Source organism: Coptis chinensis, chromosome 8, assembly GCF_015680905.1.
Source record: "Coptis chinensis isolate HL-2020 chromosome 8, ASM1568090v1, whole genome shotgun sequence".
Taxonomy (NCBI): Eukaryota; Viridiplantae; Streptophyta; class Magnoliopsida; order Ranunculales; family Ranunculaceae; genus Coptis; species Coptis chinensis.
In genome coordinates, this window is record NC_141463.1 from 45,682,078 (window position 1) to 45,754,166 (window position 72,089).

Here is a 72,089-nt window from a genome sequence, read left to right on the forward strand (position 1 = left end):
ATATGTTTGTTTGTTGACGGTTAATTACGTTCGGTGTTTTTCTCCGACCAGACCTTATAATCTCATGCAAGTCTAAGTCTAAACACGAAAACAATCCAAACAATCTTGATATTTAGTATGAACCTCTAACTGGAGATGCGAGGTATGGAAGAAAGGAATACCTAATAGCATCCTTGCTTCACTTATGAATAGCGTCTTGTTTACGCGTGTTCAGTGTAAATAACAAGTTAGAACACTGAAAAACTTAAAAAATCGAAGTTTGAAACAAACCTGTTGAAATCCGCAAAATTTTGCTTAGTATGCAGTGCGCTGCGATAGAAGCGTGGTCGCTCCTTGTGTCTAAGTAAGTGGTCGCTGCTTTTGGTCGCGGTTCGAAGTCAATAAGTGAGAGCGGGTCACGCTCAGTATGAGGGCGGATCGCGCTCGTGTTCCAGACTATATAGCAGCGGTAGCTCCTTATAGGGACGCGATCGCTTCGATGTAATTTTGTCCCGGAATTTTTCAACGCTGAAACGAATAACCACAGTATGAATCAAACAAGGGTGGGTGGGTTTAATGGGACTTAAAAAATGACTAATTCTACTATGAAAAAAATGCTAATGTGCAACTAAGATGGCAGCGGCGCCATTTGATAAACATAAAATGAATAGCTTACCTACGAAATGAACGATGAAATCAAAACGTAAGTAAACTAAACTATTTTTGATGCTATGTTATCAAAGTTTCCTACTCTCAATTCTATCGAAATAGAGTGGAGTAACAGATTCGTTCCACTCCTAGTGCTCTAGCATGGAATTGTTTTCTAATCTAATTAATCAGTCTTAAGTCAATGAGAGCTTTACGAAGGTGATATACTACGATACTTACTGAATTTGATTACTTGAATTTAACTACGAATGCTATGGAAATATGATTGTTTTGAATCTAGATAAAGGATTAGAGGGGAATTGAATCCACCTCGAATCCAACTTAATAACCTAGTATAGATTCTTGTATCTCGATTCTTACGTTCTTACGGCAAGAAATTCGAGTTCTAATCCCTAGTGTTCATGGCATTTCTACCGAAAGTACTAACTAGCATGTGAGGTCGTCCACCCATTCTCATGGCTTAATCACGACCTTCTAGATTGGAATAGATTCTACAATGCTTCTACACTATACCACCAAGTTTTCATCAAGGCTTCATCAACCCCTCTAATGGAGGTTTTAGCCTTGAATCATTCCGCAATCATTCCCATATGAATCTAAACTACACATATTATCAAGATTCGAAATTTACTAATCTAAACTAAACAATGATTAAATTCTAATTAACAACTAAGAGATGGTAACCAATAATAATTAAAACTATATCTAATAGATTGAAATAACACAATTCGAAATTGCTAAAACAACTATTTTATTTATCTAATCAATCAAGAACAATAATTCAAAGACTTAATCTAAAACAAGAATTGAAAATGGAACTAAAGCTTAATTTAATTAATGAAAACAGATCTAGAATTATCTATATTATTTTAGGTCTAACTAGCTACCATTAACAAAGAGCTAAACTTTGGTTTTTATACTTTCAGATCCAAAAATCGTGCATGGGCTTGGAGCCATGTTTTGGGCCCAAAACCCAATTCTTTCAGTCCAAAAAGGCCTCTTCAGCTACAGTTGCCTTCCACAGATTTTTCGTCCACTTTTGCTCCTCTGATTGGGTTAAGGCTTAGACCATTGGAAAGCTCTTTCCGAGCCGGTCGTTTTGACATAAGGTAGGCCCAATTCCGAGGTCTGAGTCCAAAGATACGGCTTTCGGAAGTTTTGTCGACTTGTGTGTGCTTTTTTCGGCGTCGTGTTGACTTTTCAGCTTTTGACTGGGCTTTAGGAAGGCTTTATCTTCTTGAATCTTGGCCTTTAATCACGGAACTCCTTAGTAACCGACCTTTTCTCCTTTATCTCACTAAAGTGGCACATTTCTGCACATAATGGACTTTGAAGCCTGAAATGCATAAAAACACGTAATCAGTGTTAACTCTTAATTATTACTCACATAATTGGTCCAAAAGTATGACTGTTAAAGGGTTAAAATTACAGTTTTGGGCTCTTATCAAATGGCATGCATCAGCATTTGTTTATATATAGCAGTGAGTTTCCTAGACCAAAGTTAGAACAATTAAGTTCCATATCCTGTGAGAATCTAGCCAAAAAACGTCATCTGTATTATTGAGTGATGACACAAAGGATGTCTAGATAGAAAGACCACACGTCCACTTGCTTGATCACCACGCCATATCCTAAAAGAAAATTTAGGCCCCTCTTGGATTGATATAGCCAAATAAAAGTTAAAACTCAAAAAAAATAGTTTTTCCTCTAGTTACCCCTTTTTGAGCCTTCACCATTTTTGTAAAAACTTTTTTATTCTTCACTATAAATCCCTAACCCATTTCAAAACACAATAAAAAGTATACCCAGCTGACGAGTTGAGAATTGGATGGATATCAAAAAAATAGAAGAGAAGACCTTGTATAAAAACATATTAATTATTTACTTTGGAAGAAAAGAAATAGAAAAAAAGAAAGACCCACCAAAACCCAAAACTCCACAAAATCGAAGCAGTCAAAAATTGAATCTCCCAAAAGTTCAAAATAAAAAAGGGACGATATCAGAAATAAAAACAAAAAGAAACAAAAGCAAAGTTAGAACTCCCAAAATTCAAAATCATAAAGAATCACAAAGCCAAAGGGCTAAAAGAATGTATCACAATTCGGAAGCAAAAGAACAAAACGAGGTTTTTCTCTAGTTACAAGTATCTTGAGGACCCAGTTTCTCAAGTTATCAAATTTTGTTTTTCCATTCCTTTTTCTTTCTAAACCATCACCCTAGATCCGTAACTCCTAATAAAAGACCTCTAGCTCAATTAGGAATAGGATGGTGTGATAGTAAGTGGCAAGCGTGATCAATCGACCCCGGTTTCTTTGGACGTCATTTGAGTATGCAAGAAATATAAGTGACCGCTGCACTTGAGAGAACGAACCCTGAGTGAATCTATCAGAGAGTTATGATTCCAACACACCCCTGTGAGAACCCACCTTAAGGACGCTCTCCAAAAGTCTCATAAACAACTCTTATTTTGCATTTCATTGCTCATGTTTTGTGCATTTATATTTAGATGATTAAATTACTGTACATATGTTATTCTAAGTTCAAAGGAGCTTCTTTTTATTCCCCGCTGATGAGATGTATGGACTTCTGAGAATAAAAAAGGAAACAAGACCTTTTGTACTAAATAGAAGAAGTTTGTGAGTACCTTCACTATAAAACTCTTACGAGGCTTAATGCTTGTCCACAAGGGAATTCCTAGTGGTTTAAGGCCTTGTTGCATATGGTCAATGCAATCGCGCTCTGCGAAATGAGATTAGTATAACTGATAATAAATCACTCATTTGTGTTCTTAGTTTTTTCTCTCATCCTTGCTTGAGGACAAGCAAGATGCTATTTGGGGGTGGTGATCAGCTCCCAAATGTACGTTTTGTTACCCTTACATTACTGCATTACAACCTTTCTTACGATTAATGAAAAGACAACTCATAGCTTTTATTACCTTTTTCAGGTTACAGAGAAATTCAGACCACTTATCATAAAAGCTGCATCTTATCACCAAAAGGATCCTTAATCACGCTTATTATGAAGACTAGAAACTGCTATGAAAAAGTGCTAAAAAAGTCAAAGTCAAAGGTCAAAGCCCTCAACTCAAAAGACCAAAGATGGAGGTCCTTAGCATAAAATATAGCATTCTCTAAAACCTATCTTAATCAGAAAAAAATCAAAAAGCAAAAGGAGAAAAGCAAAAGTATAAAGTAAAGGGAGAGGTGTCTCAATTGTATTGGAGAAGGGCAAATCAGTCATTGGCATAAAGTAGGGAGAGAATGCACCTAGACTTGATCTAGTATCATATAGAATTTATTTTTCTAGTCTTTTTTCATTCAAGTCATTTTACTTTATTGTTCTTCATTTCAATCTTGTTATTTTGCTTTGTTATTCAATCAATCAATCTTCTTTCTTATTGTTATTTCTTTCAATCAATTATTTCCTTTCATTGCTTTCAATGTTCATCATAAACTAGAAACAACAACTTGTTCTAAACTAAAGATCCTACATTCCTTTCTTCAACTCGCAACCATTCAAGCTCTAAACAATTTATGGTGAGCCTCACTTCAATCACTTTTGAAGCTACTCAACGCACAACTATAACTTCACTCACCATTTCATTTCTTTTTCTTTTTTTTAATTTTTGTTGTTATATTTCATTATTTTTCAATACTTATGTATTTTATTTCAAATCTAGGTTCGACATTCAACCGCTGGAGAAGAGCTGAAGCTGCTGCTGGAAGACGAAGCAACTTGGCCAGAACTGACCGGGCGACCGCTAGCGTGTCCACCCTACTGGTGGCATGCAACTGCCCAACCACCTCATCACAGTGGTGTCTCGTTTTTTCACAGTTCAAAGATTTTTAATTCGTGGTTGTAACTGAAGGCCAAGATTTTGTAATAGAGTAGTATAAATCAGTGAACTTTGTTGTAATAGATAGAGATTAAAAAAAAACTAAAAGGAAAATAAAAAAATGAGTTTTGGTTGATTATGTGGATGAACATGAGTTGAACACTTAGTTGAAGTTGTGAAACTTACCAAGAGTTAGAGTTTTCATTACCTTGGAAAGTTCAAGTGTGAGAGGCGTCTCTAAACGAGAATTAAATAAGTAGAGTAACCCAAAGTGATATTATTCTCCATTTAATTATATTTTTTGCCTCCACCTCTCTATTTGTCTTGAGAATTTGAAGTTAAAGACTAAAACTTGTACAAATTTTCAAAAAATTCTTCATTTCTTCTCAAAATATTTCCCCTTCTAAAAACCTCTTTCTAAAAACTTTTAAAAAAATTTCCAAAATGTCTTTTGTTATGAACAAAAACCCTCCACCTAGCAAAACTAGATGGATCAGTTTCAATGATCGTGTGCAAGCACTTCCAAGAAAATTGCAGCTGAAGATGTGGACACATATACCAAAAACCATTCCTGGTTTGGGTAAGAGTCCATATGCATGTAAGAGACGAGCTATGCAAGAAAGTTGGTGCTCGAATTGTAAAATACTAACTTGTCCTGGCCTTCAACCTCATAGTGAAAATTCAGTTTTCAAGGTTTTCATGTGCCTAGCCACCTGCTCACCGAGCACAGCTGAAGAGAGTAATCCAACCATCTGGTTTGGATTGATTCAAGTTTTCAAAAACTTCTAAGTCTTGGGAATCTGACTTAAAATGACCCACCTTTTAAAATTTCAGTTCAAACTAATTCAAAACCCAAAAAAATTAATTAAAATTTTTCCTTCTTTTGTTTGTAGATATTTCCCTTCAGTTCTTTTTTCGTTTATTTCCTTTATCTATTTTTCATCCACCATTAGATGTGAGTGTACCTTATACCCTTACGTAGAATTTTCAATGCTGATCGTTTTGGTACCTCACGGGTCAAGATCGGACGAGTAACAAAGCGCGGATCGGCTTTTAAAGTTGTCATGACAGTAAAGATATGATCAGAATTTCCTGATTTCATTTAGGTTTGAGCCAAAATTTCAAAACAACTTAAAAGCTAAGGCACGTGCCTTCAAACCTTTTATGGCCACGCGACCGCCTGGCCGACCTCATCTTCCCCAAAATTTCCCAACCCTAGCTGCATTTAACCGCGCACGCGTCCGCCCTCTTCCATTGCACGACCGCCTACCTACCTACAAACACTACCCCTCCAAAAAAATTCAATAAGCTCCATTTTCAACCCTGATTCCAACTAAAAACCCCAATTTTATCAACTCCTACTCTAAATGGCTCGAGTCCTAAAAATTATGCCGGAGCAAAATTTCAAACCCCTCTTCAATTCCGATTTATTTGAAGTGCACTTCAAGGCTGAGATTAGAAGAAGATGATGGGAGTCTTTGGTTTTGTTAGAAGGTGCGAGTTATTCTCTCTCTCTCACTCTTTCATTTTACAACCATATGCAATGAGGGGAGGATGACCGCGTCATGGTTGTCAGGGATGGCCACACGTTTGAGCTCACTAAGGAGGTGGTGAGTGAGGCTTTTGGGATTCCTCTGAAGGTCAATACTCAGATGGAACAGTCCCCAGAAAACAAGACCATCGATGTGATGATGGTAGAAACGTTTCTCGAAGGTAGGAAAAACCCAACATCACACTACGCATTTCAAAGTTTGCTATGAAGGAATCAGCTGGCAGCCTTTAACTTGATAGGCTCAGTCAAGCCTTCTGATGTCGGTAAGGTGATTCTCCACATGCCTGTGGATTCTTCATGAGCAAAATGGCTTCTGCATCGCCACCTTCATTTGGGAGAAACTTTGCAAACCCAGGAGGTTCATCGCTCCTTTACCAGTTCTGGTCACTAGGATCATGCAACACTGGGGCTTCGATGCTACAGATGCTCTAGTGGAGGTCAAGGACATTACCATAGGTCCTATCTATGCCTACTACGTCCAGAAACTCTAGCATCCACTTGCCGCTAAAGCTGCCGAATAAGCACGCACTACCGAGCTAGTGGACTACTTTGCTAAAGGTGCCACTCGATAGTTCACTCAGCCCATGGACAGAATTCAATTCCTCCATGAGGGCCAGATGATTCTGCACCAGCACATCTACCACCTCAGGCAAGGTCAGAAAGTTATTAGAACGGCTCAACAAAACCTCAGAGAGGAGCAGCAACGTTTTCAGCACAGTGTCACAAGGACACTACAGAGCATCAGAGATGCATTCCCACGTAGTGATAGAGACCATAAGACCTGATGTCATCAAGGAGAAGGATCTTCTCGACGTTGTGATGAGTCACGCACGGATTCTAACTAGGCAGCTCCCTAGTGTCCGTATAGATAGTTTTGTTTTATTTTCAGTTTGTTTCTTTTCGTACTTATGTATAATTATAACTAGTAGTGTAATTTTAATATTGTATGCTTGTGTTATTTGTTTCTTATGTGGAATTTGGTATATAAGTAGAAGGTAATATAAATACATCATGCCAAAAAAATTCATTTTTCTTTTCTGCATTACAGATGTTTTCAAAAATACAAAAACCAAAAAAGCTCATAGTAGAATAATTATCCCTAGTACAATAAACCATGTATTTCTCGTTCTATATCAAATAACCCACGCCTCAAACTTATTTGGGGTGGTGTATTTTCATCATGAAGAACAGAACACAGGTGTATTGCCATTTTTGCCCATGTTTCTATGGTAATCTCTTTCCTTATCTCTTCATACTTTGAGGACAAAATATATTTCTATTTGGGGGTGGTTGATCAGCTCCCAAATGTGTGTTTTATTACCTGTATATTGCTGCATTACAGCCTTTCTTACACTTTACGAAAAGACAACTCATAACTTTTATTGCCTTTTTCAGGTTATAGAGTATTTCAAACCACTTATCATAAAAGCTGTGTCTTAACACCAAAAGGAGCCTTAATCACGCTTATTATGAATACCAGAAGCTGCTATGGAAAGTGCTGAAAAAGTCAAAATCAACGGTCAAAGTTAACAATCAAAGTCAAAGGTCAATGTCAAAAGTCAAATCCCTCAAATCAAAAGACCAGAGATGGAGACCCTTATCTCAAAATATGATATTCTCCCAAAACCTATCTTGGTCATGAAGAAACCAAAAAGCAAAAGCAAAAGCCAAAGTGAAGTGTGAGGAATAAAGAAAGGCAAATCAGTAAAAGGCAAAAAGTAGGGGTATATAATCCAAAAGTAGGGGAAAGAGAAAACATCCATTGTCTTAGGATCCAAACCAATTGGTTTGTTTAATTTCTTGTCTAGTTTTTCAATCCAAGTTTTACTTTATTGTTTGTTTTATTTCTTTCCAATCAATCTTATTTACTTGTTCTTATTTCAATCTTCAATCTTGTTTACTTGTTCTTATTTCAATCTTCAACCAATCTTTCTTTCAATGTTGTCAATTCATTTCAATACTAACAACTAAAGCTTTCATGTTTTCATTAGCTTAGAACCAATCTAATCTCTACCAAGAGTCTACCTTTCTTCTTCACAACTCCTATACTCAAACTCTACACAGTTTAGGATGAACCTCACTTCTAAACAAACTCTTTTGAAGTATCCACCACCAAATACAACAACTTCAAATGGCGCCGCTGTCATGGATTGAAGGAGTGAGAGTGCTTGGTTGAGAATCTAATAAAGGAGCATCATTCTCATCTTTCCATTTCTATTTTTTTTCAATTTTTCATCATTTTATTTTATTGTTTTTCAGTACTAATCCACTTTCTTGCAAATCAGGGTTTGGGACAACAAAGCTGAAGAGGAGCTGAAGACACAACTGAAAGATGACCAAAGTTCACTAGTGTCGGTAGGCGACTGCGAGCTTGGTAGGGGGCGACCACCCAGTCACCTCTAGAGATGTGGGTCCAGTTTTTTGGCAACTCAGTTGGTTTTGATGAATTGTGGCACACCGATCCCATATTTTGTAATAGAGTAGGAGAAATCAGTGAAACTTGTTTGTAATAGTTAGAGATAAAAAGAAAAACGAAAAAATTAGGAAAATTTGGTTTTTGATTGATTCTTTATGATGAACATGAGTTAAACTTGGTTTAAGTTATATACTTACTAAGGGATTAGAGTTTTAATTGCCTTGGGAAGTTCAAGTGTGTGAGGAAAGTTGTGGATCATAGCTCACACACTTTGAATCAACTTGGCAAGCAACACTCTATGTCCATTTGACTCTAGTTAATCTAGTTTATCAATCTAAAACTAGTTAATCTATTAGATTAGTATAATATTAGTTTAGTTTTAAGTTTGGGCCCTTAAAGGCAAAGTTGTATAAATTATCAAAAACCCAACTTGTGGGCTTTTTAAGTGGGCCTTTATTGTAACTTAAAATAGGGTAAAACTCAAAAGGTTAGGCTTGATTCTCAGATCACACGCCAACCGACGTCGCCTTCTATTCAAACAGCGTGTAAGCACGGCTTGAGAGGTAAATTTTAAACTTCCTCGAAGCCCAAGTAAGAGGATACCTTGTGTGTTCAAGCATGCTTACATGATTGTTTGAAATTTACATTCCACACTACAATTTACATTCGCGCATAAGGTTGAACCTGAGCCACATAACAACCATTGGGAAGTCATTACCCAATGTAGGTAAATTGGAAGTTGCTTGATTATTGAAAGCCCTAGACCAAAAAAATGAATTAAAATCAATCAATTAGAACCCAAAGTAGTCATGCTCTTCCAGAAAATGACAAAAATATAGCCACAAAGATTTAGAGTAATCAGTTACCAGATTCCGGTGGACAAACTACCTTCCTCAGTCCCCTCCCCCAGATTCATCGTGAGTGAGATTCTTGGTAGCACACCACTTGGTAAAGTGACTGCCTACTCTTCTGAGAAGTGTAGTAGAGCCATCCTAGTCTCACGCCCAATTGTTCCTCTAAATAGGGCATAGTAAAATATATACCAAAAGCAAAGTTTTCAAAACTCCATACTTGCAAAAACGAATTTCAAATTCTTGAACATACATTGCACCTTTTGGGCATGTTATGATAGTTTTGGGGTCTTGCTAAAAGTGTATGATACTGCGTTCAGGCACTTCTAGTATTACCAAGAATAAAACTTACTCACGTAGGAGAGCTCGTCGCCCTAGACAATCTCTTGTTTCTAGTCTCATAAGATGGCTGATGAGGTAGTGCAAGCTGAAGAGTCTCTTTCCAACTTCTACACATTGTTGCAAGATGGGCCTCCATCTTGTATACGACTCACAACGCTCACGAGCGATTTTTGCATTCCACCAAACATGTTCAATATTCTACCCATCTTCCACGAGTTAGAACACGAGTTATCGTACGAGCATCTATGCTGGATACATGAAGTATGTAATACTTTTCATCATCCGGGCGTCACCGACGATCAGGTTAAGCTACGAGTGTTTCCTTTAACTATAGCTTGTAAGAGTCACGCTTTGCTTCTTTCACTGAAGGCCGACTCTTTCGATACATGGGAAAAGGTTGTGTGATCCTTCATGAAGAAGTACTTTCCGCCGAAGAAAACAAAAGAGATAAGAAACAAGATACAGTTCTTTAGACAGAGTCCGAGTGACACATTTTTCGAAGTATGGGATAGATTATCTGACCTATTCCATTCATGTCCTCACTATAAACTAGAAAAATCCACTCTTGTCCAATGTTTCTTCATAGGCCTTCTCCCAAAACTAGGGGTGTCTCTTTTTGCCGAATTTCCGATTTTTCCGAATTCCGACCCGAAATTGGTCCAGCTTTGGGTCTATTTTTCACGGTCCGATAACCGATTTTCCGATTTCTGAAAATTTCAAAAAATAATCAGATCGGATTAGGATATAACTCTCAAATCCAATCCGATCCGATCTGAAAGTTCCGAAATGTTGCCGATTTGAAATTTCTGACATTATTTCCGATTTTTTGTGAAACCATGTACTTATAATATAACAAAACTTCATTGTCCATTTGATAAGATCATGACCATTCATTCATATGCTAGTTTTCTACACTAGCAAAACAAAACAAACAACTAAACAAATCTTAGTAGCTACTTCACTCCCTCTCTCTCCCACTTCTCTCAAACACTTCTTTCCCTCACCATGGTAAGTAGGGTTCTTAAATTAGCTTTTCATAAGAACATTTCCTATAATCTTTCTTTTTTAGTTTATGACATGTAAAGTTTTGGTTTTTTGAAGTTCCAAATTGGTTTAGTCAAATTTTCTTTTTCAAAAATAGTGGAAAGTAAAAAGATCTATGAAATTTACCAAGAATTCCAAAATTTCCGAGTTATTTCGAAATTTCCGAAGTTTCCGAATTTGGACAAATATTTTGATTTCGAAAAAAAATTGGATCGGATTTGGCTCGCATATTAGGTTCCGAAAATATTTGGAAAAATTTCCGAAAGTGGTCAATCCGATCCGAAGTCACCCCTACCCAAAACACAAAGTAACCCACGACATCATGAGTAATGGTAATGTTTTGGATAGAGGTGCAATTGAAGCCTTAACCTTTCTTGAAAACAAAGCTAAAAAGAGTACCCATTGAGGCGACATAAATAATTCCAAAATAGCCCAACCTAGTACATCTAAGGCTAGTGGTATTTTTGAGGTGAAATCAGATCCAGAAATCAAAACTTTAATCGAAACCCTCACGAGAAAGATAGATGCCCTCACAACCAAACAAAAAGAACAAAACCCTCATCCTGTCATGAACATAAATACCTCACCATGCAATTTTTGTCTAAGCTTAAATCATATAGATGCCACCTATCCTTTGATCACAAACCTATCATCACTTCAGCCAGAAGAAGTATGTGTTTTCAATGTACCAAATGCACCATGGAGACAACATCCAAACTTCACATGGACTAACATTCCACAAAACCAAACACCACCAGGTTTCAACAAACCAACAAATACGTTCAGACAAGGACAAGGACAAGGTACCTATAACAATCAAAACAGAGCATTGGTTCCGTCCCAGTTTAACCAGAACTATCAAAACCCACCTATCAACAACCAAAGAGACCTAGTTCCCATTACACCATCAACTAGTGTCCAAACAGATAAGCCCACCGAAATAATGCTATCTGTCATGTAACAGCAAACCTAGATCCTAGCATCCATGTAACAATCTCTGAACTTATTAGCCCAAGATAAAACCCAGAAAGGTGTGTTCCTAGGTCAAGCTATTCATAATCCTAAACCGACAAACACAGCCTTTGAAGCAACAAGTGACGTGAACGAAGCTGGAGCACTAAAACTCTTTCTTAATCATCCCATCTACAAGGATTGACTCCTCTTTCCCGATGTATTCATTTCCCTTTCCCATTCCATCTTTTCCTTTAAAGGGGATACATTAATAAGGTAATCGAACCTCTCCACTTGGAGGGTGTGGTTGTAAGTGCCAGAGCCTTAGTCCACAGTATATCTCACATATTCTTTGTAAAACATTTTTTACTCGTCGTTGGAGTAAGTGTGAACCTGTGGAGTGAGTATACAATTTTTCTTTTCATTATTTTACACTTCTTTTTCAAAATGTTTGTTTTCTTTATGTTGTTAATGATAGATTCTCGATACATCAATAGTTAAGTGATTTTTCAAAACTAGCAATAGATTTTACACAGACCAACCCCTAAAACAACGCAATCTAGGGGTAGTTTTAGATCAGCTTTGCTTACTAAGGGTCGCCAATATCACCGAGCTATCCGCCCGGGTCAGGACATTCCATGTCTTGCGCAGTAAATCCCCCAACTCGCGTAGCTGAAGCTCTATTTGTCTAGATTGGGTTCACCACAAAGCTGACACGAAAGTTGCCTAACATTATCTGTCATGATTTATTTTCAAGTAGTAACATCTAGAATCACAGCTTTTGAGTACAAGTTTCTTAAAACATCTCTCCATAGTTTTCAAAACCATAGGATATAAAAATGAAAATTATACGCCGGAGTAACCAAAATGATACCGGATTAACGTATAATTTTATCTTCTTGGCAAAACCTCTATATGGATAGAGATATATTTTGAATGAGAAAACCAACTAAAAAAAACAGATGAAGCGTCTCCAAACGAGAATTAAACAAATAAAGTAACCCAAAGTGATACTATTCTCTGTTTAATTCTATCTTTTGCCTCCACCTCTCTATTTTGTCTTGAGAATCTGACGTTAAAAAACTCAAAAAATTTCAAATATTCAAAATTCACTTTTCTTAAAAATCTTTCCCCTCTCATTTAAATATTTTCCCCTTCTAAATCTCTCTCGTTTATGAAAAACTTTCCAAAAATGTCTTAAACAAAAACCTTCCACCTAGCAAGACTAGATAGATCAGTTTTAATGATCGTGTGCAAGCAATTCCTAGATAACTGTAGCTTAAGATATATACACTTATACCGAAAAGCATTCCTGGTTTAGGGAATAGTTCATACGCATGTAAGAGACGAACTAAGAGAGAAAGCTGGTGCTTGAACTATCAAACACCAACTTGCCCCAGTCTTCAACCTCATAACAATTATGTTTATAAAGTCTACATGTGTTACCCTCCAGTGCATTACGCTCGGTCTAAGAGAGTAATTCATCCATCTGGTTGTGATTGACTCAAGTTTTCAAAAACTTCCAAGTCTTGAGGATCTTACTTAAAACGACCCACCTTTTTAAAAAAAATTTCAAACTTATTCAAAACACAAAAAAATTAATTAAAATTTTCTTTCTGTTATTTGTACATATTTCCCTACAGTTCCTGTACAATTCTTTCCATCATCTCTTTTTCATCCACCTTTGGATGTGAGAGTACCCTATACCGTTATGTTGCATTTTTTATGTTGATCATTTTGGTACCTCACGGGTCAAGATCGAACAAGTAACGAAGCATGGATTGGCTCTTGAAGTTGGCAAGGCACTAAGAACAAGATCGAAATTTCCTGATTTCATTTGGGCTTGGACCAAAATTTCAATTTCTTTAAAGAGGCACGTGTCATCAAACTATTTAGCCCACGTGACCGCCTGCATTCTATCTTCTCCATCACAAAAATCCCCAACCCTAGCCGCCCAAACCAGCTCTCGATCGCCCCTATCTAACTCGCGACTGCGACCTCACCTCAACACATCTCCACCCAATTTTTTTACACCTTGCTCCATTTTCAACCCCCATTCCAACTCAAAACTCTAATTTTATCAATCCCTACTCTAAATGGCTCGAGTTCTTAAAATCGTGCCGGAGCAAAATTTTCAAGACCTCTTTTATTCTTATCTGTTTGAAGTGCACTTCAAGGTTGAGATTAGAAGAAGAGGATGGGAACCCTTGGTTTTTCTAGAAGGTGTAGCTTATTCTCCCTCTCTTACTCTTTCATTTTATAACTGCATGCTTAGAGGGGAGGATGACCGCATCACAGTTGTAAAAGATGGCTGCTCGCTGGAGCTCACCAAGGAGGTGGTGAGTGGGGTTCTGGGGATTCCTCTGAAAGCTTATGTTCAAACGGAACAGTCCCCAGATGGCAAGACCATCAATGTACGTGATGATGGTAGAGACACTTCTTGCGGGGGTTAAAAACCCCAAGTCTCACTGCACGTTTCAGAGTTCACTACGAAGGAACCAGCTGGCAGTATCTCAATGGACAGCCTACAACCTTCTTGGCTTAGCCAAGCTTTCAGATATAGGTAAGGCAATGATTCATCTTTTATGGATCCTTCAAGAGTAGAAGAACAGCTTATGTATTGTCTCCTTTATCTTTGAGCAACTCTGTAAATCGAAGAAGTCAACTGCCCCTCTACCAGTGCTGGTCACCAGGATCATGCAACACTGGGTGTTCTAGGCCACAGACGCCCTAGTGGAGGTCAAGGACGCTACCACAGGTCTTATCTATGCCCACTGTGTCCAAAAGTTATGGCTTCCACTTGAAGCCAGAGCCGCTGAGCAAGCACGCCCGACCGAGAAGGTGGATTACTTCGCTGAAGATGCCACTCGACTGTTCACTCAGCCCATGGACGAAATTCACTTCCTCCATAGAGGCCAAAGGATTCTACATTCGTATCTCCACCAGCTCAAGGAAACTCAAGGGAACATTATAGCGGAACAGCGGACCATCAGAGATGAGTAGTGGTCCTTCCAGCAGAAGTAGCGATGTTTTCAGCACAGTGTCACTAGAACATTGCAAAGCATCAGAGACGCGCTCCCGCATAGTGATAGACATGATAGGTTCTAACCTCATAAGGAGAAGGATCTTCTAGACGTCGAGACAAGTCACGCACGGATTCTAAATAGAATTCTCCCTAGTGTCCGTATAGTTGGATTTATTTATTTTTCTGTTTCTTTCTTACGTGTATGACGTAGTATAAGTTTAATTATATGCTTAATATTATTTGCTTGTTTTATTTTGCTTTTCTTGTGGAATTTGGTATATGAGTAAAAGGTAAAATAGATACATCATGCCAAAATTTCCCATTTTTTTTCATGCATTTCATATATGTTTTCAAAAATACAAAAAACCCAAAAAGATTTTATAGTAGAATAAATATACTTAGTATAATAAATTGTGTATTTCTCGTTCTATATCAAACAACCCACGCCCCAAACTTATTAAGGGTTGGTGTATTTTCATCATGAAGAACAGAATACAGGTGTATCGCAATTTTTGCTCATGTTTCTATGGTAATCTCTTTCCTTATCTTTTCATACTTTGAGGACAAAGCATAGTTCTATTCGGTGGTGGTATAGTAACATTTTGCAAAAACTATGCATTTTCTATATAATAGTATATTTCTTCCTTTCTAAATTTTTTTTCGAAAAAGACCAAAAATATTTTTCTATTTAGTATTAAAAAGTCTTGTTTCCTTTTTCTAGGATGAATAAAAAGTTTAGAAGTTTCATTATAGCAATAAAGTAAGGACTTGTTCTTCGTACTTAGACTAATATACGTATAATAGTTTTTGCATCTTTTCATGAATGGCATGCATCAATATTTGTTTGTATATAGCAGTGAGTTTCCGAGCCAAGGTTAGACCAATTAAGTTCCATATCCTGTGAGAATCTAGCCAAAAGCCTCATCTGAATAATTATTAAGTGATGACACAAAAGATGTCCAGATAGAAAGACCACACGTCCACTTGCTTGATCACCACGCCATATCCTAAGAGAGAATTTAGGCCCTTTTTGGATCGATATAGCCAAATAAACGTTAAAACCCCTAAAAGATAGTTTTCCTCTAGTTACCCCTCTTAAGCCTTCACCCTTTTCTAAAAGCCTTTTTATTCTTCACCAAAAATTCCTAACCCGTTACAACACACAATAAAAAGCTTATCCGGCTGATAAGTTGAGAACTGGATAGATATCAGAAAAAGAGAAGAGAAGACCTTGTACAAAAATAGAACAGTTATTTGCTTCAAAATGAAAATAAAAGAAAGACCCATCAAAAACCAAAAACTCCAAAAAAATCAAAGGAGTAAAAAATCGAATCTCCCAAAAGTTCAAAAATCAAAATGAGGCGATATTAGAAACAAAAGCAAAGTTAGAACTCCCAAAATTCAAAATCATATGGAGTCACAAAGCCAAATGGCTAAAAGAATGTATCACAATTCGGAAGCAAAAGAATAAAACAAGGTTATTATTTGGTTTATCGACTTATCAGATTTTGTTTTCCATTATTTTTTCTTTCTAAACCATCACCCTAACCCTGTAACTCCTAATAAAAAACTTCTAGCTCGATTAGGAATAGGATGGTCTAATAGTAAGTGGCAAGCGTGATCAATCGACCCCGGTTTCTTTGGATGTCATATGAGTATGCGAGGAATAAAAGTGCCCGCTGTACTTGAGAGAACGAACCTTGAGTGAATCTATCAGAGAGTTGTGATTGCAACACACCTCTATGAGAACCCACCTTAAGAACGCTCTGCAAAAGCCTCGGAAACAATTTTGCTTTTGCATTTCATTGCTCATGTTTTGCACATTTATCTTTAGATGATTAAATTACTGTATATATGTTATTCTAAGTTCAAAGGAGTTTGTTCTTATTCACCGCTAATGAGATATATGAACTTCTGAGAAAAATAAGGAAACAAGACCGGCCCTTTTGTACTAAATAGAATAAGTTTGTGAGTACCTACACTGGAAAACTCTCACGAGGCTTTAAACTCGTCTACTAGGGAATTCCTAGTGGTTTAAGGCCTTGTTGCATATGGTCAACGCAATCGCACTCTACGAAACGAGATTAGTATAACTTATAATAAATCACTCATTTGTGATCTTAGTTTTTTCTCTCATCCTTGTTTGAGGACAAGCAAGATGCTATTTGGGGGTGGTGATCAGCTCCCTAATGTGCATTTTATTACCCGTATATTGTTGCATTATAGTTTTTCTTACACTTCACGAAATAAAGACAACTCATATCTTTTATTGCATTTTTCAGGTTATGGAGTATTTCATACCACTTATCATAAAAGTTACATCTTAACACCAAAAAGAGCCTTAATCACGCTTATTATGAAGACCAGAAGCTGCTATGGAAAAGTGCTGAAAACGTCAAAGTCAACAGTCAATGTCAAAAGTCAAAGCCTTTAAATAAGAATACCAGAGATTTAGGCCCTTATCTCAAAATATGATATTCTCCCAAAACCTACTGATAAGTACTCAAAACTGTGTTTTAAACCCCGTAGAGACATTACATTTGGGTTAATTATGTGTTCAATAAATGTAAATTAATTGTATTTTCATGTTTTCACAGGTTTCGACAGTCAACGATAAAATACACACAAAACCTGCATTTTAGCACGAAATACGGCCGAATAAAGCTTGGACTTGAAATCTTCAATATCAGCTCATTTAAAGCTCCAAACTGCCAACAAAGCTCATGGACTCAGAGAACCATGAAAAAAGTTGAAGAACAAACCTAAGCCCCTACGACGGACAAAGGAGTCATTTTCAGGTCAAGACTTGGTCAAATTGACCTAAAACAGTTCGAGAATCAGGAGAAAATTCAAATGGTAACATCTTTCGTCTCCTAACTCTGATTGAAGCATATGACCTATCAAAATGATCAGCGCAGAAAACTCTATGCAACCGTATATTGCTTTTACAAAATGGACGTATAGTTTTAAATCAGAGATAAAGCCAAGCACGTCACTATTTATCGAAGACGACGTAGATATTTTAGATTTTTTATTATTTAACTTTTTGTAAAGTCAAAAGTTGAATAGTTCTAAATAGTGTCAAATAGTGTTTAATAGTGTCAAATAGTTATTACTATTCCTTAAAGGTCAAAAAGTTGAATAGTGATCAAATCTCAGTCGTTGGATCAGATTTCTGAGATTCGATCACGACCGTCCATTCAACTATAAATGGAACGGTCTAGTTTTAGTTTTTCTCATGGAATGTTTAACATTCCATCAGTAGGAGTAAAGTTAGATTTACTACTTTCTAGTGTAATTTTACTGCTTTCTAGATTAATTTATTACTTTCTGTTTTAAATTCATTTACTGCTTTCATTTTTCAATTTCATTTTACTGCTTTATGATTTCAAATTCTTTTTTCAATCTCTAAATCAATTGGGAAATAGAAAAATCTCAAAATGCTTTCAAAATCAAATTAAACTTTCTCTTCTCCATTTCCTCACAAATTCACGTGATTAAATTAGTTTTGTTTATAAATAACATTTTGCAATTTCATTGAAATGTGAACGAAATGACAAACCTGGCCACTGTTTTACAAACAGATCACCTACCTTGGTCATGAATAAACCAAAAAGTAAAAGCTAAAGTGAAGTGTGAGGTGTCTCATTTGTAATGTGGAGAAGGGCAAATCTGTAAAAGGCAAAAGTGGGGGTATATAATCCAAAAGTAGGGGAGAGAGAAAGCATCCATTGTCTTAGAATCCAAACCAACTGGTTTGTTTAATTTCTTGTCTAGTTTTTTAATTCAAGTTTTACTTTATTGTTTGTTTTATTTCCTTTCAATCAATCTTATTTACTTGTTCTTATTTCAATATTCAATCTTGTTTACTTGTTCTTATTTCAATCTTCAACCAATCTTTCTTTCAATGTTTTCAATACCAACAACTAAAGCTTTCATGTTTTCATTAGCATAGAACCAATCTAATATATACCATGAGTCTACCTTTCTTTTTCACAACTCCCACACTCAAACTCTAAACAATTTAGGATGAACCTCACTTCTAAACAAACTCTTTTGAAGTATCCACCACCAAATACAACAACTTCAGTGGTATAATAGTATTTTGCAAAAACTAGACATTTCTTATATTAGATATAGTAGTATATTTTTCCTTTCTTAAAATTTTTTTTTGAAAAATACCAAAAATGTTTTTCTGTTTAGTATTAAAAGTCTTATTTTCTTTTTCTATGATGAATAAAATTTTTAAAAGTCCCATTATAGCAATATAGTAAGGATTCGTTCTTCGAACTTAGACTAATATACGTACAATAGTTTATGCATTTTTCATGAATGGCATGCATAAGCATTTGATTGTATATAGCAGTGAGTTTCCGAGACCAAGGTTAAAACAATTAAGTTCCATATCATGTGAGAATCTAGCCAAAAGCCTCATTTGAATGATTATTGAGTGATGACACAAAGGATGTCCGGATAGAAAGACCACACGTCCACTTGCTTGATCACCACGACATATCCAAGGAGAGAATATAGGCCCTTTTTGGATCGATGTAGCCAAATAAACGTTAAAACCACAAAAAAGATTGTTTTCCTCTAGTTACATTTTTTGAGCATTCACCAATTTCTAAAAGTCTTTTTATTCTTCACCATAAATCCCTAGCCCGTTACAACATACAATAAAAAGCTTACCCAGCTGACGAGTTGAGGATTGGATGGATATCAGAAAAAGTGAAGAGAATACCTTGTACAAAAACAGATCAGTTAGTTGCTTTGAAAAGAAAAGAAATATAAAAAAAGAAAGACCCATCAAAAACCAAAACTCCAAAAAAATCAAAGGAGTCAGAAATCGAATCTCCCAAAAGTTCAAAATCAAAAGGAGTTGATATCGAAATAAACAAAAGCAAGTAAAAGAAAATGGTTTGAGATGTATGAAAGGTGGTAGAGATTGGAGAAACTAAACTCCACCCCAAGATTCTTTCAATAGAAGAAATACAACTAATTTGATTTCTACAATTAATCCTAAACAACTAATTATAATTTTGATCCCTTGTATTGAATTATTATCTCTGATAACCAATTCCAAGCATGTGGAACTCCATTAACACCATAACTCTATGTATGCAATGAAATCCTTAACATTTCTATAAGTGAAAAAAAATCTATTTTGTTTCCAAACATAAAAATGCCATAAATCCTAATGAAATCAAACTAACTAAATTTATTACATCAAATTTCCTCTTGAGATTTCATTTTACTCTCCAATTGAGAGTGTTACCTCATTGTCATTGGAAGTTATACAACAACAAAGAAGTAATCATGAAAGAAGAATGAAAATGGAAGAAGAAAGAAGTTATCTTTATTACTAAAAGTTGAGAATTACATTAATGGAAGTTAGTCTTCCATTAAAGCTAAAACTAGAACATAACAACTAAAAATAATGAGCATTCAAATTTCTTCCCACACTTGAATTTAAAACAAAGAAAGTGGGGAATTGATCAGCTCCCAAATATGTGTTTTATTATCCTTATATTATTGCATTACAGCCCTTCTTACGTTTAATGAAAAGACAACTCATAGGTTTTATTGTCTTTTTCAGGTTACAGAGAAATTCATACCACTTATCATAAAAGTTGCGTCTTAGCACCAAAAAGAGCCTTAATCACGTTTATTATAAAGACCAGAAGTTACTATGAAAAAGTACTGAAAAAGTCAAAGTCAAAGGTCAAAGCCCTCAACTCAAAAAACCAGAGATGGAGGTCCTTAGCACTAAATATGACATTCTCCAAAACCTAAATTGATCAAGAAGAAATCAAAAAGCAAAACCATAAAGTAAAGGATGAGGTGTCTCAAATGTAATTGAGAAGGGCAAATCAGTCAAAAACATAAAGTAAGGGGTATATAAACTAAAAGTTAGGGAGAGAGAATACACCTAGACTTAATCTAGTGTCATGTAGGATTTAATTTCTAGTCTTTTAAATTTTCAAGTCATTTTACTTTATTGTTCTTCATTTCAATCTTGTTATTTTGCTTTATTATTTCAATCAATCAATCTTCTTTTGTTGTTCTTTTTTTGTTGTTCTTTGTTTCAATCTTTCATTTCAATCCTTTCTTTCAATGTTTTGTGTTATTCAACCATCTACAACTTAAGCTTTCAATGTTCTTCATAACTAGTAAATCAATATACAAGTCCTAAACTAAGAGTCTACCTTCCTTCTTCAACTCCCAACATTCAAACTCTAAACAATCTATGGTGAACCACATCAAAAACAAACTTTGTGATACTCCAAACTAGACTACTCCAGGAATCTCTACACATAACTGTCAAAGTTGCTTTTCTTATTTTCTTCCTTGATTTGTGCTCCATGTTTTGTGCAATAATTTGCTCCATATTTCATGGTCCATGTTTTGTGCTCCATGATTTGTGCTAATTTGTCTTTGACTTGCTTCATGGGCCTTGAGAATGGACAAGCCCAACAAACAAATCCAAAGTCCCAATAGGCTTTAGTTGGGCCTTGGTCAACTTCACATTGTTTTTCATATATTAATCCAAGTACTTGTCCAAGGAATATTAGAAACTTAAGTATGTGCATTTTAGTAAGTGTAATACTACATTTTTGACACATTTTAAAGTCTTTTAGGTAAATGTTTTCACTTTCCGAGTGAAAACAGGGAAGACATACTAATTTTTATTCAAGTTTGATGTTTTGTTTTGGCGTTTTTTCTCTGTGACTTGGTAAACAAAAATAGATATTAAAGCAAATTAAGATCGAGTTGTAATAGATGCCTGAAGTCCTTCACTCGGTGATCTGTAAAAAAAAAAAAAAAAAAGGTTAGTCTAAATATTTGGTAAGTAGCATGGGGACACTGACCATGTATTTGTGTTTTTAATTAAAACATGCAAAAACTTTTAAAATTTTATTGAATTAACTATGAACTCTCATATAGTTTTTAAGTTTGTTTATAGTTTATAGAACAGTTGCATTTTTTTTTTCCATGCAATCTAATTTAAATTGATCAACAATTCACTAAAACAACAACAACAACAACAACAACAACAACAACAACAGTAGCAGTTTGATTAAACTACTAAAACAATTAAACAAATAAGATAAATGATAAAATAAAGAAAATGGTGGTAATCTCACTTAATCTTATCGGTTTGTGCAGGAGTAGAGAGCTAGAGCGAGAGAAGAATATAGAGTACGCAGAACACACATAGCTACAATTTTTGCATTAATCATAGCTAATAGCAACCACCATTTTGAAATAGCAAATGAAATATCCACTGCAAACAAACAAATTAAGCATACTGGTTAATTTAGTTGATAGAGATCAAAAGCATGATAAACGATATGAAATTTAACTAATTCGATAAATGTTCACACTTAGGTGGACATTACTAAATATACAAAAATCACAAACTACTGCCTCTTTCACACATTCTATCAAAGGCGAAGTATGCTTAGTCTGATCTATTAATATATTAAAGTAATTTAAGTAGATAAAACAACTTGTATATTCCCCATTTATTCCTGGTAATCTTAACAAATAATTCACACCTATATAAGACAATTTCAAAATGAGTCGTTCATTGGAAAATTTGGATCAATCTCTATATTCAGCAAATTAAATAATGAAATTTATTAATTAAAATAAAAATCAATATGTACAACCAATTTCATGTAGAGAAGAAATTTTCATAACAAAGAAATTTAAAGCGGAAAAATCAAATAAGGAATGAAATGAAGTAAGGTTTTAGCATCAATTCCAAGCAAGCTAAGAATAACCGTATACCTTACATAAAAAAAATAGAGATAGTTGATCCAGCAAACAAAACAAAGAAAACAATAAAAAAAAAAACTTACCTTCTAAAAACCACTTCTTGGTGGTAGTCGTCCTCAAAGGTCAATGCTTTCTTCTCATAACCTTTCATTGGTTAAGAAGATGTGCTTATTTTCTAATCCATTATACAGTAACATATAGTAACCTTGAGAGGAGCCATGAAATTTAAAAAGTGCAAAGTGAGATTCAATACAAATTGATTGTACCTGTTGAAGAAAAGGCTTAGAGTGGCAGAGAGAACCGAGAGATTGATGGTGCGTAAAGAAGCTGGAGAGTTCGGGTTTGTCGAAGAAAAAACACCCTTTTAAGAGTTTTGTTATTTTGTGTTTTAAAATGGTGAAATTTCTAATATTTTTCCCTATATGTTTGAAATTGGCCAAAAATTTCATGTATTAGGGAGGTGTTTCTAATTATTAGAACTTCCTTTTTTTTTAGGAATCTCTAATATTGCTCGATTGGAAAATAGAATATGCGAGCTTATATAATATATATATATATATATATATATATATATATATATATATATATATATATATATATATATATATTATTATACAGGGCCGATTTTAGAAGTACATACTTATTTTAAGTTAAAATAAATACGTAAGTAAAACTTCACTTAGACAATGAATTAAAACGTAATATTTTGTAGATATGATATATTCACCATAAAGATCATCTCCACAAAATTTCAGCTCATTTAGAAATTTCTAACCTAGATAAATAATGCCTAGACCCCCATTCACCTTCTTTGCACATAGTTTTTCTTCATTGATTGGATGAATTTTCTTAGTCATTTTTGCTCCATCCCATATAGACTTTTTACAAAGTTGTTGAAGTTGATCAGTGACTGTTTTTGGTGAGATTAGAGTTCGAGCCCAATACTTTGAATATTTGGTTGGATTCCGAGTTAATAATAAGTTAGATGCTAAGTTGTTTAATTTTCTTTCGGTTTGATGTTTGTCGAAATATCAGGATGACTGTAATTTGGAGTTGTGCAGTTTAATCTTTAATCGTTAATCGGTAGCAACTCGCTCTAAGACCTTATAGTGATTAATTTTATTAATCGAAGATTAATTTTAATTTTAGTTTAATTTATTTAATTGTTTATAACTTAATTTCCCTTTTTTTCTAAAAAAAAATAAAGAAAATAGAAAATCAAAATCAAAGAGATGGGTCTGAATATGTAAAAAGCTTACAGCCAATACCCAGCCTATAGAATACTAGGTAGTAGTAGCCTAGTAGGTACACCACAGTTGAACTATATCAAAGTTCAAAATCATCATCACTTTATATCACTTACACCGCAATACCTCTTTGAGAAAGGCGATGTTAAGTCAAACTTGGAGAAAAACCACCAATAATTTGAACAGTGGAAGGAGTTGCAAGAAGACCTCTCTCAACATTTGTAACTAACAGTCTGATACTTGAGTTTTGGTCGAACACTCTGTCATATACTCATATCCAAGAAGTAGGTCCTCCGATTGCTTTTGAAGGGGCAAGGCGACAACACAGCCTTCATCAAAGATTACATGTTTCTTATTCTGTTTAGATTCCAATTGCAGTTTCTTCAAATCCTCCGTAAGATTGGAGAGTTCATTCTTAAGTGACCTTATCTCTTTCTGAAAATATGAACTTTTATCCTTGAGCTGAAGGAAGCAGAGCTGTTAAGCGACGATTATTTTTGGAAATCGGACGAAATCGCCCACTTTTTGGAACCCGCTCAACCCTTGATTTATTTGGGCAAATCGGATCGGTGAAGTAGCGCATAGTACTTACTCGGCGATTAAACTGCACATATTTAGAGGTTATTTATATTGGATTTATTATAAATTATCTTTTTCTGCAACTTTCTATTCTATTGCACTCGATGGTTACACATATTCCGTCTGAATATATCACTTAAAGCTTCGAGCTTGGTAGATACTAGGACTTTGATTGGTGATACAAACTACAAAGTAGGTGGCAATAATATTTCATATCATTCAAGAAACAAGAAACATGACCATCATTTGGTCTTATCCTTAATGCACATGTGTTTGGCCAAATGTAGACGATTATTGAAACTGGAACATGGATTTTTCGGCTATCTGTCTTAATTATTGGAAAAATACAATGCGGAATTTGAATTTGACGTACACACTTTTTTGTTTTTACTTGGTAAGAGAGTATATTAAAATTTACAACGAGTTATTACAAAAATTGTGTGGCCTGTTCCGTTCAAAGCTAAAATGGACACAAGAACATCACATAAAGTGATAGTCTAATACCAACATTACAATCAAGAAAAAAAGTGTGTATAGTTGCTAAAGTTGGTGCAACTCTCCAACTTAATGAGAGTCAAGTGTTTGAAGGGAAGCCACCATGGCTGCTAAGATGGGAATGTTAATTTCTGTATATGTCCCTACCATTATTTCTATATGTAAAATTAAGATCCCGAAATGTCAATATGATACTGTAACTTGAAAATTTGATTATAATGCAATGGCGATAAGTACAGGTTGCAATTACATTTCTCTAAATTAAACCATTTATACAATCTGGTACCAGAGAACTGTGTGATGATTTTTCTTAATCTAGAAACACAAGTATTTTGTTGATTATCAAAGAACAACTATAAGTATTAAATCGAGAAGAAGAAGAGATGTAGAAAATGATGAGTTAAACCACGTTCTTTAATGGTTGCCTACGTATCCTGTGAATAGGAATTCAACTCAAAGCGTAGTTTAACTATTCTATTTATAAGAATCGATGAGGTTTCTCAATTAGTGTTTAACTAGAAGACTATCTCTTGTCAAGTTTCATCTTGACGAATAGATGAGGTTTCCCACTTAGTAAAAACTAAGAGACCGTTTCTTGTTAAGTTTTATCTTGACTCTTCTAGAAGCCTCATGTTTCCCAAGTCAAATAGGTCTCTTTTATTGACTTAAACAACAGAAAAACATATTTAGGTTCGGAGTAGTAGTTAGAGCTCCAAGCCTAGCAGTTGAGTTCCAAATTTGGAGTTCATAGTTAGGAGTTGGTTATACGAACCTACTACTCTAACTAGTTTCAAAACCTCCGAACCTGCCCCGAACCTAGTAATGGAGTTCCGGATTTGGAGTTCATAGTTAGGAGTTGGTTATACGAACCTATTACTCAAACTAGTTCCAAAGCCCACGAACCTCCTCTTCTTGCCTCACTTCCGAACCTAGGAAGTAAGAGGATTTGGACTTGAAGTGTGTTCTGGTACTTTCTACCCACACCAAGACTATATCCGAGGCTTAAGAAGATGATACAACGTGTTACATATCTATTTGCTAAAATATGCACACACAGATGCCTCCTTTTTTTATGCATGGGTTGTGAATCAAACCCTTAAGGAAAAAGGCCAGGTAAAAATGTACGCGATGTCTTACGCCTTGATTTTCTCTGTGGAATGTATCGGCAAAATTTCGCATTACTTTAGTGCAAGGAATTGTAAATTCGGACCTACCATGACCACGCCCCCGAACCTTGTATACTAGGCCGAACCTAGTATATTAGGAGTTAGTTCAAGGAATCGAAATTTGTCAAGTCCGGACATCCCAAATATTATAATGATCCGGACTTGGACATTAGGAACTTGGTGGAACCCGAACCTGTTATGCTTTGTGATTACCCAGACCTAGAATACTAGCTCATGTAAGGACCGAACATGGTCAAATGGTCCGGACGAAGGTAGATTTCATCAAATCACCTTAACACGGAAGTGCAACCCGGAACTGGAAGTGAAACCCGGAACTGGGCCTTGCGAAATTGACCTGTTGAACATAACAAAAAGATACCCTTCGCTAACTTTGTGTAAACCCTTTCTTCTATCTTCTTCCTTCATCCTTTGAGTTTTGCCCAACGCGAATTCTCGCGAATTCTCTTGCTACCCCCACTCAAATAATTCGGATTTAATGGATGACTCAAATAATTCGAACATAAGAACTGAAGAAACTCTTCCAACAAGAGCAGTACAAGGCTCTCAAAGCCATTCTCAGTGGAAGATGAATCATAGTTAACAAACTCAAAGTTAGTTCTGAACAAGCTAGGCAGTGCATCAGCACAGGAAGCAACAGCTTGCAATAACTCAAAACCACACTCATCCATCCGGAGTTGAGTCATCCGGAAGAGAGAATAAAGGAAATTCTTTATCCGGAAGAGAGAACACGTCCTTCCTTGAGTTCTTTTCCTGTATCTATTTGGATAGCTCCTTTGTAAACACTTTGAATTCTTTTCCTGTATCTATTTGGATATCTCCTTTGTAAACACTATATAGGTCCCTTGCTAGCTGCCATTACTACCTTAGATCCACAGTTTCCCCCATTGACAATTTCTTTAGAAGCAAACTCAATAAATTTGAGTTTGGTTGCTTAGAAGACCGCCAGACACAAGGTGTTGAACCTATTCTTTCTTTGATTGATTGAGAGTTTGAGTCCAAAGTGTGCTAAGGTTTGTGTAGAAGAACTTGAAGTTTTGGGTGTCAAGGTGTCAACAGCCACGTTTTTCTTTCTAAAGTTGCACAGGCAATTCCGGCTTTGCTACCACCACTTCCAGTTCCGAATATATCCTTTTGACCGTGCACTCTTAATCAACTTTCAATGTCTCACCCATCAGCTTCGGGTCCTTTAAATAGCAAGGCAGTTTCGATTGATCTTGGGCAATGCCGTTTTCAGTTCAATTGCTATAGCGGTTCGGGTTATAAAGTAATTACCGATGTTTCTCTTTTCGACCACGAAAACTAAAATCCCACTTTTTTTGGAATATTATCCCATTCGGTGATATTTCGGATTTGGGAAAGATCCGTAACACATTTGCAATTCCAAAAGAAATCAAAATTGAATATCCATGGACTACCGACCTTGGAACCGATGAAAGTCCCTTGATATTCCTTGGACTGCTGAAAGCTGGACTCCGACTCCCTTTGCCTTCGTTTATGGAAGATTCCCTCGAGTACTTCCAAGTCTCGATCAACAGAGAATTGCCTTGGTTTGTTCGCAATGTCACATACATGCACATATTGGGCCGAAAACACAATATATTGGTGACTTGCGGAGTGATATCATACTTCTATAAACTGATGATACTAAATAATGGGTGACTCTCTCTCGCTAAACAAGGAGTTGTGTCATATTATATCATGACTAATGGCTAAATATGCTATCCGTGTATGGCGGTGGTGATGATACTAAATAATCGAAAAGAGGATCCGGTCGGGCTTTTCTTTGTCAAAGGAGAGAGTGAACGTGGGACTCCGTCTCTAACCATCGTGGAACTAGACACTTATTGCACTCCCAAACTCCGAAATGCCCTACATCCATAGTTCCGGACCATTATTAATCTCATAGTATCCGACTATGTTACCAATGGAGTTGCAAGCTTTGGATTGGGTATATGGGTGGGAAGGCTAAAAACAAGGGAGGCCTTTATGGCAAAGAATGTCCTTGGTCTTATTTCCAAGTCAAATTCTAACATAAAAAAGGGAGCTCCAAAAATATCAAATAAACCTCCTCCCGAGGTTGTTAGGTTTGTGAAGGTGAGTAAGGCTATAAATAAAAAACATACCGAACGAGGAATTGGGCAAGCTTCCAACGCTATCATTCTCAATGAAGATGAAAATCCCATTAGAACTGAAAGTCTAGAGTGCGTTCAATCCTCAGGAATCAAGAGTACAGTGGAAACACCGAACCTTTAACTTTCTGTTTATGATACAAATAAGTCAAATGTTGAAGTGGGTGGTGACACTATGGGGGTAGATAGTAATGTCGAGTTCCCTTTGACTGATATTGAGAATGTGGACTTCATGCAATCCGATCCGGAATTGATAACGAACCTCGAAAATGTGTAGCAAACTTGCTCTGCCAGTATTGTATCTGACAATAACCGTGTTCCATCCATTGAGTCAAATAAAAGGAAATCTCCTTCTCCAATTTCCCAAGATGAGGACATTCGCTTAAGGAAAAAGAGTAAATCGACATCTTTGAACTCTAAACTTACTCCAAACCCATTTGTTCTAGTTCCTAGAGTGCTTGGATTACCAGAGTGCCCCTTGATTACTGACCAAGATACGCTTAAGGACCCTGGAGTTGCTTTGGGATTGGTTGAATCTATGAGGCTTCCCAAAGAGAAAGCAAAACATAAAAGAGTACTTTTTTATGAACGGGGCTGGAACGAATGTGTCGACATATGTTGAAGGTAACCATTTTGTACTTCAATTCCTTACATCGTTTCCGGTTGTCTTTTTGTTTATATACACTAGCTACTGATACATAAATTGTAATTCTTTTAGCACTGCAAGCTAGCATGGATGCGTCCACGACTTATGCTATGTTGCGTAAGAATTAGGATGTGGATAAATTTACAAGAGAGAAAGGTGACTTGACGAAGCAACTCCTTATATCCAACCAAAAGATTAAAAGATTAGAAGGTGATTATGATATAAGCAAGAGTAAGAATGAAAGCCTAGCTGATGAGATTGAGCAGGTCAGAGCCGTTCAGAGAGATGTTAGAAAGACCAGAGAGAAGAACAGGAATCTTGAAAGAGACCTTGAATTCACCAAACTTGAGCACCAAGAAGTTCTTAAAGTAAAAAACAACTTAGTCGAACGAGCTTCCCACTTTGACGGCTGTCGTGAGGCATGACAAGCTAATCGAAACCGTTTGAATGGTGAGTTTGCAACGTTGAAGAATCAGAAGATGTATTATGAGGATAAGGCCACGACTTTACAAAAAGAACTGGACCCTTTAAAATCCGAGCTATCCGAAGTTAACAAAAATGCCGCGTTGACAAAACTAGAGTTGATAAACTCTCAGTTGATAATAAGGGAGTTGGGAGAATCACTAAGCAAAGCTAATGCAGAGCTTGAGCTACTGAGAGATCAACTTGCATCTCCTTCCAATTCCTTGCTTGCCCCAGTTCCGATTCTCGAAGCTCCTGAAAGGAGTGTAAAGGAGGTGAACGAATTCTACACCGAGCTAGTTGATGTGGTCAGTTCTGAAGCATACAATAATGGTATCTCCACCGCTTGTCGCATGCTTGACATTCTTGAACCAGAGTACGACAAGCGATATGGTGAGAAACTCGATAAAGCTTGGGCATCTGGAACCCTCCCTCACGATGATGACGTCCTGTATCTCGATCTTGAGATTGATGTTGACAAACTTCAAGAGAAGTTAGAGGATGATTTGGCCTCACAAAAGTATCAACAAGGTTCCGAAGGGGAAGGTTTGGAAGTAGCTTCTGAAGAAGACCATGATGCAGATGTGCATGAGGTAGAGAAATTGACTGATAACTCGCCTGTAGCTCCTGAAGAAACCTGATTCTGTCCCGGTAAGTAAATCCTTAAAATGCTATTAAGTTGCAATTTACTTATCTATTAGCAATTGACTTTTGATTAGCTATACTTGAGTGTTTATTTTTAGTTAAACTTTGCTAAATTTGTTTCAAAATAATCAAGTATGCGTGCTATGAGATTTCTTAACTCCTCTAATGTCCCCGAGGTTATCTGGGACAATAAAGAAAGGTCATATAGGAAAGTAGGGTATGCCCTTGTATCAGTTCCTGTAAAGACCGTAATGTCGACAAAGCTAATGCATAAATCGACACTTATAAACAAAAGGCATTAGAATTGCGCTTAGCTAGATAAAATCCAAGCTAAGTGTAAACTTTCTTAAGCACACACATGGAACAACATATGAGATCTTTCACTCATTATCCAAAGAAAGCTTTCTTAAGGTTCTGATACAAGTTTGGCCAACATATGGGATCTTGCACCCAACATCCAAAAAGTATCCCAGCATAAAAATAATAAATTAAAAGAAACAACACTCTGAAAAGAGAAAGATAATTTTTATTAAAAATACTTGCGGAAATTCGCAGTGTTCCATGGGTAACACTCTAACAAAGAGAAAGATAACTACTATTGAAAATACTTGCGCAAGTTTGCAGTATTCCAAGGTTTAACAAAAACTTCACCATCCATGGATTTAAGATAGTAACTACCATTGCCAACTATTCTATCGACGATATACGGACCTTCCCAATTAGCTCCTAACTTCTTAGGCGCAGGGTCCATACGGAGGACCAAATCCCCTTCCTTGAAAGATCAAGGTCGTACCCTTTTATCAAAAGACCTTTTCAGCTGGTGCTGATAAGATGCCAGTCGTAAGGCTGCATATTCTCTTTTTTCATCCAACAAGTCCAATTCCCGACAAATAATTTCCTGATTGTCGAGGGTGAGTACTAAATCTGACTTCTAAGTAGTGACCCTCATCTCAGTAGGAAAGATAGCTTCGGTACCATAAGTGAGAGTGAAAGGTGATTCTCTAGTCGAACGTCGAGGAGTTGTTCGGTAGGCCCAAAGTACTTTAGGCAACTCCTTAACCCACAATCCACTTCTCTCCACGAGTTTCCGTTTCAAATTATCCAAAATAACGTGCTTAGAGGCTTTCGCCTGACCGTTACCTTGAGGATATCCAGGAGAAGAGAAAAGTTGCACAATGCCCCAATCTCGGCAAAAAGCGTGTGTTTTGGTGCCCCGAAATTGTGTCCCATTATCAAAAAGAATGACTTTAGGTAATCCGAACCTGCAAATGATATTGTTCCATATGAACTTTGTGACATCAACTTCCCTGATATTCGCTAAAGGAACTGCCTCTCTCCACTTAGTAAAATAATTTGTTGCAACTAAAAGGAACTTCATGTTGCCAGGAGCTATAGGTAGAGGACCAACAATGTCCATTCCCCATTGAGCGAATGGCCATGGAGATGCCAGAGGATGGAGCTCTTCGGCTGGAACATGGATGTAGCTAGCATGTCTTTGGCAAGCATCACACTTCCAGACATAAGCGTCCGCATCATTAAGCATATAAGGCCAAAAGTACCCCTGTCGGAGTATCTTGAGTACCAAAGATCTGCCCCCAGCATGATTTCCACATTCGCCCGAGTGTATCTCTTCAAGTAGAGTATGAGCCTCGACATGAGTAACACAATGCAGGTGAGGTCCTAAGTAAGACTTCTTGTACAAGTTGTCACCAACAAGTAAATAACGTCCCACTTTGGCTAACAACCCGCGGCTTACGTCTTCTCTAGGAAGATGCCATCTAAAAGATAAGAACGATACGGATCCATCCAGGTCCCCACTGGAGCTTGCAAAATTGTAGCCACAAGACAAACTAATTCTTTTTCAATACTAGGTGTTGATTGATATTCGACGGGAATGGAATGAGCTTCGATATCCCCAAGCAAAGAAGCTAAGTAGACAAGTGAATCAGCATGCCTGTTGTCCAGCCTAGGCAAATTTATGAAATTTAGATCTTCAAAATGAGAAGTAAGAGATCTAACCAACTCCAAATATTGAGCCATACGAGGGTCTCGAGCTTTGTAACCACCCTTAATCTATTGTACAACTAATTGAGAGTCGCTGAATACTGTGAGATATCATACTCCTATGTTTAATGTCATAGACAAGCCCGCTAGCATAGCTTCGTACTCAGTTTCGTTGTTAGATGCCTTGAACCCCAAATGCACTGATTTTTCTAACTTTGTGTTATCTGGAGTCAAGAGTACCGCACCAATACCTGCTCCTTGGTCATTGGAAGATCTGTCTACGAACAACTTCCAACCTGAAATATGACTCCAAGGTCGAACCTGACTATAAGGAAGTGAGCTAGGTTCGTCTAACTCCATAAAAGCAGGAGGTGACTTTTCCGAATCTGCTACCATTGCCGAGGCTGAGGTATCTAGAGGAAAATCGATCAAGAACTCAGCCAAAGCTTGCCCCTTCTCAGAAATTCTCGGCACATAAATAATGCCAAATTCCCCTAATTGAATGGACCATTTCAAGAGATGTCCGACCCTATCTGGTCTTGCCAATACCAACTTCAAAGGATACTCAGTGATGACTCTGATGGTGTGAGCTTGGAAGTATGGTCGTAGCTTCTCAACAGCAAAGATTAGAGCTAGAGCTATTATCTCAATCTTCGGATATCATGTTTCGGCATCCAGGAGGGCTCTACTAACAAAGTAGACAGGCTTTTCGATATTCCTCTCATCAATTCGTACTAATACGGCGCTGATGCCATGCTCGGAAGAGGCCAAGTATAACCCTAAAATGTCTCCTTGCTTCGGTGTAGTGAGCACAGGAGGGGAGGACAAATAATCTTTTAGGTCCTTAAAAGCCATCTCACATTCGTCAGTCCAATCAAAGTGTACATTCTTCCTTAATAACTTGTACAGAACCTGACACTTATTCGAACTTTTACTAATGAACCTGTTAAGTGCGGCAAGACGCCCAGCCAACCGTTGTACCTCTTTCGGAGACCTTGGAGAAGACATATCAAGAATAGTTTTTATCTGGTCCGGGTTAGCTTCAATTCCATGTTTAGTAACTAGATGTTCTAAGAATTTCCGGAGGTAACACCGAAGGTACATTTAGCTGGGTTAAGTTTCATCCGATTCTTCCTCAGGATCTGGAAAGACGCACGAAGGTGTGCAAGATGATCAGACTTCTGTTTACTTTTAATCAGGAGTTCGTCAACATAGACTTTGACAAAATCACTGATATGATCTTTGAACATTGTTGTGACCAAGCGTTGGTACGTTGCCCCTGCATTTTTTAAACCAAAAAGCATAACCCGATAACAATATGTTCCCTGTGCCGTGATGAAAGTAGTATGCTCTTGATCAAGAGGGTACATGAGTATCTGGTTGTAACCCGAAAAGCCGTCACAAAAAGAGAAAATCTCATGTCTTGCAGTGGCATCGACCAATGTATCAATACGAGGAAGAGGAAAACAATCCTTCTTACAGTGCTTGTTCACATCCGTATAATCAACACATGTTCGCCAGTTCCCATTCTTTTTCTTGACAGCGACAACGTTAGAGATCCAAGTGGGGTATGTGATCTTTCGTATGTACTTGGCCTTAAGCAATTTATCCACCTCTTTGTCGATAGCCTCAGTACATTCGGGACCTATCTTTATGAGTTTATGCTTAACTAGCAGGATGTTCGGATCCAAATTGAGCTTATGGCAGGCTATGGAGGGATCAATTCCAGGCATATCCTCATAACTCCAAGCAAATACATCTCGGAATTCTTGTAAGAAATTTATCAACTCTTCTCTATTCTTCGGGTCCAACATGGTGCCAATTGAGACAAGTCGAGGTTCGGAACCATCTCCTATGTCGACTTCGTCAACTAGTTCCAATGTTGGTGGAGTCCTCCTCTCATCCGCCCTATAGAATATAATGGAATTATATCCAAAGGTGCTAACACTATGTCTTGAGAGGGAGACTCGTTCTATAATTGCTATTTGGCAGGTACCGAACCTGCCCCAAGTGTTATTGGAGCAGTTCCGGAACCATTTTTTAGAAGAGTTGCGTAGCATCGCTTGGAAGCTTGTTGATCTCCTTTGATCACCACGATATTGCCTTTGTGAGGGAACTTCAAGGTTTGGTGATAAGTACTTGGAACCGCTTTCAAGCGATGAAGCCAACTCCTACCAAGAATAGCATTATATTGCGTAACTCCCTTGACAATTGTGAAGTTGACATTCAGAGCGACGTCAGCAGATTTGACTGTCAATTCAATCTCTCCTACTGCATCGGCCATGTCACCATTAAATCTATACAAAGAAGATTTCACGGGACGAAGTTCCATTTCTAGAATCGGCATTTGTTTGAAAGCATGATAGTAAAGTATATCTGCAGAACTCCCAAGGTCGATGAGGATCCTGTGCATATCACACCCAAAGAACTTCTAAGGGAACCAACCAATGCGAAAGTGTGGAAAGAAAACCCATTTAGCGTCGTCATCAGTGAAAACAACTGCGGAGTTAGATTCCTTGGTTGGTTTGGAAGTGACATTGTTAATGATTCACAAATGCTTCGCCTGTCTTTCCTGGTACCTTTGCCCTCTACTCAACTCTTCAAATGGGCATTTAGAATTGCCCCCAGCGATCCTGTGAATCACTACCTTATCCGTTCTTGTCTCTGCATTGTGTACATTGGTGTCAGGAATTGTGGCAGTATTCTGAATTGGAGTACCCTTATATTCATCTACTAAACCTCGGTCTACGAGATCATAAATTCCATGTTTAAGAGACCTACAATTCTTAGTTCCATGACCGGCCTGTTTATGGAACTTATAGTACACGTTAGTATTCCTAGCTCCAATAGCACCGGGCTTCATCTTTGGAGGGTTCTTTAACATGTTCTTGTTCTTGATGGCATCGAAGATGTCCTCGTAAGGATGAGTTAAAGTGGTAAAGTCCCTATCCAGCGGGGGTAGTTGCTCACTTCCTGACGTGTCACTAATCTTCTGCCTTTTGGACTTATCTTGATAGGAATTCCTGTCGACTGACTTGTGCTCTGACTGTGGTTCATCGGACTTCCTATCATCATAATGACTAGCAGAGCTCCTACCAACAGGAGCAAAGGTGACACTGGTTATCACTCTTTTATGAGAAGAGTCCCTGTCCAATTGGTCTTCTTCCAGTTCCGCATACTTATCAATCCGATCCTGCAACTCTGTCATGTTCGTAGGATTCTTTTTCTTTAAAGACGTGTATGGACCAGAAGTGGGATCTAATCCCTTTCTAAAGGCCACAATGGCGAGGGTCTCGTCAACGTTGTCAACATGCAATTGAACTTCGTTAAATCTTTTGGTGAAATCCCTAATACGATCGTCCTGTCGGATTTTCATGTCAAACAGTGCATCAGCGGTTTTAATGTAGAGTCGGTTGCAATTGAATTTCGCAATGAAATTGATGGATAGCACCTTAAACTCGTGAATGCTGCCCCTGGGTAGCTTCGTGTACCAGATGAGTGCCGAGTCTGTCAAACTTGAAGCAAAATACCGGCACAAATAATGATCTTTCTTAAAAAGACCCACCATTGCTTGATGATAACCGAGCAAATGAGAGACCGGATCTCCTTTGCCATTAAATTTAGAGAACTTTGGTGATTTATAATCATGGGGGATGTATCCACTCATAACATGCCGTGAAAAAGGAGTTCTAATGTCACCCTTGATTGCTGACCGAACAACTGACTCATCCATCTTGGTTGGTTTCGAACCTCGTAGTTCCTCCAGTATTTGCGCCTTGAGCTGTGCAAGAGTAATCGGTTCATGAATTGGAGTTCTCTCGTTGTTGTACCTCGGACCTAGACTCTCATAGTTCTCATCTTGATAATAACGTGGTTCCGGTTCCCGAGATCCAGTGGAGGAGTTTGCAAAACTGGATCGGGGAACTGAGGGATTCTGAGGCAATGAAGGTTCCCTTGGAACTGAAAGTCTTCTTCGTGCCGAGGATGACCTCAATAGTTGTGGATTCCGGGCAAACACATTCGGACATCCATCCCTCGTACCTCAATAACTTGAATACCAAGAGAAGTCAGTTCCGTGTGAGCTCGAGTGTTGGGTTGGATCCGATTCCGGATTATAATCCGAATCTGGTTAGTTGCTATGATACCCAGTGAAGTAAGGGATATAAGGCGTATGGACGTAACCCTCACTAGGGTCAAGACTTGGTGGCTGGAACTGCCCCCTCACATTTCCATCAGTAGGCAACACTCTTGGAGGTGAACGACCCTCCTGCGTGCGGTAGTAGTCTTGTAAAAAATGCAAACGAGCCTCCTGTCTACCACGTTTGGATTGTCTTTGAGAAGTAACATGTGGGTTATTGATCTCGTTATTCCCCCTATTACCTTGATTCGTATTGGCTCTTGTAGTAACCATGATTTTGAATCAAAGTGAAGAATATATATATATTTTTTTAAAAGAACAACAAACCCAAGAAAAATTAGTGGGTAGGAGAACCTAGAACCGAAAAAATTTTGACCAAGAAATCAAATCAATTATGTATAGTAATCCTCACAGATGGCGCCAATTGTGTGATGATTTTTCCTAATCTAGAAACACAAGTATTTTGTTAATAATCAAAGAACAACTAGAAATATTAAATCGAGAAGAAGAAGAGATGTAGAAGATGATGAGTTGAACCACGTTCATTAATGGCTGCCTATGTATTCTGTGAATAGGAATCCAACTCAAAGCGTAGTTCAACTATTCTATTTATAAGAATCGATGAGGTTTCCCAATTTGTGTTTAACTAGGAGACCATCTCTTGTCAAGTCTTATCTTGACGAATAGATGAGGTTTCCCAATTAGTGTTTAACTAGGAGACTGTCTCTTGTTAAGTCTCATCTTGACTCTTCTAGAAGCCTCATGTTTCCCAAGTCAAATAGGTCTCATTTATTGACTTAAACAACAGAAAAACATATTTAGGTTCGGAGTAGTAGTTAGAGCTCTGAGCCTAGTAGTTGCGTTCCGAATTTGGAGTTCATAGTTAGGAGTTGGTTATACGAACCTACTACTCCAACTAGTTACAAAACCTACGAACCTGCTCCGAACCTAGTAATGGAGTTTCGGATTTGGAGTTCATAGTTAGGAGTTGGTTATACGAACCTACTACTCCAACTAGTTCCAAAGCCTACGAACCTTCTCTTCTTGCCTCACTTCGAACCTAGGAAGTAAGAGGATCTGGACTTGAAGTGTGTTATGGTACTTTCTACCCACACCAAGACCATATCCGAGGCTTAAGAAGATGATGCCACGTGTTACATATCTATTTGCTAAAATATGCACACACAAGAACCATAAAGAAAATTCCCTCATATCTAAATTTGATAAACTTTTAGGCAGATTAGACGACCAAGCTGAATCACTTGTTGTGAAGCAAGTTTAGCCATAGCATCTGCAACAAAATTACATTCCCTATACATCCATTGCAAGGTATAAGTTGCATTGGGTTTAATTGGAACAACTCTTTGATATCACCAATGAGAGCACAGATCTCCCGTAGGACTTGTGAGCATTGAGAAGCAATTCACTGGTATATGTACTTGGAATCAGTCTCAAAAATCACATTTGTAAGACCCAGTCTCTGCGACATTTGCAAACTAGTGCGAAGTGCAAGAATTTCAGCTTTTTGTAAAGTTGATTCTATACCGCATAGGAAAAACAAAACCAATCAAGAATTTACCGGTGAATTCCCAAAAAAAAGTTAATGCCTCAAATTAAGATTCGGTGTAAAGTTTCGTTACCATTCATGCATTTTATTATTGTTATAATTTGTTTTCTTTCTTAATTATGAGACCATTAATCTTACAAACCCAACCAATTCAACCTAATGATCTAACCCAACTGATTGGGCTTGCGTTGCGTTTATTGGGTTGAGACTTAGGTTGAACGGACGTACATCCCTTTAACCCGCCGAGTTTTTTTATCTGGTAAAATATTTTCATTATTAAATGACCAAAGTCAGTTACGAAGGAGGATTGTTGAGGGAGAACCTCACCATATTATAGGGGTGACTTCGGATCGGATTGACCTCTTTCGGAAATTTTTCCAAATATTTTCGGAACCTAATATGCAAGCCAAATCCAATCCAATTTTTTTTCGGAATCAAAATATTTGTCAAAATTCGGAAACTTCAGAAATTTTGAAATAACTCGGAAATTTTGGAATTCTTGGTAAATTTCATAGATCTTTTTACTTTCCACTATTTTTGGAAAAGAAAATTTGACTAAACCAATTTGGAACTTCAAAAAACCAGAACTTTACATGTGATAAACTAAAAAAAAAAGATTATAGAAAATGTTCTTATGAAAAGCTAATTTAAGAACCCTACTTACCATGGTGAGGGAAAAAAGTGTTTGAGAGGAGTGGGAGAGAGAGGGAGTGAAGTAGCTACTAAGATTTGTTTAGTTGTTTGTTTTGTTTTGCTAGTGTAGAAAACTAGCATATGAATGAATGGTCATGATTTTATCAAATGGACAATGGAGTTTTGTTATATTATATAAGTATATGGTTTCACAAAAAATCAGAAATAATGTCAGAAATTTCAGATCAACAACATTTTGAAACTTTCGGATTGGATTTGAGAGTTATATCCTAATCCGATCTGATTATTTTTTGGAATTGGGCAAAATCAGAAATTCGGCGAAAATAGACACCCGTACCATCCCTTCATCCCTTGCACCAATTGGCATAGAAATGCACCCATACAATTTGGGGTGGGGTTCCTTGTTGTTTAAGTCGAACTAATCCATACAGCTTTACGGTTACTCAATTATTGGGCCAGATTCGGGCATCGCAAAAATAAGACAATTAAAGAGGCAGAATATACAGCGAGGACAGTAGGCGGGTGTGAGGTGTCAGTGTTAGAATAGAAAAGAAGGTATACTTTAGGTAAAAAACCCATAAGTGAATGTGGTGGGTTAAACAAATTGGATACTTCTGACTTCTGCGTCATGCCGTCGAGAGACAAGAGCATGTCAGACTCAGAACCCATGACAGACATCTTCTTCATAAACCCCACCTCACTTGAGTCCAGGTTGTAAAACCAGGCAGGACACGTAGAAGTTTGTGCGAGTACCATGTGAAATATGGGAGCCAATTCTTCAATCATTCACTTTTTCCTCTTTTATTACGACTTCTGATCCTCTTTGCTTTCGTTGAGAAAGCAGAAGTACTACTACTTCAACTAGCAGAAAATACTAGATAGAAGAAGAAAGTGACTGACATTTCTGTGGTACACAACATCCAACTTGTTTACTTCTTGTGTAAGGTGAGTTATACTCCTCTTTACTTTAGTTCTCTCTGCATGCTAGTGTAGCTATCTATGGATACATCTTTCCAGCTATAAGAGCAGAATCAAGCTGAAGCTCTCTAGCTACTTCTCTATGAAGTTCAAAGATATCTTGTTTGCTTCTTGATCATTTGAAGCTACTTTTTGTTTTTTTGGTGAAGATTTGAAGCTATATTACTACATAAGAGTTGATCATATCCGAGTTCCTTTATTTTATTTATTTATTCAGTTTATTCATTCTTTTCATTTTGTCTACATTCTTATTCCTTTATTCTTTTCCTTTTAATTTTTGTGTTAGAATATATATTATCATTATTTTTTGTGGCCAGGAAACTGACAGTAAGTCTGTAATCAAGATTAAGTTTTCTTTTGGCCTTCATGTGGTCATGTCGTCAATTCAATAAATACAAAAGCTCGTTGAAAGATGGTTGTAGTGTGGCCTGCTGCCATAACTAGCAAACAACCATGGAAATGACAAGACGAGACACCTTTTGTTTTTGTACCCATCATAAACAAGATTAGATCTGACAATACACGCCTACTTTTTCTTACTTTCACTTAGCTGCCCACGGCAAGAGGGCAACCCCTTTGTTGCATGCTGCGAATCCCACGTGAAATGATATGACACTTAATTTTCATCAATGATCAACCCTTTTGCCAAATAGACCATTTTGTTACACAGTCGCCATGATCCACACCACGCCATTTTATTACGTACAGCGTACAGCCGGATGACCATATCCCATGATACATAGCCAGATCAGTGGAGTCCCGATTAGGAGAGATAGATCTCTCTACCCAAAGGAGCGCGCGCTAACCCTCAGCGAAATGTTGAGTTGGAAGCTGACGAGGACCAAAACAAATTATTGTACAGTACCAACATGAAGTCCCCACATCTTCTTCTTCAAGTCTTTCCCATTTTTCATTTATTATTTTTGGTAATGAACATTGAACTGTAATGAAATTAAATGATAAAATTTCATAAAGGATTATCAGAAAGTCTTAAGTGCAACATGAAGAAAGAAAGACAAGAAATTATAATACTAAATTGTAGAACTAATTCTTCAACAAGATGAAGAGATGTACCAATAATGGGTTGTGTTAAATTTTGTTAATAATATGACTAAAATTCCACTGTTACAAGATGATTAAATCAGTACATTTTAGATTGTGCTAGGAGTAGAGGAAACCTCTTCCCAGAGAAAAAGTTAAAAGGGGTGGGGTGGGTGGAAGAACATTAAAGGATAAAAAGGTAATGTTATTATTTTGATAAATACCCGCCACCCACTTTCTCTTTAATTTTTTGCCACTCAGAGTCTCTTTTTCGAGATACGAGTTTATGTCTATCTACCGGATGCTATCTTCGGAATGATCTATTTTTATCATTTGCCATGATTCTGACCTTGAAAGTTAGATGTTTGAAGTTCATCTACTTTTTCAAAATGTAATTATGATCTCCATGATGACGATAATGATATCATCATAATTTACACTTCTCTCTTAATGGTGATATCATAATTTACACTTCTCTGTTGGGAATAATAGAGAGTGGATATTTACGGGCTATACAATAATTTGCAATTGTAGTTGTAAAATCCTAATGACACCTAAGTAGAGCCTATGTAGAAGTATAATTTTCCACTCCCTATTGGAGATGCCCTCGTATTTCTTTGGGCCCAACCTATAAGGTAACCACAAGATTTGTTAACTCAGCAACTCCTTGTGTTTTTCCAATGTGGGGCTAAGAGATTTTACACTTCATTTCTTAAACAAAACTCATTAGGGTATCTCTAATCCGGGGGGGGGGGGGGTTTCCAATTGCAAATTATTGTATAACTCATAAATATCCATTCTCTATTGGTCCCAACGGAGAAGTGTAAAAAAATTTGATTTTAAACTCGGATAACACTTGAAGTGTAAAAAAATTTGATTTAAAGAGGGATGCCAGTCACTTCAAGTGTCGTCCAAGTTTAAAATTTTCAAATTGTGATTTGAGAAATAGATAGAGAAAATGACGTCCAAAAACTCTAATTGCAAATTATTGTATAACCCATAAATATCCACTCTCTATTGGTCCCAACGGAGAAGTGTAAAAAAATTTGATTTTAAACTAGGATAACACTTGAAATGTAAAAAGGTTTGATTTAAAGAGGGATGCCAGTCACTTCAAGTGTCGTCCAAATTTAAAATTTTCAAATTGTGATTTGAGAAATAGATAGAGAAAATGACGTCCAAACGTTTCTTTTGTTCAGACGTGTTCAAATGTCGCCTTGGCTATTTATCAACTGATAGCGAGATGGAGAATTCCCCACCGTCTCTATTAACTAATAGTCTATTTTAAGCCACGCAATGTCGCAACACAGAAGCCGATGTGTCATAATTCGATGCTGAGAACCTGAATGCACATATTTATTGCTTTAGAGTTCAATGCACATGTTACTTTGTATTGTAACTTTGTAATGCATAGTTTTCTTTGCATTGATGCTACATCACCTGGCTTAAAATTGTTTATACTTGAGTTCATTGGTTGAGTTTTGAAACAATTTTGTACTTGGGAATAAGAAATTGTCACGTGGCTGAGTGTGGTTTGCTCGACCCTAGTCCTTCAGGGTGTAACTCGTAGCACCCATATGTACTGTCGTCCTAATTCCCTTCAGGACTCGTTCCCTCTATTACAGATAACTTATTAAAACCCAAACTAATGTTGGTTGTGTTTAATCTAAAACCGATTGGTTTTTCTTGATTTATTCAACAACTAATATGGACATGTTAGAATATCCGATCAAAACTAATACTCCTGTAACCGAAACAAAAGTTTCAAAAACTGCTTTGAAAACCCTACTTGTTGCTTGTGCAACTGACACTCGAACCTTACACCTGAGAACATATGTTTTGGATGAACTAGTGTTACCCCCCACTAAATGGGAAATTAGGGTCTCCCCCCTAAACACACGGTCAACTTGGTTTGACCGTTAACTTTCAAGTCAAATAATTGAAAATGACATAAATGCTCCCACCTAATTAAAATTGAACATTTTCTTTTTGAAAACAATGAGGACATTTGTGTAATTTTCAATTGTTTGACTTGAAAGTTAACGGTCAAACCAAGTTGACCGTGTGTTTAGGGGGGAGACCCTAATTTCCCATCTAGTGGGGGGAAATCCTAATTGGCTCATCTAGTGGGGGGGGTAATACTAGTTAAAAATTTGTTCTTCAACTTTACTAAACAATAAAAGTGTGTGCAGTGAATGTATATTAAACAAATGACATGAAATCCATTTGGGACTAATAAGTGAGGATGATCTGGAGTTCTTGGAGATCATCACACCAAGGATTTAGTTTGTTCTGAATTTTCTATTCTTGCCAATAGAGGTTGGTGATTCTGTAACACTGATAGCAAAAGAATGATTGAAAGTTATTCAAAATCAGGAGATAGATTCGATAACGCCAGGAAAATCTAGGGCATAAAGAAGGATGAACAATCCCCAATAAGGGGCCGTGTTGAATGTTGAGTTGAGCCTTCAAGACCCTAGGCCCAAACCTACCCCTCAAAGGCTATAGGTAGGGGTGTCAAAATGGCCCTCGAGCCCTCTTCCCAACCTGGCGAAAAAGCCCACAAAACACGGCACTCACACATTTGAGGGTATGACCGACCCATCTCTCAAACTTTAATGGGTGGATAAGGGCCTAGACTTTGAAGCTTCTGCACGGCCCTAATCCCGACTCTCATTAAGCCCTCAGTTGTCCCTTAACACTTATCAAGTATATTCATTATACTTATTGTAATTTCGACCAATATATAGTAAATAGAACTTTAAAAGAGACGCCTAAATCTTAAGTTTGTCGTTCTTATTATTACATTCTAATATTTTATTATATCAAATATATTTACTGATAGATTTATGTAATCTTAATAAGTTTTTTATGTACGTATGAGATTTTGAAACTTTTTTTGTGGGTTTTATATCGTTTAGTTGCACACGTGAATCAATAGCGGAATGCAATTTTGTCATTTGAAAATATTTTTATTGAATTCGTATTGTTATTAAAAAAAAATCCAAAATCAATATCGGTCCCAGTCCCAACCTGGGAAGGTTGAGCAGGTTGAGGGGTGGGGGGCTTGACAATTTGTGCATTGGCCTGCGCCCCAACCTGGGGAAGGTCAAGCCGGTCCGACCCTCGAAGCTTGAAATACTAGGCAAGTTTTGAAGGTTGCGTCAGAGTCGGGCTGAGTGCCTAAGGGTGATTCTGTATTAAGTTTGGACATCCAACTCAAAAGCAATCGGTAATGAGTTATGAGTAGAGGGGGGACCCACTCATCACGATTTATTTGTTATTACACGAGGTTTTAGACTATCCGTATGGGATTGTAAATCTCAACATTCTGACACCCTTAGGTGGTCCCACTGCGTAGTTAACGTATTCATATTTAATATTTTCTTATGATATCTGTGCAGAAATGAATCCATCAGATCTTCCCGCCAAACCATCAGCTTCAACACCTTTACCAAGAGACTCCCGCGGTTCACTTGAAGTGTTCAATCCTTCCACCTACAGGTCCACCACTTCAGCATATCGTCCACCACCACCCACATGGCAATCTTGGAGGCGTGAAACACCTGGTGATGTTCAAGAACCAACTGCTGATGAACCACTGCCACCCTCCAATAACAAGTTCATTCCCAAGTCGTCGAGTAGTGGTAGTATAACATCGGCAAGTGATCATCAGGCGATCAACACATCATGGATGGCCCTCAAAGAGCCAAACCCACCAGCACCACTCACCAACAAGACGACAGCTGTCTCCTCGTCCTCCCCAGTCTTGATGATAAATAAAAAAGAAGCAATTGCAAAACCAACTGATGATGATAATAATGATGATCCTGAGCATGAGATTGGTCATGCTGCACAAAGAGCAGCTGAGTGGGGTTTAGTACTTAAGACTAATGAAGAGACGGGGAAGCCCCAGGGAGTTGGTGTAAGGACATCTGGTGGTGATCATGATGGGATAAATAAACCTGAGTCGTCTAGGAGGAATTCCAACAACTCAGTTCGTAGCTCTGAGGACTCTGATCAGGGAGGTGGTGCAGGGAGAGACAGAGCATTTCCAAGAGTATCAGAGGAATTGAAGGACGCATTGTCCACTTTCCAACAAACTTTCGTAGTGTCTGATGCTACTAAACCTGATTACCCCATATTGTATGCTAGTGCTGGCTTCTTTAAGATGACTGGTTACACCTCCAAAGAGGTCATTGGCAGAAACAGGTGCGTTCTGTCTCTTTAATTTCTTTCTATGTTACATTATATATACCTACTTTTCTTTTCTTTCTAATTAATCATCTTTGATGAAGTTTCAGTATTTGTTTTGATAGTAACTACAGTAGTACTAAGTGATCGGTTACATTACGTATTAAGAGTGTGTTCATTGTCGGTCGGAATGTACAGTCGTTTCCTTCAAGGTTCTGGAACGGATCCAGAAGATGTAGCCAAGATAAGGAAATGTTTAGAAACTGGGGAGAGTTATTGTGGACGATTATTGAACTACAAGAAGGACGGGACCCCCTTTTGGAACCTTCTCACAATTGCTCCCATCAAGGACGAATCGGGCTCTATTCTCAAGTTTATCGGGTAAGTTTATCATCACTCTATCCGTCGTGAATAAAACTTAAATTTTGAGGAATTAACTAATCAGACCCTGGGATATATGCTAAAATTCAGTAAAATGTGTGATCTGAATTAATAGAGACTGTCATATTTCAAAACACAAAGTTTTGTGTCACTCACATCATCATTAATTGCTAGATTTGTCTCATTACACTAATTCTCTTTTATATGCAGCTGAGTACAATAAATCCATGTTTGGTTGACAAAATAATACTTGTAGAATGTCGAACACAACGCATTTGTTAATATGTGAATGGACCGAACCATGTTCATATGTCAACTTGTAGTTTTTATGGATGATTTTCCTTTTTATTGTTGAACTTGAATGGCTCTGTATCTTGGTTTCACAGAATGCAAGTAGAAGTCAGCAAACATACAGAGGGGGCTAAAGATAAGATGGTGCGGCCTAATGGATTGCCGGAATCTTTAATTCGATATGATGGTATTCCATGCACTCCCATATCTCCTATATATGCCACAATTTTACTGTTTCTTCACTATGGGATATCATATTTTTATTGATATAAAACATCTTGTTGACAGGATAAGTAACCAACGAATGAAATAAAGTAAATGGTACATGCAATTGAAGTTGAGATTCATATCAAAAAAAAAAAAAAAAAAAAGAAGGATTAGTCTGTAATTCTGTATAAGGGAAATGCTCCATAATGCTCCATTTGAAACTCGTACACTGACGTCTTACATTTTTTTATTGCATTATGAAAAGTATTTATAAGACATTGAACTTATAAGAGAACTCAATTAGTTATGGTAGTTTGCAAAGTTAGTAGTTCATCACAAAACATAAATCTGGTCAAATATTAAATCAACTGATAATATATGAAGCAAAGATGAACTGCAATGGCATAGCTGAAAATAACATGATTAACAACTCAAATCATTGTTTAAAAGATTCACGGCTCTCCTATCTTCAAAGTATCAACTTCTGTTGTGACCAGGATTTTGGTCCACTAACATTTCCGTATTGCAGCTCGGCAAAAAGAGATGGCAACTAGTTCAGTTTCGGAACTTGTGCTGGCAGTAAAGCAACCCACCGGCCCACTTTCAGAGTCAACAAACAGACCACTATTCACGAGGAAATCAGAGGGTGGTGGAGGCGCAACAAGACCGGAGGTCCCAGGGAGAAGAAACTCGGAGAATGTGCCTCCTCCTAGACGGAATTCTAGAAGCTCAATGCACCGAATCAGCGAGTTGCCTGAAAAGAAACCAAGAAAATCTGGGTTACGCTCTTTTATGGGGTACGCTAATTTAATTTTTGGACATAGTTTATTATGCTGGTGCTGCAAGGGAAAATTACTAGTAAACTAAATCAGATTCTAATCACTAAATTTTTCAAACTAAAGTTCATCTAATCAACAAATGAAAAGTATAATGACCTTTTATGAGTTGCAATCATGGGGACAAATATGGGGTATGTGTTGCTATTTTTCTAGTTGGATTTCTCTTTTTCTTTAATCAGTGTTTTTTTCTTTGTACATTTTTCCCACACAAGTTATTTATATATAATTTCGTCGTTGATTGTTTTAAGTAATTTTGCTTTTCTAGATTTATAGCAGAACTTTTTCTAAAATGACCTCACATGGAATAATTCCAAAATCCAAAGTTTGTTACTGAAGAAAAAGCTAGGTGCAATAGATGTGTTCAGTGTTCAATTTATATTGTGATTGAGAACTGCAGAAAACTGTTAAGGACGCAATTCAATGGAAGCACCAAGTTGCCCCTCTAAAATCCATGGCTTTTGTGGATATTCATGTCTCGAAAAACTACTAAATCTAATATTTTGTCCTCAGTTCCATAATAATCTTGATCTTTTAAATGGAGAGCTAGGGGTTCACCTTTAGGTGTAAGCTTAGATACCTCGAAGCTTCATTGAGTTCAATTGAGTAAAATTTGAAATTATATTAAACAAAGAGGATTATTTTCTAAGATACAGATTTTGGTAGTAGGTGATGGTTCTGCACGAATGCCGGATGCTAGCGCCCAGGTCTCATAGCATCTGAGTGGTCCTGAGGTCAAGAGTGTTAGGATGGTGTATCCCGTTGAGTTTTGCTATGGTGGAATCACATCCAACCATGGCAATGTGCAGAAGGAAGAAAGGACGATATATCACAGTGATAATGACACAGTGGGTATATGACAGTAAAAGTGACATATGTTTTGTCATATGGTTTGGAGTTGAGTCTCACCATTCTACTGTTTGGCGAAACAATGCTGTGTCAACCATATGTCATAAGAAATGACGTACCCGTACCCAGATCCACTTGATTTTCTCCTATTTTCTAAGGGACCTATATAAAGGAACTTAAGGTTTAGTTTGAGACAACTTTGAGAGATTCATTGTCAAGGGAATTGTGGGAGTTCTATTGAGCTAGGGAGCTAGGGTTTGAGTGAGGTTGCTTGTTTTTAATTCTTGTAACTCTTGTAAATTCTCTAATCTTTACTATAGTGGAAGCTCGGCTCTTGTGTGGATGTAGTTAGCATTTACCGAACCACTTTAAATCTGTGTCTTTTTGCATTTACTTCCATATTTATTATTTGCTATTGATTGCTTAAGGATAAATTAGTAGTCTTTGCTCTATTGTGTTTGTTGTGATAACAAGATTCTTGGGTGGGTGACTTCTTTGGTGTAATCTCTAAGTTGAAGTCATTTGGGATTGAGAGTAACTAGGTTGAGGTGATACTTCCTAGTGAATTCTCCAAACAAAGAGTTCGAGCATCTTTCTAGTATCTCCCCATTTTCTTTTATGATTTTGGTTTTCTTCTGCTTTCCCTACCTTGTGCTGGCTATGAAGTAAAGTTACTTGACTTGCACGCATATAAGCTGAACTCTTATTAACTAGAGAAGTTCAACATAAGGATGACAATAATTGGATATATTCACTCAGATTGTTATATCCTCATAGTGGTGTCTAATAAAAAAAAAAAGCTATAGTGTCCTTCATTAATAAAGAGTATGTTGTTTGTTATGCCAGTCTTAAAGGAAAAAGTGGACACACAGACGTGGAAGACCGAGACGTCGAAATTAGCATGGGAGATGAGGAAAGTGATGAGGATGATGAGAGACCAGACAGTGTAGATGACAAAGTAAGGCAGAAGGAAATGAGAAGGGGTATTGATCTAGCTACAACTCTTGAACGTATAGAGAAGAATTTTGTCATTACTGATCCAAGGTTGCCTGATAACCCCATTGTAAGTAATACACATTTTATTAGATTTCTTGATTAACTAATACTTTAACATGTAAAATCTAAATGCATTGGTATAGAAGATGTTTCTTTGTTATTCTAGTATACTGAGTATTGGACATTATAGATATTTGCATCGGACAGCTTCTTGGAGCTGACAGAGTACACTCGTGAAGAAATCTTAGGAAGAAACTGCAGGTGTATATATGCATGTGACACAAAGAAGAGCCTTTTTCTACTTGTTTTGTTTCTATAGGCTGCTCAAATTATCTTATTTAATCTCATGCAGATTTCTCCAAGGCCCTGAGACTAATCCAGAGACTGTAAGAAAAATAAGACAAGCTATTGATAACCAAACCGATGTCACAGTGCAACTCATCAACTACACAAAAAGTGGTAAGCCTATTTTGAATTTTCTACTTGCTACTCAGCGGCACGTGTGTGTCATCCACCAAGCACAAAAGATGAATTTGTATTGTCTAAATTGACATCAACTGGATGATGTTTGCTCTGGCATTATTAAGATCAGGATGCTTACCTACCTTGCTTCGGTTTCTCTTTTTTACTTCTATAATTGATAAAGTGGATAATTGAATTCTCAACAGGGAATAAGTTCTGGAATCTATTCCATTTACAGCCCATGCGTGACCAGAAGGTAACAGCCCTTTCAAATGTTACTTTAAACTGTGGAGTCCATGATACAACTTTCTAATTTTTACATTTTTACCACAATGAAACCCACAAATATATCTTATCATATTAATTTGTGTTTTCCTTAAACAGGGAGAAGTACAGTATTTTATTGGAGTACAACTTGATGGTAGTGAACATGTCGAGCCACTTCACAACTGTATTCCAGATGCTACAGCAAAAGAAAGTGCAAAACTGGTCTCTACTTTCTACCAACTTGTCAAGTATCTTCACTAGCATACTTTCGATATTTCTTACGAGTGCCAATGTTCATTTCCATAAACTAATTCGTTTCCTCTAGAAATCTTAAAATCATCGTTATCTCTATATCAGATATGTTTACATAAAATGCCGAAAGCTTATTGTTGAATTGTCCATGCACAGGTAAAAGAAACTGCTGTAAATGTTGATGAAGCAGTCAGAGAACTTCCAGATGCTAATATGGTATATGCAACATTAACATACAAATAAGTAATTGTACAAACTTATGACTGTAGTGTAACTTTCATGGGTACCTTGTAGAAACCAGAGGACTTATGGATCAATCATTCGAAGACAGTTTTTCCGAAGCCTCACAGGAGGGACAGCCAATCATGGAGAGCTATTCAAAAGGTATACAACTCTTCAGCACATATGTACATATTTAACCGAAATCTTCTCTCATGGGTTCATCCGGCCATATTGCAAAAATGTGAATCATATAAATGTCTTTAAGAAAAGTCTGGTTCTGTAATAAACCTGATACTGTATTCATAATTTCATACCAGGTTTATGTATGTCTATAAGAATTATTTTATTTATGTAGAAGATGGACATCCAACTTAAAATCAATTGGTGATAAGTGGAAAGGCCCCAAGATTTATATATTTTTATGCGTGGCACTTGAGCCTAACACGTGGACAACCATATTTGGGTTACATGGAGTAAACAACAGGCCCTTTGGGCCAAACACAATAGCCCGCTTTGATACTATATAAAAGATGGACATCCAACTTAAAACCAATTGGTGATATGTGGAGAGTCCCCAAGATTTATATATTTTTATGCATGACTTAACATATCCAATGTGAGACTAAATATCTCTAACACTTTATATTTTGATAAATTAATTGGTAAGAAATGTCTTCAATTTTAAATCCTAATGTAATATGTGCTTTCCAGATTCTAGATAATGGAGAACAGATAGGACTTCAACATTTTAAGCCTGTAAAATCACTTGGGTCTGGCGACACAGGGAGGTTTGTTCTTCCCTTTCTCAGTTTTGTTATCAAATATTCCTGAAGAAAGTACACAACTCTTACAATGTTATGTTTCCTTAAATAAAAGGTTCAAGTCATTATTTCGTTGATTTGTCATCATAATGTAATACTTAACGAAATTATTGAATGAGCTTGTTTCTGATAATTCATTCTGATGTACTAGAAAATTTCAAATGATCTTTTGTATTGCAGTGTTCATTTGGTGGAATTGTGTGGAACTGGAGAATACTTTGCAATGAAAGCTATGGATAAGGGTGTTATGCTCAACCGTAACAAGGTATGAACTGAAAATCTTAAAACTTTGTTTTCTCGTTCTATAAATGGGAAACTGCTCATAACTACAATAACATGTGACGACAGTTGTTGCAAGTGTCATAGAACCATCATTTTCCTTGTTTGTTGAGTGTTGACAATTTTCTTTCGAGTTCTGCTTTGCAATTATTACTTAGGGGTCGTTTGTTTTTCTGAGCCTCTGAATGCTGAATGCTGGATGCTAAATGGCCCATCCTCTGAATGCTAAATGCTGATTGATGAATTCTGAAAAAACATGTTTGTTTTCTGTTAGAATAACCTGGCTCTGAAGGCTGAATATAAATCATTCGGACAATTTTACTCATACTATCTATTTTAAACACTAACTTGATTTTTTGTAAAACAAAATATATGGATTATCGAGGAAAAGAAATGATAAATAAATTTATTTAAAATATGCTTTCACAAATATATTTTAACGGTTTATTTTTTTATTTTGTTTACTTTCAGAAAATATATATATAATTCTATTTTTAACAAAGTGGATATCATTCAGCCAAAAAAATGAAAAAAACCTGTGACGCCAACATCAAATTTTGAAGAATCTATTTTGAAGCCATAAAGGTCAAGGTAAGAAAGTAGATGGGTTCTTGAGATTGAGTTCTTCAGAAAGGGCAAGAAGGGACTTTCTCGTTTCAAGTATTATAATTCAGCATTCAGGAGAAACTTTGGTGCTGAATGCTAAATGCTGAAAGTACCATTGAATGCTTAAACTACTTAAAAAAACAAACAAGTTTTGAGCCTCTAAATGCTTAAAACTTAAGTTTAATAGGCTCTGAATGCTGTATTCAAAAAAAACAAACAACCCCTTAATGATCATCTTGTTAAACCATGACATCGCTGGTTCCATATGTATATTTCACCTTTATTTCATATAGCTATTTCCTAATAAATAGCAACATACCTTATCATTGTGGCAGATTGGTCCGTTGTATACCCTTCTATACTTAAATGAAAACAGAAGTCCCATTGTATTTTACAAGTGAACCACTATTTTTTTCTCTTTACGAGAACGAGGTGATCTTAGATATCTAGAGAGTCTTAGACATCTAGCAGTACATCTGTGCTCACAGTTACTCTTAGGAGTAACTATTATTACACTTTTAATTTGGATTACTCATAGAAATAATCCAAATAATATACTCTACAGGTTATTCACCATCTTCTTTGTTTTTTCTTCTTTTTCCTTTTGCCCATTTTTTTTTGCAAAAGGTCAATTTCTTTTCAAATTTCAATTTGCAGTATTATTCTACATCATTATATATAAGAAGCACTAAATATTTTTTGTGGTGAATGTTTCAAGTCCAAATCCTGCTCCTATTTTTCTTAAAGTTCTTGCAATAAGCAGCAACCTTGTTAAAGCTAGGAGCTTCAAACAAGTATTTTCTAAAGTTTGGCCTTCTTTGCAGGTACACAGAGCTTGTGCAGAAAGGGAGATTCTTGACATGCTGGACCACCCTTTTCTTCCTGCATTATATGCTTCATTTCAGGTGTGTCAATATTGATCATTATTTGTTGAGGACATATATAGATAGCGAAGCTTAATGTGTCTAGTAATTTTTCCCTAAGTCATACTTCTGTCTATTTATATTTTGATATGCTTTTCTTTTGCTCTTTCTTCCAGACTAAGACGCATATATGTCTGATAACTGATTATTGCCCTGGTGGAGAGCTCTTTATGCTTTTGGACAGACAACCAAAGAAGGTCCTCAAGGAAGATGCTGTCAGGTGTTGCTACTTGCTTCTCATAATCTTAACACGGAGTACTATTTCCAAACATTTACTTGTAGTATGAGCTATCAATTTTTCTAAGATTGTGATTACTTCCGTCTTATGTCTGTTGGAGATAGGTATGTGACCCAGTAGTGAGTGTAAGGGATGGATGGTGTTTTAGTTAACAGTAAACGTTCTGTTTCTTAGAAGCTTAGAGTATTTCAAAGTTTGGTATTTGGAGTTATTATATATGGCCTTCTTTGTGTGTGCATAAAGCATTGTTGTAGGATGTACTGATGATATTGTGTAAAAGGAATTTTGGTATTTTGTTTAATGATGTAATCAATATCAAACTGATATTTTCTTGTTAAATTTTTTAATGCATACTCCTGGTTTAAAATTGAAACTGATACCTAATTCCTGGAAACCATAGATTCTATGCTGCTGAAGTAGTTGTCGCACTGGAGTACCTTCACTGTCAAGGTATACTGCAAGTTCTCTATCTATTCTGTCAAGCATACAGACTTCAAAGTTGATACAGCTACTATGTTCTCAAAATGAATATCATCTTTCATTTTCTTTTCGTGAAACATAAAAAAATGATAAATCTAGATCGACGAATTTTCTTCTAGTATTGATTAATCAGATATTTAGCTCTTCTAATTATATTATAGAAGTTTTTTTTATTAGGTCGATCTTGTGTATTATTTTCAAAAGGTTTTCGACTGCTTTTACTTGGTATCACTGTAACAATTGCCTTATGCAAGTTTTGTCTATTTATGCTTCATCCTGACATCTTGCATGACATAGCACTTCTTTAATGGAGTCCCTAATTAATCAAAGCAAACATTAACGAACGGTCAAACACAACAAAATGGGAGCATTATTATGTTTAAACAAAATTTCTCTAGTTTGAGGGGCTTATTAGTCCAGTGATTGTGCAATGTTTTTTCCTATTTGCAGGTATAATTTACAGGGACTTGAAACCTGAAAATGTGCTACTCCAAAAAAATGGACATGTAGCGTTAACAGATTTTGATCTTTCATGTTTGACATCATGCAAACCACAGGTGTTTTACAAAATTCAATTTTCAATCTTCATTCTTTTTTTTATTTCGGCTTCTTATTCATAGTGCATTGCTGTTGCAAAGAGTAATGAGTAAATGATTTTCTTGCAGCTTTTAATTCCACACCAGGATAAGAAAAAGCAACAGAAAGGTCAAATTCCACCAATATTTGTGGCTGAACCCGTGCGGGCATCGAACTCTTTCGTTGGCACTGAGGAGTACATAGCACCGGTCTGTTTGTTATCTAAACCTTCATATTACATTCTGCAAGATAAAATTTGGTTATGACTGTAATTCCTTTTGTTTCAAACAAAATTATTATAGACCAAAGAGGATGGAAAGCCTCTGGGATTAATCTTTACCAGCACTAAGTGTTACTATCCACACCTTCTGGCACTAATGGCAGTAATGCCTTTGACACTAGTCAGCGTGCCTTTTCATGCATTTGGGTAGTCATTTAACTCTTCTCAACCAAATGATATTGGTAATAATGACGTAATCATTGGGACCCTATCAAGAGTTTCCTTTCATAAAAGACTGTAAAATTTGGCGATGGATGATGATTGTCAACTTGAACGAAAACTAGATTGCAAATTGAAGCAGGGATTGTTTTATGTGGCAACCACAGAAGAAATCTTCGAAAAAGGCTCTCTTTGGATAAAACGAGAAAGTTGGCCTCCAGATTGTCTCTGTTAGGACCTTGGCACACCCACCAGGCCGGGCCTCCATACCCATGGGATCACTAGTACTGATATTGTCCCCCACTTGACCACCCATTGGGCTTGGGCTATAACTTAGCCATGGGTGTGGAGTTTTTTTTATCTGAAAAGGCCTCGGTACTTGTTGGTTAGAATCCCACTATATCAACCCATGATGAACGTCTTTCTTTTTCCATGTGGAACTATTTCTCTTTTCGGTTCACACACTAACAGTCTCGGTCTTAAATTTCTTAGGTATTCTGCATGTTGCAGTTTCATCTGCAATTTTTCTTTTTTCATGCTCCAAAAGTTTCTCCTACCTTGTTTCCTTTTCATTTCCACCTTGTTTTTCCCGCAAAGGATCAAGCTCCAAGCTAAAGAAATATGCGTCCTCATTTAACACACACACGCACATGCTTAATCCAGTATTATCTTGTTCCAAAATTTAAAAATGTGAGTGCTCCTACCAAATGGTAAACTCTAACCCATTTTGTTGGCCTTTAAGCTTTTAAAGGCGTACATTGTACTTCATGAGAAGTAAGGGTTAAACCACCCAAGTGTTAGGTTTAAAATTTACACACATTTCCTACATATATTTTCTTCAAGGAAGTAAGCCATGCGGTTTTCCTCTATGAAGCACCGATACGTCCCTAAGGGTGAAGTATCCGTGTCCGACACGGATACGCCCCGATACGTGTTGGATACGCGATTTGGAGTATCCGATTTTATAATTAATTTTTTAATTTCCGACACACGGGGGACAGTAATCTCACACATACAAGAAATTTTTTTGGAACTTCAACAAAAAAAAAACAAGTTAAATAAAATCCAAGTTAAGAAGAGATGCAAGAGAAGAAAGATGAAGTGAATCCAAGTTATACATGTAAGTTGCTGCTTAATGTGTTTGAATTGGTCATTTTATGAAGTAGAATTGCCATTTTAATTTGAATTTGGTGAAAAATGCTCAATTATATAATATTTATATATATATTATTCAAACGTGTCCATGACGTATCCGTGTCCTATATTTTTGAAAAATGCGGTGTCTGCATATCCGTGTCGCGTATCGGTATCCGTGCTTCCTAGGTTTTCCTCATCAACAAATCGATCAAGAAGTTTACCTTGAGGTTTGTCGACAACTTATGTATGCTGACTGTCTGCTTCAGCACTGAGGATGAGTATTAGACCAAACTCAAAAAAGGTTATTGATCATTTACTTATGGATTGGAGAAGCTCTATGTTTAGCATTATTCAAATATTGTAGCATGCCTTTTAAAGAAAAAAGATTCTATAAACAAGATGAAAACAAAGACAGACGTTCTTTTGCAAGTGATAGCATAGATTGGCGTAAGCATAAATTATATTACAGTTATGATCTTTTATAAGAATTGTTCAATCAGTACTATCTTAACCAAAATTTCAACTGACTTTTTAGGAAATTATTACTGGAGCGGGACATACCAGCGCTGTTGATTGGTGGGCTCTTGGTAAATTTTGTTAACTCTGATTTCTACTACTTGAGCACGAACTGCAATTTTATTCTCATTGATGAATTTCTATTTCAATTAAAGGCTATTCTAAGTGACTCGATGTGATTTTCCTATCAGGAATTCTTCTTTATGAAATGCTGTATGGGTATACACCATTTCGAGGAAAAACTAGACAAAAGACATTTGCCAATATTCTCCACAAGGACATCAAATTTCCAGGAAGTACTCCGGTGAGAGCTGTACTATATTAGTTCTAAGTTAAACTAATGGTCTTTGTATAGTTAATGGTTACTTGCATAAAGATAGTAAGATTTTAGACTGTCCTTTTTGTCTTTCGTATTCATTTTTCTAGTTTTTTGTATTGTGTATGTATATGAGAATGATAATAGAGGTTCCATAGAAAATAAAAATGACAATTTGTATATCGACTTAATTAGCCATGTGGAGTAGCAAAGAAAGGATGACGTTCCCTGTCGTTCAAGAAGTCATAATTAGAAGAAAGAATTAATATAACAATAACATATAGCTGAACGTCATCTTACAGACATAATTAGCTTGTCAGATGTTGACTTTCATCATATAATTAATCACAATCTATTGAGAGTATAAGTGATCCAGATTCAAAAATATGTTTTCAGTTTTAGGTGTGTTTGATTGCACAAAGAAGCTATTCCCTGGAAAACCTACGTTTTAGAAGAAAATATCATGAGGTAGCTTGTGATGGATTTTTTCTCCATCTTCAAGAACTATTTGGAAGAAAACATTACATAGGGAGGGCATGGGGAAACTCTTATGAAAAACTTCTTCACAAGTGCTCTTGAAGGTTGTGAAAAATTCTCATATATGCTTCTGTAGTTCCATGTAATCAAGAATTTTCACTAGAAAATTATATTCTTCCATTTATGTGACATAATGGTGTTTCCATGCAGGTAAGCCTCCAGACAAGGCAGTTAATATACAGGTTACTGCACAGGGATCCCAGAAACAGATTAGGCTCGCGAGAAGGATCAAATGAAGTCAAACAGCACTCATTTTTCCGTGGTGTCAACTGGGCTCTAGTCCGATGCGTGGTTAGATCTCTAAACCTTGAGAATATAATGAATTAAGCCAACATCGAATATATGATATTCGGAAGTTCCCAACTGAAATTTAACTATCAACGAGTAAAACTTGATAAACATATGAGTCCCTGAAGTTTTTCTTCCAAATACAGCACTAGTACTTTATCTTCGTATTGTTCATCATTGATCATCCATGTGATTCTGTTTATTGCATTTTGTGTCCAGAACCCCCCTGTACTTGACGCTCCTAGCCTTGAGACAGCCGAAACTGAGAAGGAAATGAAAGTGGTAAATCCGGAGCTTCTTGATCTTCAAATAAATGTTTTCTAAGAGGCAGACTTCTGTGCGTCTTCAGTCAGGTAATGAGCCACTAATACTTCTTGAAATACAACCAGCATAAGTTGTTACTATTGCACTCAAATGTCTTTCTCATTCTACGCTATCATTCTGCTACAGATCGCACTTTGTCAAGGGTAGAGGAGTGGCACAAAGCTTGCATCAGATGTTGGTTCTGTTCGTTCATTAGATTTTTTTTTGGAGTTTGCCTCTTTCTTTTACGCACTATTTGTGACGTGTGCTCCTTAGTGTTCTGTACGCTGTAATACTAAACTGTACCTTAAATTTTTGTACTTGACACCAGAAGGACGCAGTTCCAGTTTTTCATTAGTAAATTTGTATTCTTTTCGTGCCATTTGAAGCCAACACTTTTCTATCCAGACTGATCTGTATTCGCAATGTGACCCCGACACTTTTCAACCTGTTTTGTAGGCAAGAACCCTCTTTGGTAAACCTCCGTAATGCAGAAGTCCTACAGTAATGCCTTGTGATTCTGAGTTCTGACGTTACACACTTACACGTATGATCCAGAAAGGTCCATTTATATTTACTAAGGCCTAAAGGTAACTCAATCGGCCCACCGCCCATGTTTAATCTTTTGCCATCTGGCCGGATTAAGTAAGATCTGATTTCCAACCTTCGCTGTAAGCAGCGACTAATTTCTTGGTTTGAAAGTCATTGGCTTAGACTTAGACTGCTTGCAATTTATAAAACAGATTTTGGGTTTAATCTCCCTAGTTGATACATAACTAGTATAAAAACCCCCTCTAACCGAACACATGCATAAAACCTCCCTATTATTTAAAACATAACATTAAAGCCAAAACAGACCAAAATATCTTTGTAAAAACCGGGCTGACGTCATCAATCTTTACTTATAATTTCGACTTAAGGACAAACCGGGCTGACGTTATCCTATGTAAATTTGTATTTACATATGACAATATAAAATTTACATATGACGTCATCATATGTAAATTTATATTTACATATGAAAATTCATATTTACATAATCTGTGTCACCTGTCAGATGTCAGAAAAAATGTCTATGAAATTTCATATTTGCATATATAAATTTGTATGTACATATGTAACTTCATATTTGCATATGTAAATTCATATTTCCATAACCTGCGTCACCTGATTAGAACTCAAATGTCAAAAAAATGTCTATAAAAATTCAGTGACTGTAAATATAGTTTTACAAAATGTGTCTATATAACATCAAAATGAGCAATCAATAGAGCAGTGCCACCAAGGCTAGCTGGACGACGAGAAAGAGGAGCTTGAACAGGTTCTACAGCAGGTAGAATTTCAGGGTTCCTATTTAAACCAGAATCGCGCAATTCCCCAATTGAAGGAGACTCTTCTTTCTTTTGTTTATTTTGAATTTCCAACACTTCAGGCTCCTTGACCACATCCTGACTACTAGAGCCTTCATCAATGTTCACATCAAGGCGTCGGGGAACATGTAAGTTATTTAGAATCTTTTTTTCTTTTCGATTCAGCTACATCTGAAGTATCAGGCTGTCCATTCTTAATTTCTCTCTCTGTCTCTTCATCAGCAGAAAAAGAGATAGCATTGGTTACATTTTCTCAAAGCTGCCATGTCTATGGCACTTGTTTATACAAAAATAATAACCAAACAAAAGTATGAACATTAACTCTGGCTTTGTATCTAAATTTCTTAGGGGTTGTTTGTTTTTTTTGAATTCAGCATTCAGAGCCTCTTAAACTTAAGTTTTAAGCATTCAGAGGCTCAAAACTTGTTTGTTTTTTTTAAGTAGTTTAAGCATTAAGTGGTACTTTTAGCATTCAAAGATTCAAAGACCAAAATTTCTTCTGAATGCTGAATTCTAATACTTGAAACAAAAAAGTCTCTTCTTGCCCTTTCTTAAGAACCCAATCTTAAGAACCCATCTACTTTCCTACCTTAACTTTTATGGTTTCAAAATAGGTTCTTCAAAATTTGATGTTGGCGTCACGGGTTTTTTCATTTTTTTTTGGTGAATGATATCCACTTTGTTAAAAATAGAATTACATATATATATATATTCTAAAAATAAACAAAATATGAAAATAAACCGTTAAAATATATTTGTGAAAGTATATTTTAAATAAATTTATTTATCATTTATTTTTTTTGATAGTCCATCTCTTCTCCTCAAATATAATATATATTTTGTTTAACAAGAAATCAAGTTAGTGTTTAAAATAGATAGCATGAGTAAAATTGTCCAAATGATTTATATTCAAATTTCTTGAGCGGGTTATTTCTAACAGAAAACAAACATGTTTTTAGAATTCAAAGAATCAAACATTTAGCATTCAGAGGATGAGCCATTCAAAGATTCAAAGATTCAAAGATTCATAGGCTCAGAAAAACAAACGACCCCTTAGACTTTTTCACATATTTCAACTCACCCATACAGAAGTAACCAAGCTGAATGATCAAATAAAGAGAAGCTCTAAAACAATAAAATTCTTATACAAATGTGTAAACAGAGCCAAGATAGCATATCTGTTGCTGATTACAAGGAAGTATCTTCCGGCCCATATATTCTTTATATATACCCTGGGAATCCTACTTACTGGACGAAATCAATGGGAACATCAGAATATCAAATCAGTTTGCACAACAACAAACACAATAACAAATGCCACAAACAAAATAAAATAGATACACGAAAAGGACATACTAGTGAAGCATACATCAAATAGAGCTTTAACTCCATCAATAATAACTCAGTCCACTCAAGTTGCCAAAATGAAACAAGGAAATTTGTACAGGAAAAGAAGACTCAATTTGGGTTTTTCTCTTGGGTCTTGCAGCTACCAATTTCAATGGAAGCTGTAGCATGTGGACATGAGACTAAATGTGCAAGTCTCATGAGCATGAAAGTTGTAGCAACTCACGAACAAGATCTTCATAGTTTTTTGTTACATTCGGAAGTTAAATACATGCCTAAATCCTAATGAAGTGCACTCTGTCTCGAGAGGGGGAAGCGGCCATACACCAACGAGCTAATCCTCTATCTATACTATTGCTTGTAAAACAAAATCTTCTTGGGCAATAAACGACTTCGGTCGACTCTATCTCAATATAGTTTACATCACACATATTTTCTAGCCAAAAATATAACGTATTCACTCGAGATTAGTGATGCATTGCAAGAGTAAAGGAAAAACTTGTTGAAGCGCTAAGAAGCGCATGGAGATTTCAAAAGCTTCAAATTACATCAATGAAGCAACATATTATTAGAAAACAAGAAGTATCTTGAAAAACAAGCTCCATTCTACAGCTCTCCAATTATGCTATCATTAAGTTTTGAGGGTATGCCATTATTTCTAAATTAACACGAAAAAGTATATAATAACAAAATTTAACAAAGGCAGAACATGTATAAAAATGCCTCAGGTAGTACTCACCTCCAATTATTATCAATACCGAAACAATGCTCTAAAATCAATTATCCAAGCTCGACCTAAAGAGCTTAAGCTCTTGATAATGGGGTTTGCACAAATCCTTCCACCTTAAAATCCTTTGGACAAACTTCACGACACTTTGCAAACTGCGCCTTCGCCTCTTCATTCCGATCAAGCAAGCTATAAATCACAAATTGATAAAAATAAGGCTGGTAGTCGTTGAAATCAAACGTTTCAAAATCTGCAACGCTTCTTCGTCTTCTCCGTCTTCTAGTTTACGTTCTAGTAAAGACTTCAATGCATCAATTGCCTCTGAATGTGATTCAAGAAATTTAGAAAGTGGGGATTTCTCGTTTTTCACTTCTTCTTCAAAAAAAGGCTGAGCCCTATTTCTTGGTTCTTCATGGTCGAAATTACAATGAATATGGAAAAAGGGTAAAACGGGTAATAAAATAAAATAGGAAATAGAAATCGGACTGGAATTTCGCTGATATTAGAAAGCAGGGAGTTTTTGTGATATGGGCCGATAAATAGAGAGGTTATGTGATATAGGTGGATAGGAAGGGGTTTACACTCATCCAGATTCAAACCAAGGGGCTGAGCCCCATTTCTTGATTTATAAAATGCGAATATATCAATTGGAATTTTTTTTGTTGGGCCTGGTATATGGCCCATGGACTTGATAAGGTTCGAATACTAATTGGGAACAGTGGTATGAATTCATGTCCGAATTTAGAAAGAACTCCACGCCCTATATTTACAGTTCAATTCGTGAGGTCGGGCATTAGTGCATTATTATTATTTAGAAAAAAAAAATCATGGATCTAGATTTTAATTGTTGGCGTCATACGGGTTGGAGTAAAGAAATTGAAGAGAATGTTGATAGGAATGTGACGATTGCGTTTGATGTTTGTATGTTTCGGCGATTTTTGAGACCTTTATTACCAACTAGTGGAGATGACAAGACTAATCAGTCTATTGATCACTGTTCTAAAAATCGGTCTAGGCGAAGACTAATCAGTCTATTGATCACTGTTCTAAAAATCAATCTAGGCGACCGCCTAGACGGTCTCTAGGCGCTAGGCGGTGCTTGACCGACTCGCCTAGGCCCAAATCGTTTAAAAAATCGGTGGACCGACTAGATGGGCTCTAGGCGGTCTAGTCAAGTTTTTTTTTTTTTTTTTTGAATGATTAAATGTCGAAAATTAAAGGCCCGTGTAGGCTTAAGATTTGAATGAGTTTAAAAGACTAAAGTCTAATGTAAATTATATGCCACTATAACAAAGAGTATGTTTTTATATGAAGTCGATATTCTTAAACTATTATGCATTTTTGTAATAAGTATCTTTGTTTGTAGTTATTTTTTGAGTTATGGTAAATGATTTTCTTCATTTCTTATAATATAGGTGTGTATTACTATATATATTAGGAAAAAAAACCGTATAACACCTAGCCCGTCTAGGCGCTCTCCCACGGCCCGACTACCGCCTAGCGTTTTTTAGAACACTGCTATTGATACAACATACAAGAAGAGAGTTATGTAGTGTTGAAAAGCCTTTTTCGATAATAGTTCCGTTAGATTACTTGCGTAAGTATCATCTAACGGATGATCGATTGTCTAAGATGATTAGCCATGAGAACTGGGATGATATCAAGGAAGAGCTATTATGTAGTGTTAATACAACTCTTGCGGATGTGGAGTCTGAATATGAGAAGTGTAATAATATGACCAAGTTAACGATTACTTACTACTTAGGGGTTACATATACTCATGTTGTAGAGGAAAAAGAGTTCAATGAAGGGATAATGAAGTTTCAATGTGTTGAAGAAAATTGGAATATAATTTCTGCAGCAAGAACAAATAGTGAATATAAAGAAGGCTGGCTGAGGCACAAATCGAAATGCTTTCTTTAAGGTTGTTTCGCGTCTGTTCCTCTTTATACAGACAAAGTGCGTCAACCTCCAGGATACAACAGCCAGTTATACTTTCATTTGTTTACTGCAGATAAACCAAAGAAGAAAATGAAGAACCACGATACTGATCTTATGATTGCCCAAAACGTAGTTTAGAAAGTAGTTGGTTTTTTCTCTCATACTATAGGTTGCTGTGGTGGAGGAGTTTTTACAGAGAAAAAATGTAGAGCACTTAGTAGATCCGAATTGTAGGAAACTACTTCAGTTTCCCTATAAGGATTGGATTCTACAAGTCCATCACGTTTCTGTTTCCCAATCCATATCTAATTATGTTTCCAAACTTATTCGGAAACAATTTAAGGAAAATGGTTTACCAAAAAGAAGATAAAGGATCAAAGAGAGCCCAAGCCACAAGCCCGAGCCCGGCTTGGTTTGGCGCGCGTGTGTGTGGCTTTGTGTGAGTCGTCCCTCCTAACCCAAAAGCCTTTGTACCCTAAGGGAATGCCCTTAGTATGGGACTTTCACTTATAAACATTACTCACTAGTGTTTCCTCTCCAATGTGGGACTAAAGTTCTCTACTTAAACAACTATCCCACAAAGAGGTCAAGGGATCAAACCACCACAAAGTCACTCCAAACATAACCACTTGTTTTGTTAAAAATAACTTAACAATCCGCCACTTATTTTTGATAAAAACAAAATAGAAAATATACTTAAGGGCAATCAATATCAGTATCAATATGTTATGCATAGATGAAGGTGTTCAAGACTTAAACCTTTACGTAGTGAAAATTACTCAAAGTATAAGAGTCATAAGTGACTAAGTCTTAAACTTAGGTCTTGAGTATACAATAAGTTATAATCACGCACAACATATCCAGTATGTGTTCTCTTTTCATGTTTTGCACATTAAAGGCCCCTGTGCTCTCTTCCTGGATTCGTGAATGATCTAGAGAATCAGCCCTCATTCTCATAGAAAGCGGCCTCTACTTTCACATTCACTAGGTGAGTCTATCAAGAGTGCTCATGTAGATATGCACTCTGCCCATAAGGACCATAGAACTTCATTAAGAGTATATATTGGAACGTTGCGATGAAAATATTATTATGATCAAAGGGATTATTGCCATTCATGCGAACTCAAGCCTCACTTTGGGTAGGCATAAATATGGTTCCTCACTTTGGCTCACTTTGGTCAGTAATGGGTATGTTCTCTGTAGTCAATGGTGGTCGGCAGTTATATAAAATTTTGAAAGTACTGCATCTAGATAAAAGTTTGGAAATAGCTTCTGACGCCAATTTTATTTTCCTGATTGTTATGCTATGATGGTTATGTGAAGTAGTAGATACCAAAACCAATGTTTTAAATTTGACTCAAGCTAAGTTGGATATGTCAGCGAATAGATTTTCTAGTGCAAGGGTTTGGTTTTATCTCTTGATGGTCTGTACAACTTTGTTTGGTGGTTGGAAGTGTTTTGTGCTACTGACATGCTCTATATGGGTTCCATGGGTTGTTAGAGGATGATAGTGATAGAGTTATATACTAAAACATTACTTTTGTATTAACTCTAATTCTTTATATTTTGAATGAGAATCATATGGGTAAATGTTATACATATTATATATGTTATTAGTTATATGCATGCGCCTAATACTTTATGTTGTAGATGATATGGTGTGTGGTGACACATAGAAGATCATATCATCAGTACCTTATAAAGTATAAGTAAACGTTCACAACCTAGATGGATTTGGACAAACCATTGGTATGGTTGTAGTATAATCTGGTATTAGTCTATCTTGACTACAAGATTACACTAGTACACTTTGTGTGTATTGAACAGGACCAAGTGAGGTTGTTTCACTTTATACTGACTATATAAGAGAACAAACACCTCTGTTATTATGGATGCTTGTCCTCTTAATCCGGATATAATAACGGGCACTTACGTGCATTGTACATTGCTTTAAATCATCAATGAGTGAGATTCATTTGTGAATCAACAAACTTGATGGATTGGGTAATGACATTGTATGTAAGGTGTGCTGTTGATTATAGAAGGAATCCGTGACCCGCAGGAAGTCGGGTTGATGATGTCCCCTTGAGGAGCTCATAAGAATTGTCATGTAAACCCTGCAGGTGGATTTAATCCGACATGACAATGAGGTTGAGTGGTACTACTCAAGGACATAAGAAGTTAATTAATGTAGTTGTCAGTAACTTGACTTAATCAACGGGCATTTGATATCTTAACACGGGGAGATCAACAAGCATATAATATGGCGCCCATACACCGAATTTGGGATTAGGGCGGTAGTGCAATAATGGCCTTTAGTGGAATAAACCATTTGTTGATAGACTTGGGCCGTGTGTTCTGGGCGAACATAGGAAGCCCAAGCCTATCAGGTGACCTAACCCTAATTTCTCCTCATGGTCTCTGTTGTAGCCTATATAAAGAAACCCTTTTCTTTCTTGGCCGACATCAATTCAGAGATTGCTCAAGAGAGGCAAAGAGAGAAAGAAAGGGCTGGTAGATCGTTGCCCACACAACGTCCATTCCAAGGATATGAATACAACAGAAGATCAAGAGGTTGCTGATTCAAAGAGCTTGGATTCTCAGAGATATTACAGCTGTTCAAAGGTATGATCCTAACTGATAATGGAAAAATGAATAGTTTTACCTACGAATAAATGATGAATCTAAACGCAAGTAAAACTAAAACTAATTCATATTGTGTATATTTAAGATTTTCTACTCTCGATTCCATCGAAATAGAGTTAGAGTAAAAGATTCGTTCCACTCCTAGTTCTTTAGAATTTGAGTTTCCTAAGATTATCAATTTATCCAAAGTCAATGAGAGATTTACGAATTTATACTATGATGTAAATTATACTAACAAACTATGAATTTATACGACTACGGAATACTAAATTGATACTAGATAAAGAATTAGGGGGGGGGATTGATTCTACCTTAACTCAACTTAATTTATTAATGAAGAATTGTCGTAATCCGAATTAAACTGCTTTCGCATAACAATTGGTTATTCCTAATCCCTAGTTGTTCATGGTAATCTCTACCAACTAACATCTAGCATGTGAAACAATCAAACCCATTCTCATGGTGAACTAATTGTTTTCTAGAATGGAATGGAAAATTATGACTATTCTATGCTAACAACAATCAAGCTTTCATTAACAACAATCAAAACAATCAAACCCATTCTTTCTAATTGGAATGGGCTATTCCTAACAACAATCAAGCCCCTCTAATGGAGGTTTAGCCTAGAGTCATTAAACTATCATTTCTAATTAAATTTAAAAAAGACATCATATAAAGATTATAACTTTGCTTATTTCCACTCGAATGGAAATCTAAAATTGCTAGATTTAATTGAAACTAATAATGATAAATAACTAAATCTATGAATTGAAACTATAATGATTTAATGAAAATGAAACTAGATTATCAAGAACTAATTAACTTTATTGATCTAATGAATAGCAATAACAATAATTCAATAACTGAATTTAAAACAAGGTAAAATGAAAACTAATTAATTAATGGAGTCTAAATCTAGATCTCAAAACTATTCTCTAATGGCTATCTTCTACCCTAAGCTAAAAAAATACCTAAGAGCTAAGTCTTCTATCTTAAAATGGAGGAGACCAGATCCACATTTTCGTGCATGGGCTGAGGAGCCATGTTTCGGGCCGAAAAATCGAGCCCAAAACCCAATTTCTTCAGTCCACATAGGCCTTTCTAGCTGATTTGACTTCCATAGGATTTTTGTCCACTTTTGCTCCTCTGAATGGGACAAGGTTTGGACCATTGGAAAGCTGATTCCAAGCTGGTCGTTTTGACATAAGGTAGGCCCAATTCCAAGGTCTGAGCCCAAAGATACGGTCTTCAGAAGTTCTACTAACTTTTGTGTGTTGTTTCTGCCCGCGTTGACTTTGCCTTTTCAGCCTTGACCGGGCTTTACAAAGGCTTTTTCTCCTTGAATCATGACCTTTAATCACAGAACTTCTTAGCAACCAACCCTTGCTCCTTTATCTCGCCAAAGCGACACATTTCTGCACATAATTGATTTCAATGCCTGAAATACATAAAAGCACGTAATCAGCATTAACTCTTATTTATTACTCGCATAATTGGTATAAAAATATTATTGTTAAGGGGTTAAAACTACAGTTTTGGGCTCTTATCAAACCACCCCCAAACAGCATTTTGCTTGTCCTCAAGCAAATATGAGAAATTAGAATAAGTGACCAAAAATGGCGTTCTAACTACTCGTTTAGCGAGTGACATTGCATTGACCATATGCAACAAGGCCTTAAACCACTAGGATTTCCCTAGTGGACGAGTTATAGCCTCGTGAGAGTTTTCCAGTGAAGGTACTCACAAACTTCATCTATACTACAACGACTAAGAAATAAAACTATTGTTTCCTTATTTATGCTCCCAATTATCTATAGATCTCACTAGCAATGATATAGAATAATCAAGTCGAAACCTAAGCTAATATATGCATAATAATCAATCATCTATGAATAAACATATATACAATGAGTAATACTATGAAATGCACTAGTAGGTTTGTTTATGAAAACTCGAAATAGCGTCCTTAAGTAGGTCCTTACATAAATGTCAAGACAAAAACCACTCTAATTTTTCCGCTCAAGTTTCGCTACTCCAGTATGCAGTGGGCACACTTTACCTTACAATCTCAATGATACACAAGGAAGCCGGAGTTGATCAAACATATCTGTTACTTACTATCACACTAACCTATTTCTAATTGAGCTAGAGGTCTTTATTAGGTGTTGCGGGGATTAGGAGATGGTTTAAGAAGGAAGGAAATGGATATTCAAAAAGGACAAGTCTGAGATAATAGAGTCTTCATGTTATGTAACTAGAGAAAACTTTGTTTTTTCTTTGGCTTTTGACTCCTTTGATTCTATTTTTGGAGTTCTAACTCTTTATTTTATTTTATTTATTTATTATTATTTTTTTTGGATGGAAACTTTTTTTTCTTATCTGAAGCGACTAACAAATTCTTGATTTCAAAGGTCTTTCTCTTTTCTATTCTTCATCTCTATTCTCAGACTCATTCAAAGAATGGGTAGGCTGATTTATTTATTTATTTATTTATTTTATTTATTTATTTTTTGTAACAGGTTAAAGGATTTGCAGTTTATGAAAGGCTAAAGAAAGGCTAAAAGGGGCGACTAGCGGAAAATAATTTCATAGGTTTGAATTTTTGGCTATATCGATCCAAAGAGGGCCTAAACTCTCGCTTAGGATATGGTATAGTGACCAAGCAAGTGGACGTGTGATTTCTCTATCCAGATTTTACTTCTCCCTTGTGTCATTTCTCAAATGTTTCACTCATATAAGGCTTTAGGCTATATTCTCACAGGATTTGTAGAATAAGTACTCTAGGCTAGATTTCAGAAACTTACTGCCAACAATCATAGATACTCATGTAATATATTTATAGATAGATGCAAAGATTATTACCTACATATTAACCTAAATTTCTAAAAACTATTCTAATGCAAAAGCTACGTGAGACTTCTAGATTATTAAAAGCATAGAGGAGGAAAACAATACCAATATTCCTAAGTGTACAACATACTTTTTATTTATATTTTTGAATTTTTAAAAATTTGGAAATTTTAACAAGAAAACAAATGCATATTATACATATCTATATCCTAACAGATGCCTTAATTACACGTGTTTCTATACCCCAAACAAGAATCATGCTTTGTCCTCAAAGTATTTAAATAAAAAGGATAGAGAAATACCATGGAGACACGTGAAATTCTGGAACATCTGCAAAACAAGGTTAAAACATACTAATATAGAAAAAGAAAAACAGACACAACTTTATATGAGTTCCACCCGTTATGGGGTTAACAAGAATCAAATTGCTTGGGATATAAGCAGACACTAACTGAAACTAAAAACGAAGTGTCATCCTCCTCCTCCTCAATAAAGAAATGAGGTTCCTTCGCATCCTGCCACGCCATGGTGATTTTCTAGGCTTCACGCCATTTATCATCTACAATCGCTAACCTGTTTAGCGCCACTTGGTCTGATGGGGTGTAGGGGGCAACCCAATGAGGTTGCACCTGCCATCCTAGCTAAGTCATAGCACGGAAAGATCGAATAATACAATTGGTGGGTCTCACAATGTCGATCCCAACCCAATCTGTGAAATGGGCACAAAAGACAGGGAAGAAACATAGCATAATACGACAAACTAACACAGGCATAAGAAGGTACTTATGCCTCATACTCTGGGCTCATGCTAAACTAGACATTAATGTCTTGGGAAAGTCATATAGCAGGCGTCCCTCAGCTAGAGCAAGGAAAACGTCGCAAGTGGCGTCATTCGCAGAAGAAAAATGCCACTCCCCTAATATGTTTAGCATGATAAAGAACATGACAGTGCCGACGTTAAGGGACAAGCTACCAAGGGCTACGCTATATGTTCCTTGGTCTTCCATACGAAAAATGCCAGCCCCATAATTCTCATGCAAAAGCTCATAGTTGTAGGCAGAGAAATTATCCACTAGGTAGCCCCATGGGTCTTGAATCTTAGCAGGCATCGGAAGGTCAACAACAAAAGCCAACAAGAACTTAGTTATTTCCATTAGTTCGTCATCAATGTTGATGGATAACACGTGTTCTCCGTCCATCCGATAAAAGAAATTACAATGGTCATAAAAATATGAGGTAAGTGTAGGAGAATACAGTTCATCAGAACTTACCATTAAAGATTGCCATCCTACTTGTATGATTATTTCGCGGAACCACGCGCCATAGGTGTCACTTTGGAACAAGTCTTCAAAAGACTGCTCCGATATTATATGAGGGGATGTCATCACCAAACTACTCTCTAGAATAGTTGCAAATGATCCTGGAACAACCCACAAAAAGTCAGAATTTTTTCGTTCCCACGGGTGGTATGGCGGTGGCTCCGCAGAAATTTGACTTATATAGTGTTTTGGTCTTGGGAGGGTGTGGTCAAGGCTCAAGGGAAAACTAGACTTCTGAGTGATTTGAATGCTGGTGGCGCTTCCATCGAAGCCTTGGCAGGCGCTCGAAAGCGGAATTTTAGTGTGAAGTGTGAAAAAAAAAGGAAGGAAAATTGGGAGTGAAAGGTGAGAGATGAAAGTGAGAGATGTGAGTTTTGTGTGGAGAATGAATGTAGTTTATATAGGTTTTGAGTTTCCAAAACGAATCGGGAAGTTGCCAAAAAGTTTTAAGGTAATTGCCGGAAACAAAAAATTTCCAAAACTGAAAACGGAAACAACCCATATTCTTGATTCTAAAACAAACCTAATATCTTTTAGATTAAATTTAAAATAGTAACTTCTAAGCTCCTTAAGATTTCATTCTACCATAACATCTAATCATAGGTATGCTAATATCGGCAATATTCTCAACAATCACTCCAAAACAATTTCTAAAATTGAGTATCATATAAAAATCATGCTAGAATAAATAATACCACCCCCAAACAATTCGGGAAGGTGGGATTAACAATAAAATCAACGCACAATTTGAAAAGAACCAAATTAAATTAAAATTAAAATACAATTAACTACCGAATTCAAATTTAACTACGGAATTCAAAATTTAACATCCGAACTAATAAAAACAAATAAAAACATAAAAGGAACAATAAAAACAACATCTAATCCATAAACTCTCTAGAACATCCGCTACTGGTGGGAGATAGAACATGAGAAGAGGATTTGGCCTGAGTTCCTGATGGCCCCGAGCCATCCGCCCTTTGGCGACGACGCTCGTGCCTCACAAACGCCTCCTCCTCAGAAGAACCCCCGTGGGGGTGGGAAGCGTTCAAGCATATCTTCTTTGAACTTGCGCTGTGCTTCTATCTCGGCCTTCATCTCTGTATAAATAATTGCATTTGAATGCAATTTTATCATAATATAAACAAATTTTGTGACAGCTATAAAAGACAGCATGATCTTAGTGATCAATACCGGAAGGGGCGCAAAGCTCTTTCCAACTCCTCTAATCACATTTAATATAAACTCGAGGATGTAGAAATTATATTTCTTCATTTGCAATATCCAGAGAACGTGCAGACATGTCAGACCGATGTCGCTGACTTTGTCCTTCCCGAGGACGTTCTTACCAATCTACTAAGCTACAACTAGTTAGTTGGTTCGCAGAGACGACTGTCGAACGTAATGAGAATTCGGATTGTATGATAGTGTCTTTCATCAATGCAGGAACTCCAGTATACTGGGATTCCTGCAAGGTGGTGTTGAGGTGGCATTTCGGCATGATGCCTAAAATCTCAGCCAACAACTCTCTCGATACTTCTCTCCTCGTCCTAACCACCTTAACAAAAATTCTATTCCCATCCAACTCCCTTTTCTTATAGAATTGTTCGACCAAATCGGAGTGGTAGAAATCATCAGTCGAATACCACAACCTATTCCAATCCCTCCTAATCATCTAAAATCCATTGAAAAAGGCGCTGCGCGGGTTGGCCGTAAAAGCTTGTTCCGAAAAAATTCTCCGTCTTTGAGCCATTGTAAGTTTTGAAAGGATGTGTGGGTTTGAATAAGGTGGGGAAAGAGTTTGAAATCAAACTCACTAAAAATAATGGGAGGAGGCGCGGTGGTGGCGTTGGTAGTTCAAAATTTGTGAATTTTTGTATTTTTTTGGTATTCCAAAAGGTCGGAATTGGTGGGGGAATATTTTGGAGAAGATTTGGTGTTGTTTTAAATTGTTGGGCGTGGGTGTAGTTAGGTTTTCTTTTTGTTTTTTTTTTTTTGGTTAGGGTTTTGAAGCTTTGTTAATGGCGGAAATGAATAGGAAAAGTCGCGATCTGTTGTGGTAAGAAGGAAAGGGACGCACGTGCGGGGCAAGTGCATGCGAGATTTGGGCCCAAGCCCAAATTGATTTTGGAAATTCGTCGATTTTTTGCGCAACTTCAAACTAAATTTGCAGCTTCGTTACCGGTCCGATATATGCAAATGAGATATGGAAACGACCAAGAGAGAATTTCCAATCCAATGATCCATAAACCACTCTATTCTAACTATGGGTGACATATACGAGGATGGAAAATGCCTCGAAGTGCGTGCATGACATAAGTTATGCGAAAGAATAAAATCTAAATTCATAGATAATGTCAACCCGAATAGAAATATAATTAAATGGCCTAAGCAATACAAATGTAAAGTTGAACAATCAAGGACGAAAAAACGAACACCCCACCCCCAAACAAATTTTAGACAACAAAGTTTAGAAAATTGTTTTAAATGTGGGTCTTTTAAAGTCAGATTCCCGAGACTTCCTAAATTACTATTTTTATAATTTAGAGTTTTTTAATTTTTATGCATGATGTTTACTATAAGAAAAATGAAAAGCAATAAGGACAAAATTCACACCATAGAGGATCATGACTCAAAAATCGAGAAAACATGTAAGAGTGGAAAACGTGAATTATGTTCAACGTGGACTTAGGATCCGGTACTTACAGCCACACACTCCATAAGAATGGCCCGGTTATCTGAATGGTGCACTTACCAATATATGGAAATGAAAGGAAGTACACCAAACGACAAAATGAGTCTTTTATAGTCAGATACTCAAGACTATATATAAAACAAATGTATATACTTAAAATGCAGTTTACCATATATCAACAACCGAAATAGTTGTGGATCGTTCCATAAATAATTACCACAGAATGCACCCCCAAACAGAATCAAGCACCAAGATTTTCTACGACTCAACTTAGTGAAATGAAAGCAAGTCTGATAGATCTAGAATGTAACAGAGCATGCACCTTCTTCTTCATCTTTGAACGAGAGGGTGTCCAACTGAATAATCGTGAGAGAATGGATGTTTGTGGAAGATATGGTCAATATGGATGAATTTCAGACGTAATGAATGGAAGAAATGAGAATGTGGGTTTAACACAAAACTCATTCATGGTGTAGGTGGAAACTATCTCAATTCTAAAAATGAAGGTGTCAAGTGCCTTTCCCTTGGGAATTATTTTTGTATTAAGAGGATTTAGA

General features: G+C 36.6%; 3 protein-coding genes and 1 long non-coding RNA gene across 5 annotated transcripts; 1 reads left to right on the top strand and 3 right to left on the bottom strand.

Annotated features, from left to right (window-relative positions):
* Window positions 1-21,141: 21,141 nt before the first annotated feature.
* LOC147481647 (uncharacterized) lies at window positions 21,142-22,825 on the bottom strand. The gene is made up of 4 exons (XR_015203672.1): window positions 22,716-22,825; window positions 22,533-22,593; window positions 21,813-21,952; window positions 21,142-21,473 (listed from the first exon to the last, which is right to left on the bottom strand). It is a non-coding gene; the product is annotated as an uncharacterized LOC147481647 (long non-coding RNA).
* An 8,766-nt stretch (window positions 22,826-31,591) lies between these two features.
* On the bottom strand, window positions 31,592-32,851 carry LOC147481648 (uncharacterized). The gene is made up of 3 exons (XM_086578995.1): window positions 32,537-32,851; window positions 32,084-32,452; window positions 31,592-31,912 (listed from the first exon to the last, which is right to left on the bottom strand). The coding sequence occupies exons 1-3, from the start codon at window positions 32,849-32,851 to the stop codon at window positions 31,592-31,594; spliced, it is 1,005 nt and encodes a 334-aa protein (XP_086435121.1).
* Window positions 32,852-33,824: 973 nt separating this feature from the next.
* Window positions 33,825-34,256, bottom strand: LOC147481649 (uncharacterized). Its single transcript, XM_086578996.1, has one exon. It carries the CDS (start codon window positions 34,254-34,256, stop codon window positions 33,825-33,827), a length of 432 nt encoding a protein of 143 aa, XP_086435122.1.
* Window positions 34,257-38,709: 4,453 nt separating this feature from the next.
* PHOT1 (phototropin 1) lies at window positions 38,710-57,019 on the top strand. 2 transcript variants are annotated; one of them, XM_086576939.1, is made up of 24 exons: window positions 38,710-39,147; window positions 43,626-44,433; window positions 44,614-44,796; window positions 45,183-45,274; window positions 45,824-46,091; window positions 47,826-48,042; window positions 48,166-48,236; window positions 48,328-48,434; window positions 48,644-48,693; window positions 48,822-48,926; window positions 49,113-49,172; window positions 49,251-49,340; window positions 49,890-49,966; window positions 50,180-50,264; window positions 51,709-51,789; window positions 51,924-52,027; window positions 52,446-52,495; window positions 52,976-53,082; window positions 53,191-53,310; window positions 55,213-55,264; window positions 55,385-55,497; window positions 56,197-56,337; window positions 56,554-56,687; window positions 56,785-57,019. In XM_086576939.1, exons 2-23 carry the CDS (start codon window positions 43,628-43,630, stop codon window positions 56,656-56,658), a joined length of 3,084 nt encoding a protein of 1,027 aa, XP_086433065.1. In that variant the 5' UTR covers window positions 38,710-39,147; window positions 43,626-43,627; the 3' UTR covers window positions 56,659-56,687; window positions 56,785-57,019. The 2 variants fall into 2 exon arrangements, with proteins under 2 accessions (XP_086433065.1, XP_086433066.1); XM_086576940.1 differs by lacking the exon at window positions 38,710-39,147 and adding an exon at window positions 39,812-40,036.
* The last annotated feature ends 15,070 nt before the right edge of the window (window positions 57,020-72,089 follow it).

What these genes read in the sequence shown, in the direction of transcription:
- LOC147481648 (XM_086578995.1), bottom strand. Translation starts at nt 32,851, where the DNA reads ATGTCTTCTCCAAGGTCTCCGAAAGAGGTACAACGGTTGGCTGGGCGT. An exon ending in TCGAAAAGCCTGTCTACTTT is followed by an intron (nt 32,453 to 32,536) that starts GTTAGTAGAGCC and finishes GCTGTTGAGAAG; the next exon opens with CTACGACCATACTTCCAAGC. An exon ending in AAGGAGCAGGTATTGGTGCG is followed by an intron (nt 31,913 to 32,083) that starts GTACTCTTGACT and finishes GTTGTACAATAG; the next exon opens with ATTAAGGGTGGTTACAAAGC.
- LOC147481649 (XM_086578996.1), bottom strand. Translation starts at nt 34,256, where the DNA reads ATGCACAGGATCCTCATCGACCTTGGGAGTTCTGCAGATATACTTTAC.
- PHOT1 (XM_086576939.1), top strand. Translation starts at nt 43,628, where the DNA reads ATGAATCCATCAGATCTTCCCGCCAAACCATCAGCTTCAACACCTTTA. An exon ending in GGGTTACGCTCTTTTATGGG is followed by an intron (nt 46,092 to 47,825) that starts GTACGCTAATTT and finishes TTGTTATGCCAG; the next exon opens with TCTTAAAGGAAAAAGTGGAC. An exon ending in AACTTCCAGATGCTAATATG is followed by an intron (nt 49,173 to 49,250) that starts GTATATGCAACA and finishes GGTACCTTGTAG; the next exon opens with AAACCAGAGGACTTATGGAT.